The sequence below is a fragment of the Schistocerca americana genome, chromosome 7, assembly GCF_021461395.2.
Source record: "Schistocerca americana isolate TAMUIC-IGC-003095 chromosome 7, iqSchAmer2.1, whole genome shotgun sequence".
NCBI classification, from domain to species: domain Eukaryota; kingdom Metazoa; phylum Arthropoda; class Insecta; order Orthoptera; family Acrididae; genus Schistocerca; species Schistocerca americana.
In genome coordinates this window covers 504,095,813-504,167,901 of record NC_060125.1, presented here as the reverse complement: position 1 = coordinate 504,167,901, position 72,089 = coordinate 504,095,813, and positions in this window count along the sequence as shown.

Below are 72,089 nucleotides of genomic sequence, written 5' to 3'. Positions count from 1 at the left end.
ATATGAAATGAGAGTATAACGAAGCAAGACGAAAGTGATGAGGAGCAGTAGAAACGAGAATAGCGAGAAACCTAATATAGAAATTGGTGACCACGAGGTAAACGAAATGAAGGAATTATGCCACCTTAGAAGCAAAGTAGTACATGGCGGACGAAGCAAAGGGGTCTTTAAAAGCCGACTATCGCACTCAAAGATGTTATTAATGACTAACTGAAGTCTACTAGTATAAAACACAGGCTTTAATTTAAGGAATAAATTTCTGAGAATATACGTTTGGAGCTCAGCACTGTGTTGTGGCGAATCAAGACTGTTTGGAAAACCGAAATATAAGAGAACGATGTTGGAAATTAGCTAGACTGACAAGGTAAGGCATAAGGAGGTTCCTTGAAGAATCGGCGAAGAAAGGGATGTATGGAAAACAAGTGACAAGAAGACTGGACAGGATGGAATTACATCTGTTAAGGCATCACGGAATAATTTACATGGTACTGGAGGAATCTGTCGAAAAAAGTTATACACAGAGATTGTGATATACCGAATAGATTAAGAACATTGGTTGCAAGTTCTACTCTGAGATGAACAGGTTAACACAGTTGAGGTATTCGTGGCGGGCCGCATCAAACAAGTCAGAAGACTGATGACTGAAAAAACATGTAGCGACTAGACACGACACTATGTGATCAAAAGTATCCGAACATCCCCAAAAACATAAGTTTTTCACATTAGGTGCATTGTGCTGCCATCTACTGCCAGGTGCTCCGTATCAGCGACCTCAGTAGTCATTAGACATCGTGAGAGAGCAGAATGGAGCGCTCCGCGGAACTCACGGACATCGAACGTGGTCAGGTGATTGGATGTCAGTTGTGTCATACATCTGTACGCGAGATTACCACACTCCTAAACACCCCTAGGTCCACTGTTTCCGATGTGATGGTGAAGCGGAAACGTGAAGGGACGCCTACAGCACAAAAGCGTACAGGCCGACCTCATCTGTTGACTGATAGAGACCGCCGACAATTGAAGGGAGTTGTAATGTGTAATAGGCAAACATCTATCCAGACCATCACACAGGAATTCCAAACTGCATCAGGATACGCTGCAAGTACTATGACAATTAGGCGGGAGGTGAGAAAACTTGGATTTCATGCTCGAGCGGCTGCTCATAAGCCACACATCACGACGGTAAATGGCAAACGACGCCTCGCTTGGTGTAAGGAGCGATTGAACAGTGGGAACACGTTGTGTGGAGTGGCGAATCACGGTGCACAATGTGGCGATCCGATGTCAGGGTGTGGGGATGGCAAATGCCCGGTGAACCTCATCTGCCAACGTGTGTAGTGCCAACAGTTCGAAGGCTATGATGTTATGGTTTGCTCGTGTTTTTCATGGAGGGGACTTGACCCCTTGTTGTTTTGCGTGGTGCTGTCACAGAACAGGCATAGATTGATGTTTTGGCTGGCTCTGAGCACTATGCGACTCAACTGCTGAAGTCATCAGTCGCCTAGAACTTAGAACTAATTAAACCTAACTAACCTAAGGACATCACACACATCCATGCCCGAGGCAGGATTCGAACCCGCGACCGTAGCGGTCACGCGGTTACAGACTGAAGCGCCTTTAACCGCACGGCCACACCGGCCGGCTGATTGATGTTTTAAGCACCATCTTGCTTCCCACTGTTGAAGAGCAATTCGGGGATGGCGATTGCATCTTTCAACACGATCGAGCATCTGTTCATAATGCACGGCCTGTGGCGGAGTGGTTACACGACAATAACATTCCTTTAATAGACTGGCCTGCAGCCAGTCCTGACCTGAATCCTATAGAACACCTTTGGCATGTGTTGGAACGCCGACTTCGTGCCAGGCTTCACCGACTGACATCGATACCTCTCCTCAGTGCAGCACTACGTGAAGAATTGGCCGCCATTCCCCAAGAAATCTTCCAGTAAGTAACTGAACGTATGCCTGAGAGAGTGGAAGCTGTCATCAAGGCTAAAAGTGGACCAACACAATATTTAATTCCAGCATAACCTATAGAGGGCGCCACGAACTTGAAAGTCGTTTTCAGCCAGGTGTCCAGATACTTTTGTCACATAGTGTTTTTACTCCGCGTTCAGGCTGTATCGTGCGACGTCGACCAGACGCCCTGTCAACATGCAGCAATGGCATCGCTGGATGTTGTATGAACGTGGATTAAGTCAGCACACAACTCCGCTGGCCGTTGTCAGCATTCCAGATCTTTGAGTCGCTGTATCTCCTTCAAGTAGCTCATCACTTGCCATCAAAATGGTTCAAATGGCTCTAACCACTATGGGACTTAACATCTGAGGTCATCAGTCCCCTAGACTTAGAACTACTTAAACCTAACTAACCTAAGGACATCCACACATCCATGCCCGAGGCAGAATTCGACCTGCGACCGTAGCAGCAGCGCGGTTCCGGACTGAACCGCCTAGAACCGCTAGGCCACAGCGGCCGGCACTTGCCATCAAGAGAGGGAGTGCAATCATTCCAGCAAACGTACATGATGTGGGAACATTGCATTTTGAAGATGTTTATTGAGGGTAAATTATATTTTAATACCCTATCACAACGTGCCCCTTTTCGTAAAATGGGACTTCCCTGTTTAACAGTAACAATATTGGGCGATTCAAGTGGATGGTTGGTCGATTTACCGTGAACAGTTTTTGTGACTTCATTTAAACCACTAATGGCAAGTTCGTAGGATTGGTGGTGTTGGTTACATTCTGCGGCCAGTGCGGTCTCTTAGTTTGATTCCAATGTTTCATTCTATGACGTCAACTGAAGTCCATTGTTCTCCTGCAACCTTTTCTACTGCTACAGCTGAGACCGGGGGAAGAAATCCTTTTGTTGTTTAATTCGGTATTCTAATCTATCTCTTTTGTTCATCATCGTAAATACAGGATGCAACAAAAAAGTGTGGGTGAACTTCCAGCAGACGTTCCTAACAGTTCGAGGACAAAAATGTGTTACACGCACATGGGTCCGGAAACACTTCATCTCCACGTTAGAGCTCAGTTTCTACAATTGTTGAACTCATTAATCGTTGGAAACCCAGAGGATAAGACCGGATCACCACAGTATGCAACACGTTCGTAAATAGAACAACTGCCACCGTCATATCTTAGCAAATGATTTGGCAGAGAACCCGAGAAAATCCTAGTCGCATGTAAAAACGCTAAACGGGTGTAAGGCTTTGATTCAGTTCCTGTTGACCAATCTGGTGTGGCAGTTGAAGAAAGCAAAATGAAAGCCCAAGTTTCAAATTTCACGTTGAAGAAACAGTTCACACGGGAGTATCGTACAAACATTCCGTCATTTGACCATCGGACGCACTTCCATCTGGACGACATACTAATAAGCATCCCTGGCGTAGAGCAAAAACTGAAAGATTTGAAAAAAGTAAATTACCAGGTCCAGCTGGAATCCCAGTTCGGTTTTACAAAGAGTACTCTATGGCTCTAGCCCTTTACGTAGCTTGCATTGATCGTCAATCTCTCGTCAAGCACGAAGACTCAAGCAATTGGAAAAAAGCGCATGAAACTCCAGTATATAAGAAGGGTAAAAGAACGAACTCACAAAATTACAGACCAATATCCTTAAGTTCAGCTTGATGGAGAATCCTTGAACATATTCTCAGTTCGAATTTATTAAACTCTCTTGAGACTGGGAGGCTTATGTCCACGGATCAGCCTGGTTTCACAAAGCGTTACTGGTGCGAAACTCAGCTTATCCTTTTCTCACTTAATGTACTGCGAACTATGGATAAAGGGTAACAGGCAGAGTCCATATTTCTAGATTTCCCGAAGGAATTTGATGTGATGCCCCATTGGAGGCTTTTAACGAAGGTACGAGCATATGGAGAAAGTTCACAGATATGCAAGACTTTTTAAGTAATAGAACTCAGAATGTTGTCCTCGACGGCGACTGTTCATCAGGGACAAGGTTACGGTCAGAAATGCCTCAGGGCAGTGTGACGGGACCGCCGATTTTCTCTACATAAGTAAATGATCTGGTGGACAGGGCGGGGAGCAATCAGCGGTCGAATGCTGATCAGGCCGTGGTTAACAGTAAGGTATCAAAGGTGAGTGACAGTACGAAGATACGAGACAACTTAGACAAAATTTCTAGTTGGTGTGATGAATGGCAGATAGCTCTAAATGTGGAAAAATGTAAGTTAATGCGGATGAGTCGAAGAACAAACCTATACGGTATTAGTAGTGTCCTCCTTGACAAAGTGAAGTCGTTTAATATATGAGCGTAATGTTGCAAAGCGATATGAAATGGGACGAACATGTGGGAACTATGGTAGGGAAGGCGAATGGTCGACATCGGTTTATTCGGAGAATTTTAGGAAAATGTAGTTCACATCTAAAGGAGACCGCATATACGACGCTGGTGCGACCTGTTCTTGAGTACTGTTCGAGTGTCTGGGATCCGTGCCAGATCCGACTGAGGGAGGACATCGAGGCAGTTCAGAGGCGGGCTGTTATATCTGTTACTGGTAGGTTCGAACAACACGTAAGTATTACGGAGATGCTTCGGGAAGTCAAATGGGAATCCCTGGAGGGAAGGCGAAGTTATTTTCGAGGAACACTAATGAGAAAATTTAGAGAACCGGCATTTGAAGCTGACTTCCGAACGATTCTATTGCCGCCAACATACATTGCACGTAAGGACCATGAAGATAAGATTAGAGAAATTAGGGCTCATACGGAGGCACATAGATAGTCGTTTTTCCCTCTCTCTATTTGCGAGTGGAACAGGGAAGGTAATTGACTAGTAGTGGTACAGGGTACCCTCTGCCACACACCGAACGGTGGTTTGCGGAGTATCTATGTAGATGTAAATGTAAATGTAAATGAAATGTTCTGAATTCCCTCCGTTATCAAGGATACATCCATCAAACCCCCTTCGTATTTAATCCCTGATGCTCTAATGTATTCCTACAGAACTGTGTGTTGTTAAACAGCGTTCCAGCCCGCCGCTGTGGCCGAGAAGTTCTAGGCGCTTCAGTCCGGAACCTCGCTGCTGCTGCGGTCGCAGGTTCAAATCCTGCCTCGGGCATGGATGTCTGTGAAGTCCTTAGGTTAGGTAGATTTAAGTAGTTCTAAGTCTAGGGGACTGATGACCTCAGATGATAAGTCCCATAGTGCTCAGAGCCATTTAACATCCTTCCACGATACAGACATGACGACACTTTACATCATCTACGGGCGATCGGTACACAAGAGTTTTCAAATGCCCCCACATTTAAATGTCTTGTGGGTCCACGTTTGGAGACCGTGGAGGCCAAGGAGCTGGTCCAGCTCTAACTATCCATGTGCCACGGAAATATATATTTAGAATGTCAACACTGAATGAGGAGCCACTCGACCGTGAGTGAAGTACATGTTTTGTCGCACTGGTAAAGGCACCAGTTCTAGCGGAACAGTTAGGACAGTTTCTAAAAAGGCACGGTAATTTTCTCCGTTGAACCTGGGCGGAAAAACATGAGGCTCTAACAGTCACCAACAGTACCGGCTCAGACTTAGACAGAAAACCTTTCTTGATGATGTAACTGCGCAATTTCCTGAGGGTTCTCCTCAGATAACCAAAAATTTACAAGCTGATTGCTGTGAAAGGAAGCTTCATCTGTGATCAGCAGATTTAGACTAAAGTGATAGTTGACACGCTGTTGGATGAACCAATCGTAGAAGTGTACCCGGGCAGGGCAATCAGTTCCTGATAGTGCCTGTACGCGCTCTACATCGTACGCATGCGGCAGGTACTCATGTAGCATTCTACGGACAACCATGTGGTCAACGTTACTTGTTGCAGTTAACCGTCCAACACTGACTTTTGGGTTGTCGTCAACTGCGCGTTAAGTTCCTCCTCCAGGCCACATACCCTCGTTCTTCTAGGCGTCCCCCACTCCCAAGTAGCTGGCATATACGCAGACGTCCTCCTTTCGGGGCATTGCCTTTATTGAAATTACTCCCGATATAAACGTTGAGCGCCACGGCAGTTATCACCCGTTAATCCGGACCGCAATGGACATTCCTCAACTCTGTGTTTGAGTACACTTCCACCGCACTATACCGTGTTACGTAATAAGTGAGTGGAAGGGCTAGGTTGAGGTGTGTGCTATAACATTTCTTCAAAACGCATTACACATTTATTCAAAAAATTCCCATTAAAATACAACAGTATTCAACTCACAACTTCCTCAGCAATTACAAATTAATTTATGAAAGGCAAGATAATGAAACAAATCTGATAAAAGTTTCATAAATCCCACGTTATACATGAATGAAAAAACACTACTGTTACATGAATAACACGAAGCCTCGACAAAGCAAAAAAAGTATTTCCTTTTTACACAGACAACTATTCACATTCATAAACATAGTTAATAAGTTCCTTAGGGTATTTTCGTTCCGTTGTTACAACTACTAAAAAATACTTGTCTTTTCTCATCAGATTCGTTTCGCTTTATTGAGGTAAAGCATCATCAGTCGTCTGTAATAAAAGATATTTACAATTTGATTTGTTTTTAAGATCGAAAAACAGTTCGTTAACAGTTTGTTGGTTTTTACTTACGGTAATTTCTGCTTGGTTTCTTGCCTAAATCAGGACATGCCATCCGCTAGCACATCATTTGTTTCTTTCTTCATTAGATACTGATACTTCTAATATAATTTTTCTCTGCTTTGCACAAATAAGCATTTTTTTGCGTTTTACACAGGACACTTCTTCAAACACAACTGTTTGCACGCTGAGTGTGTATTGTGTTTTGTAATGTTGCCAACATTGGCACTAGTTTGTATTTGACTAACACTTTTCTTAAAGTTAATTATATATGTGTTATTCTATTTACTTATGTTGCTGTGTATTTATGCACTGTATAAGAGTAATGAGGGAGTGGTGATGGAGTGAATTTTTTTTTTGTGAGTAGGGGAGAGACGAGGGAGGAAAAAAGATGAGTGGACGTTAGTGGATAGTAGTGATGGAGAGTGAGTTGGAGGAAAAGGTGAAAGCAAGAAGTGAAATGAAATTGGAGGAGGGGTGGTTGTGTGGGAGAGGGTGGAGGATGGAAAAGGCCCTAATGCTTTTCGCGTGATCCTCAATTATTTTATACTGTGTTCGTTTTCCAATATCTTTTTGATGTTTGAGCAACTGTTTATGTTGTGTTATTGATTTGCGTATGTGGAAATTTTCTTGTAAAGGAAGAAAGTGTCTGTCTTTACTGATTCTTACGATGTTCATAGATTTCTCAATAGTGCGTGGTCTGTCGTATTACTGCTTTAGTCTGCGAGTGTTGAATAGTTTTTATTGTAGTTCAATACTCAGATGTTTCCTTTATACCTTGTGTCAAATGTCCTGCCAGTCATACCAATGCATATTTTTTCACAAAATATGCAACTGACATGATAGATGCCATATGGTCAGTATCTGCCTAGTTTTAATTTCAGTTTAGGGATGTGCTTTTATACGGAGTTATTTGTTTTTTAAGCAATGTTTATGCCCTTTTTTAAAAAAATGATGCTTATTTTCTGTATGAATTTGTTGTGGTAGGTCATTGTATGCAGATCGTCTAAAATAGGAATACCACAGACCAAGCACCGTTGAGACAGATATGAACATCATATGAATCAGTAACGACAGACACCTCCTCCCTTTGCAAGAGAATTTCCACATACAAAAGGCATTAACACAAAATGATCGGTGCTCAATGACCAAATTAATGTTGGAAATCAGACGTTATATGAAATAATTGAAGAAAGCACATGAAAAACGAAAGGGCTTGTTCCGCCCTTCACCCTATCCCACCCAGCACCCCCCTTTCCACCCTTCCATCCCCCCAATTTAATTTCACTGGTTGCTCCTCACCTTTACCTCCTATTCATTTTCTGTCACTACTCTCCACTTATGTCCAATCATCTACGCTTCTTCCCCCGCCGCCCCCCCCCTTTCTTACAAAATGACACTCCATCACTATTCCTTCATTACTCTTACATAGTATATAAATACAAAGCAACATAATTAAATAGAATAATACACATATAATTAACTACAAAAGAAAGTACAGTCAAGACAAACTAGTGGCAATGTTGGTAACACTACAAAACAATACACACTTAGAAGAATAAAAATAAACAGTAAACAGTGGTATACGAAAAAGAGTGCTGTGTAAACCGTAAAAGAATGAATAGTTGTGCAAAGCAGTGAAAAATTTGATTAGAAGTATCAGTGTCTAATGAAGAAGGAAACCAAAGAAGTGCTAGCAGACGCCAATTCCTGATGCAGGCGAGCATCCAAGCAAAAATTACCGTTAGTAAAAACCAACAAATTGTTAACAAACTGTTTTTCGATCTTAAAAACAAATCAAATTGTAAATATCTTTCATTACAGACCACTGAAGATGCCTTACCTCAATAAATCGAATCGCGTCTGGTGAAAAAAACACCCATTTTATTGTAGTTGTAACGACCGAACGAAAATACCCTCAGGAATTGTAAAGCAGCTACGAACAATAAGACCACACAAATGAAAAATTACAATTAATAAAACATACACGCAAAGGAGAAAAAAAACGGCAATAGGTCGCGAAATTCGTCGCTTTATTATAGCAGACCTAATTTCACCTGTTACGTAGTCATCTTCAGAGCATATAACAACAGGCGACATTAGTCCAAAGTGCCACGTAGTAAACAGTATTGGTTACTGTATTTAGGATATAGGTGTCTAACATGAACTCATGAAGTTAGACTCCTATATGCTCTTCCGTGACCGATATTGTTTATTACGTGACATTTTGGACTAATGTCACCTGCTGTTATAGGCACTGAAGGTGACTGTTTAATAGTTGAAATCTAGATCTGCTGTAATAAAACGATGAATTTCGCTATCGATTGCTGTTCTTTTCTCCATTGTCTATGTTCAACGGTCGCCAACGGCCTTGCCGCAGTGGTAACACCCGTTCCCGACAGATCACCGAAGTTAATCGCTGTTGGGCTGGGCTAGCACTTGGATGGGTGACCATCCCGTCTGCCGAGCGCTGTTGGCAAGCGGGGTGCACTCAGCCCTTGTGAGGCAAACTGAGGAGCTATTTGATTGAGAAGTAGCGGCTCCGGTCTCGGAAACTGACACGGCCGGGAGAGCGGTGTGATGACCACTTGCCCCTCCGTCTCTGCATCCCTTGGCGCCTTTGAGCTGAGGATGACACGGCGGCCGGTCAGTACCGTTGGGTCTTCATGGCCTCTTCGGGAAGAGTTTTTTAGTTTATATTCAATGGTCGGTGCGCGCAAGAAGATTACATTGAATCCAATCCGTTTAAAATTTATATGTGTTACAAGATGTCCCCCAAACAGAGCTCCAATTAAATACAGCAACCAACGACACTGGATCCACTGCAGTAAACTTATCTTAGGCCATCCACACCAACTGTTTTGTGAATCACAACCAGAGTCTTTTCTGAATGACACATAACCCGCCCAGCACTTCTGCACATGCATCGAGGTACGCCCGGGTTCACAACTCAGAACAGACGACCACGCATGTGACACTGATCACCCGATGGTAGAGGGCGCCGTTGATGACACAGAGCCAGCAGAAACAAACATGTCAAGCAAGAACTCCAGAGGGGTGGACTCCTTCTATGGCCGCTGCAGGCGCAAAAGCAGGTGGCGTTAAGAGAATTCGTGTCGTCACTCACAAGGGAACCTCCCCATCGCACCCCCCCTCAGATTTAGTTATAAGTTGGTACAATCGAGAAAACAGGAAGAAGTTGTGTGGAACTATGAAAAAAATAAACAAAATATACAAACTGAGTAGTCCATGTGCAAGATAGGCAACAACAAGGAGCGTGTGAGCTCTGGAGCGCCGTGGTCCCGTGGTTGTCTAAAAATAAAAAATTAAACTTTTCACTCGAGGGAAGACTTGAACCAAGGACCTCTCAGTCCGCAGCTGGTCACGCTAACCACGGGACCACGGCGCTCCTGAGCTCGCACTGTCCTTGATGTTGTCTGTCTAGCGCATGGACTACTCAGTTTGTATATTTTGCTTATTTTTTTCATAGTTCCACACAACTTCTTCCTGTTTTCTCGATTGATTTGTGTTCAGTTTTTCAAGGCCTATCCACTGTGCCAACTTATAACTAAATCTGAGAGGGGTGCGATGGGGAGGTTCCCTTGTCAGCAACAGATGGCACACAGCTTCGTCTAGGAAGCGCCACAACCGCATTGCCCACATCGTCCCAAGAGCGCTATAAGCAGAGTTCGAATGCACCGCAATTGTGGCGACTTTTGAGTCGGGACACTCTGCCTGCCGAAACAGAAAACTGAGGCGAGGGACGATGTAGCTGAAAGAACTTTTACTTGCACATCTGTACTCCTTGTCAGCTCCTCTTCTCAGTTCACAGCATATGTATATTACCTCCGATAAGTTTACACAAGACAGAGTTAGAGGCATCCTTTCAAATTGTGGTGTAAGCTGTGGTATATATGTTCTGAAAATCACATTCTAAGAAAAAAAAAGAAAAAAAACGACCCATCACGAAGAAATTATCTGAATGGGATGGAAATCAACAGATGATTACAATTTCAGAAAAATAGGATGATTTATTCAAGAGAAGGAGCTCCACAAATTGAGCGAGTCAATAATGCGTTGGTCCACCTTTGGCTCTTAAGCAAGCAGTCATTCGGCTTTTATTGGCATTGACTGACAGATATGTTCGATGTCCTCGTGTCCTCATGATATAGTGCCAAATTGCGGCCAAATGCCGCGTTAGATCGTCAAAATCCCTAGCTGGTCGGAGGGCCCCGCCCATAATGCTCCAAACATTCTCAATCGGGGTGAGATCCAGTGACATTCCTGGCCAAGGGAGGGTTTGGAAAGAAAGAAAGTAAGCTGTAAAAACCTTCCGCTTGTGCGGGCGGGCATGATTTTGCTGAAATGTAAGCCCAGGATGGATTGCCATGAATGGCAACAAAACGAGGGGTACCGCAGATGAAAACCAAAGGGATCCTACTATGAAAGGAAGTGACACCCCAGACCATCTCTCCTGATTGTCGGGCCGTGTCGTATGGTGGGCGACAGTCAGGTTGGTATCCAACCGCTCAATTAGAAGCGGGGTCATCACTTAAGGCAGTTTTTTTCCAGTCAATGAAATTCCAGGTCGAAGACGTGTCTGCAGAAGCCCCACACAGCACAGGGTTAGCAACCTGACTATTGCCCATCATACGCCAACGCTAAGTTGCCATTGGTTGACGGCAGGCAATTTGAAATGTTCTATTAATGAGTTTGCTCTGAAGGATACTTGGCTTTCGTTGTCTAACACTCGTCGACTAAGCTTACTTAGTGTGGTTGATCTTACGATATGCACCTGAGCTGTTCTCAGGAATGTGAAGGTTGGGGTAATTGCATCAGTTTTACTAACAGAAGCGACGTTGCTATGTGCTGATGGGGTCTTACACGCCGTACCTTCGACGCATATCGACTTGTGATGCGGTTTTTTACAGTTAGCACAAATTGCTTTACACTTCTTCCCGCAGTATGGCACCATATCCTCCGTTTATGCAACAACAAAAAATCTGCTGGTACTTTTCAGCTTTTTCTTTTCGTTCAGTGAAGTTAGTAATTTTACTACCTTATTGAGTCGAATGGCCACGTTCTACGTAAAAGACGCAAAATGGATAGTAATTTTTCACGGACGTGGAGACCTGCAGCTATGGGACTGTGAGTCAACGTTTTATTGTCACAGAGGATCTTCTGTGAAGCAAGCGCTGCCACTATTTTGGGCTTTTTAATCGTTCGGCTTGAGTGGCACCACTTCAGAATGGACAACCTCTGGGCCTAGAAGTTGTCCCCACCCCAGCGCACAAAAAGGAGCAGGATATGTCAGGTTGGCTGCGGAGTGTTTTACTGGCGGAGCCAACCTCCTATACAATCAAACTAACGGAGAGACCATCTCCAGCCCACTCTGATACAGGTCCTTGTTGATGCCGTTTGCTTATGGATCGTTCGTGAAAACTGGCGAGGAAGTCTGCCACCATCTTAGCTAGCAGCATGCTGTAGCCTCCTTCACGTTGGTGTCAGGTGTATATAACCATGGCAGGGAACTTGACGCGTCGGGAGAGAATGCACACGACTACGTTGGTCGCTGAAACTACACATATGTGTCGTCTTCAAATGGTTCAAATGGCTCTGAGCACTATCGGACTTGACATCTATGGTCATCAGTCCCCTAGAACTTAGAACTACTTAAACCTAACTAACCTAAGGACATCACACAACACCCAGTCATCACGAGGCAGAGAAAATCCCTGTCCCCGCCGGGAATCTGTTTCGTCTTCCGTGCGGACCACCACAACCCGTTGCTACCTTGATAAGAAGTACCACATATTCGCTCTTTGCATTCGTATCTCATTAAACGTTATGCTCAATGTCTTCCTTCTTTTTTTCACAACTGTTTCCCGTGATTTTTGTCTATTAGAACTACACAGGGTCAGGACGAACTTTTCACACAGTTTGTATTCTCTTTTATAATTCATAACCTCGCAGGCGACAGGCTATTACCACAGGCACCCCATCGTTGTGGATTGGTGCTGTCTCTCTCTGTATGGCTGCCTCTCAGTTCATTAGTCTTTATGGTTTAATATAAACAAAAATTAATTCACTCTTTGCCTCCCTGTAAGATGGTTTCTCATAAGATTGTACTGATTCATGTCATTTTGATACAGTTATTGCATGTGTTTAAGAAAATATGTTACCTCATGGACCACACAATACGATTTGGCAAAAGTAAGGTACTTCCCTTGGTCAGGATGGATGCAAGTCTAGTTTAGGTCAGGCATATCCAGAGCTAGAAGTCATGGCACTATTAAATTCTGCATAACGCAGTCATTTCTTAAATAAGAAATTACTGCTATAGTGAGGTCATGAATCCCAGTAAACCAACCACGGTATTATCTGCCGAGAAAGGGTACTGAAAATCACAGTCTTATCTGAATCACATTAGTGAAACTGGAATTCCACAAGCTTAGAATTTTGTTTGGTAACAATATTTTTCTAAATTTTTGAAGTGGACACTAAGTTTAAATTAATTCCGTGAAAATGGTACGAGCTCCCCAGTAATACGAGTATCTGCAGAGATTTCTGAACTAAAATTGCTCTTCACAGATTCTGAGCTTGGACCACGTGATAAGTCAGATTTTGATTTTGCTGCAACGAAAACGGGTAACTTTATCGTGTTTATTTATTTATTTGAGTCATGAGTCTTCTGAATGATATGATGCGACCCGTCACGAATTCCTCTCCTGTGTCAAGCTTTTCATCTCAGAGTAGCACTTGCAACCTACGTCGTCAATTATTTCCAGGACACGTATTCCACAGTTTTTACCCTCTACAGCTCCCTCTATTACCATGGCTGTTATTCCCTGATGTCTTAACAGCTGTCGTATCATCCTGTCCCTACGTCTTGTCAGTGTTTTCCGTATTTCCTTTCCCTGCCGATTCTTCTTTGATCATATCTTTTCCTTTCCATCTTCTATGATTGCCCTTGTTAGAGATGTCGCCAGCCGCTGTGGCCGAGCGATTCTAGGCGCTTCAGCCTAGAAATGCTCTGCTGCTACGGTCGCAGGTTCGAATCCTGCCTCGGGCATGGATGTGTGTGATGTCCTTAGGTTAGTTAGGTTTAAGCGAAATGTTGAACAGTCTCGTGTGCTATCATCCACGTAATGAGAGCAAGTGACACTAATTGTATCTGGCGGCTCGCTTGAATTTGACGCAACGGCCTGTTTAGCTAACTTTAATGCTAATTAACTCGAAAACGGTGAAACGTATCAAATGATGATCTCAGATGTTAAGTCCCATAGTGCTTAGAGTCATTTGAACCATTTTTTAGTGATTTCCGTTCCTCTTCAACTGAACTGCCAGCGAAATATTCCTTGTCCAAGTATCTATAGCCTTTCATCACTGCCAAATGTGATCTGAGTCTCTACATGCTCCCGGGTACGTCTTACAATCCACTATGTGTTTTCGCAATCTCTGCCTGAGGGTGATGTCATCTAACATCTCCCGGCCTTTTCCAAGTATACTCCCCCTTTGGGTTTCTTGAACAAAATATTCGCTACTCCTAGCTGAAATTTATTGCAGAATTCAGTTAACCTTTCTCTTCTCTCATTGCTGGTACCAAGCCCATATTGACCCGTAGCCCTTTCTTCGGCTCCTTCCCATACAACCGCATTCCAATCCCCCACGACGATTAGATTTTCCTCTTCCTTTACGTACTGAATTACCCGTTCAGTATCCTGATAAACGTTTCCTCTACATACCGCTTCAAATAGATGACCTCGAACATACCGAATATATTATCTGTAAAGAACGGGTGTAACTTTTAACAGAAGGCGACATATTAAGGCCTTTGACCTGCCATTTACTGTCTGTTTTAGCATTCCAAACGTCGTTGCTGACGGCAAATGTGTATACAGGATCGTCAGATACTGTGTGAAAAGCTGGTAAGGGTGTTGCAAGTTATGTTGTGTAGAGAAATAACTGTTAAGAAAAAAATTCCATACGTTACGCCGTTTTCGAGTTAATTATCATTAAAGTTAGCTAATCAGGCCGTTGCTCCAAATTCAGGCGAGCCGCCAGATACAATTAGTCTCAATTTTTCTCATAGCGTGGATGATAGCACACGAGACTGTTCAACATTTCGCTCGGTTCGATACTTACTACCGTCCCATGTCAAAATTTTGAATTTCTCTCTTGTTCGGGTTAAGGAAACCAAACGTACCACATGTTTGGCGACACCGTCTCTGGCAGACTGCTTGAATTTGAGCGTCCAACGGCCTGATTGGCTAACTTCAATACTAATTGACTTGGAAACAGCAGTATGTATCGAATTTTTCCTCTCATGAATTTTTTCTCAGCATAACATACTCTGCAACACCATTACAATCCTTTCAGGACTGTTTTTGACCACCTTGTATATATAGCTAAGAGCAAATATACGAAGTAATTCACGGAGTTTCAGTATCATGTACCGTCTCCAACAATAAATTTACTTTGAAAGTAATCAATCAATGATTGGTGGCGTTTTCATATTTATTTCTGAAATATTCTCTAGAAAAGCAAACAACTGAATAAATACCTGTTTTTGGAGAACTGCTTCAAAAAATGACCAAAAAGTACTAAATGGTTCCTGCATACACTACTGTAGCATAAGCCTTATACAAAATATGCTAAATCGAATCACCTGGTAAATTCATACACTACAGTGGCATTTCTCTAACTAAAGAAATTTCAGTAGTGGCTTCGCATTGCAGCTGTGGTGGCAAGAAGAATCTTTTCAAAATAATGGCTCTGAGCACTATCGGACTTAACAGCTGTGGTCATCAGTCCCCTAGAACTTAGAACTACTTAAACCTAACTAACCTAAGGCCATCACACACATCCATGCCCGAGGCAGGATTCGAACCTGCGGCCGTAGCGGTCACGCGGTTCCAGACTGTAGCGCCTTTAACCGCTTGGCCACCCCGGCCGGCAATGAAACTAGTCTCTGCGGTCATGTCAGCTACATGAATGTTTTCACCCATTTGCCGGATTCGAGTGGTTTCATTCACTGCGAGACAACCGATCGAAATAAGTCTCCGTCAGTTGCGGCCGTTATATGAATGTTTTCACTTACTGACCGCGTTACAGTGGTTTTGTTCACATATTTCGGCTATACAAGAACCATGACTAGGATTGAAAACTTTTGACACACAAATAAAGTACAAGTATCTTATTTCAAGGAGTTGTGAATAAAACATATATTTCTAAAAAGTTTTTCAAAATATACGTATTTGTTTACTTAAATACGAATTTTCGTACTTGTGGCATTAAATATCAATTTGTGGTTGGTTTTAAAAGTTTAATAAATGGTGTTGCACAGTAAATTTATGTTTGTATAAATGAACAATCACTTTTTAGCACGTTTTTATTAGGTCGGTTTCCTGTCTGTTTGTTCGGTACAAATTTTGCAGTTGATTTTAAACCTACTTCCCAATAAACTAGGCGACTGAAGCTTTCAACTTAGCTAAAAACTGTATGATACTACAAAATTAACTCGCTTTCGAGTCTGGTATGTGGTGAAGGGCACTTTTTTCTCGGTCAGTCTGTCTGTCTGTGTGCAAATTTTGCAACTGATTTTTAACTCACTTCCTGATAAGCTCAGAACTGATATGAAACTTCCTGGCAGATTAAAACTGTGTGCCCGACCAAGACTCGAACTCGGGACCTTTGCCTTTCGCGGGCAAGTGCTCTCCATCTGAGCTACCGAAGCAAGTGCTTCGGTAGCTCAGATGGAGAGCACTTGCCCGCGAAAGGCAAAGGTCCCGAGTTCGAGTCTTGGTCGGGCACACAGTTTTAATCTGCCAGGAAGTTTCATATCAGCGCACACTCCGCTGCAGAGTGAAAATCTCATTCTGGAAAGCTCAGAACTGAATAACATATACTACATATACTGGCACTTCTGGGAGGGTAGTTTTTAGAGAAAAATATTTGTCATCATTCGTTAATTTCGTTTGAATTTCTGGCGTGAGTACAATTATTGATATTTCCCTGTTTTCCTGTTCCAGGCGCGAGTATTTCGCAATTAGTAACAATTCTTTATAGGCTTCCGCGTGAGCTCGATTTTCTCTAATTTTTCCATTCGCCGTCTTTCTGTAAGATATCACGTAGGAGGAAGCAATATATCTGTTGAAACTTCCTGGCAGATTAAAACTGTGTGACCGACCGAGATTCGAACTCGGGACCTTTGGCTTTCGCGGGCAAGTGCTCTACCATCTGAGCTACCGAAGCACGACTCACTCCCGCTACTCACAGCTTTACTTCTGCCTGTACCTCGCTGTGAGTACCGGGCGTGAGTCGTGTTTCGGTAGCTCAGATGGTAGAGCACTTGCCCGCGAAAGGCAAAGGTCCCGAGTTCGAGTCTCGGTCGGGTACACAGTTTTAATCTGCCAGGAAGTTTCATATCAGCGCACACTCCGCTGCAGAGTGAAAATCTCATTCTGGAATATCTTTGTTGACTGAACTGAAGAGAAACTGAAACAAATCTGAACTTTTCCACATGTCTCTGTTGTAATCACATATAACTCTTTGAAATCAACTGAATGACTTCACACACACACACACAGGATTAAGAAGCTGAAAATAACTATTTAAAGAAAAAACTTTTTAAGTTAACACATTTTTAAAACGGAGTAAAAGTATTGAATAATCTCTCCTTGCCTCATACAGATTCCTAATGTCATACAGATAGTCTGGAAAATTAGTGCTTGTGGATTTTTAATAACTATGACAATACTTGTAAAATTGAAAACAGAAAACGTTGGGCGCCTGCAATAGGTAATAGTAACGAGTGGAGAGAAAAACCGTCGTTGAGTAAAATCACAGAACATTTTATATCATTTGAAGTCCAATAAAACTGTTAGTGACGTAGCTGAACTGTTCTTGCATCAGTTGCCTATTGCATGTGTCCCACGTATTTCGTTTTAAATTTTGAAGTATTGCCATAGCTACTAAAAATTCACATGTACAAATTTTCACGACTATCTGTATGACGTTAGGAAACTATAGAGGGCTAGATGGAATTATATAATACATTTCGTTAATTTTAAAAACGTGCTATATTAAAAAGTTTTTTACTTAAATACTTTTTTTTAAATTTACATTTATTGAAGGACCAATTCTCTCTCCCTGCCCGTTAGCACCCACCATCAATAATTCGTTTACGGATAATGCTGTGGTGACGTGTACATAAACCGTATACGATACAATTTTTGTAATTGATGACTTGCTCAGTTTCATTTTAAGCATATATTGCCACTTGTGGGAAGTGTTTTTAGAGAAAAATACTTGCCATCATTCGTTAATTTCCTTTGAATATCTCTGCATAATGTAGTTTCATAACATGAATTGTCCTTTCAGATATTGTTAATCACAATGGATTTATCCTGAGGACCACGTCTTACTCTGTCATTTGTGTATATTCCTCTGATTCATGTATACATATTTTTATGCAATACTTAAGGCTTCTTCGTTTCCATCAGGCTTTTGATTAATCAGGATCACTTGCAGTATTATTTATTTCCATTTGAGGGGCATAAATGAACAAAATGCATTCATAATTTTCACACTTTGCAGGTCCTTACAACAAACGAAACACAATAATCTTGACGTCGTAACTGCTGTCTGCTTCACATCTGTTGTGCAGCGAGCTACGTTAATTTAAGTATTAACTGTATTTTTCTTACTCGTCACTTCTTCTTCCTTGTGTTTTTGTTTTTAGAAAACTTTAACTTTCGAGTACTAGTAATAGTGTTCCGTAGATTTCGTGTTTGTTTTGAATACAGTCCAGAGACAGGTAGTGCTTATTTTCATTGTTTTCAACAACAAGTGTCTAGTAACCACAGTTTAGTCAGCTATCAGCCGCCTTTATTGAATTAGCAGTCTAGTTAAAAGTTGATTAACTCTCTACAGTAAATTGATTTCTTAGGATGGATAGGATGTGTGATTGCTGTGTACTGACGCAGGCGGAGCTGGCCAGTGTTCGCGAACAGCTGAGCGTGTTGATGGCTGCGATCAGCCGTCTTCAGGCTGCTGCCTCGGAGTGTAGCGGCGGTGGGTAGTCTGGTGCGTCGCATGGTACACCCCAGGTGTTACACATGCTTCACCCACGGTCCCTGCTGTCGAGACATCTTCGCGGGTACCGGGCGCGGTTGGGCCACCCTCTCCCCAAGGGGAGTGGCGGTGTTCGCGGCGCACGAGGCGGAGGGTCAATGTGGAGGCTGGCCGTGTGGCATCGCCCGCTCTGCCTGTGAGTGGACATGTGGCCACTCCTTCAGCATGGTCCGAGCAGGCACACGGGGGGGGGGGGGGGGGGGGGAGGATTATTAGTGATTGGGAGCTCCAACGTTAGGAGGGTCATGGGGCCCCTTAGGGAAATAGCGGAAAGATCGGGGAAGAAGGCCAGTGTTCACTCTGTCTGCTTGCCGGGGGGTCTCATCCGAGATGTGGCGATAGAGAGTACTTGGTGCACCCGACTGCAGATTGTTGCTCATGTCGGCACCGATGACTCCTGCCGTCTGGGTTCAAAGGTCATCCTCAGTTCATACAGGCGGTTGGCGGAGTTGGTGAAGGCGAAAAGCCTCGCTCGTGGGGTGGACTCTGAGCTAACTATTTGTAGTATCGTTTCCAGAACCGATCGCGGTCCTCTGGTTTGGAGCCAAGTGGAAGGCTTAAACCAGAGGCTCAGACGATTCTGCGAAGATCTGGGGTGCAAATTTCTCGACCTCTGCTATCGGGTGGAGAAATGTAGGGTCCCCCTGAATAGGTCAGGCATGCACTACACCCAGGAAGCGGCTACAAGGGTAGTGGATTACGTGTGGAGTGCACATGTGGGTTTTTTAGATTAGAGAATTCCCTCCCTAGGCTCGACAAGACGCCTCCTGAGACGAGACGAGGTGGTAGTGGTAGGCAAAACGCAACAGGGAGTAACAATATTAATGTGGTTACAGTAAACTGCAGGAGCGTCTATAGAAAGGTTCCAGAACTACCCTCATTAATAAACGGTCACAACGCCCACATAGTACTAGGGACAGAAAGTTGGCTGAAACCAGATGTAAACAGTAATTAAATTCTAAACTCAGATTGGAATGTATACGGCAGAGACAGGCTGGACAGTGAAGGGTTCAAATGGTTCAAATGGCTCTGGGCACTATGGGACTTAACATCTTAGGTCATCAGTCCCCTAGAACTTAGAACTACTTAAACCTAACTAACCTAAGGACATCACACATATCCATGCCCGAGGCAGGATTCGAACCTGCGACTGTAGCAGTCCAGCGGTTCCGGACTGAAGCGCCTAAAACCGCACGGCCACCGCGGCCGGCACATCGAAGGGGGAGGCGTGTTTATAGCGATAAAAAGTGCAATAGTATCGAAGGAAATTGACGGAGATCCGAAATGTGAAATAATTTGGGTGAAGGTCACAGCTCAAACATGGTAATTGGATGTCTCTATAGGCCCCATGGATCAGCAGTTGTTGTGGCGGAGCACCTGAAGGAAAATTTGGAAAATATTTCGAGTAGATTTCCCGACCATGTCATAGTTCTGGGTGGAGATTTTAATTTGCCGGATATAGACTGGGAGATTCAAACGTTCATAACGAGTGACAGGGACAAAGAATCCAGTGAAAATTTTTTTAGTGCATTATCTGAAAACTACCTTGAGCAGTTAAACAGAGAACCGACTAGTGGTGATAACATATTAGACCTTCTGATGACAAAAAGACCCGAACTATTTGAAACCGTTAACGCAGAACAGGGAATCAGCGATCATAAAACAGTTACTGCATCGATGATTTCAGCAGTAAATAGAAATATTAAAAAAGGTAGGAAGATTTTTCTGTTTAGCAAAAGTGACAAAAAGCAGATTTCAGAGTACTTGACGGCTCAACACAAACGTTTTGTCTCAAGTACAGATAGTGTTGAGGATCAGTGGACAAAGTTCAAAGCCATCGTACAATATGCATTAGATGAGTATCTGACAAGCAAGATCGTAAGAGATGGAAGAGAACCACCGTGGTACAACAACCGAGTTAGAAAACTGCTGCGGAAGCAAAGGGAACTTCACAGCAAACATAAACATAGACAAAACCTTGCAGACAAACAAAAATTACGCGAAGCGAAATGTAGTGTGAGGAGGGCTATGCGAGAGGCGTTCAATGAATTCGAAAGTAAAGTTCTATGTACTGACTTGGCAGAAATTCCTAAGAAACTTTCTTCTTATGTCAAAGCGGTAGGTGGATCAAAACAAAATGTCCAGACACTCTGTGACCAAAATGGTACTGAAACAGAGGATGACAGACTAAAGGCCGAAATACTAAATGTCTTTTTCCAAAGCTGTTTCACAGAGGAAGACTGCACTGTAGTTCCTTCTCTAGACTGTCGCACAAATGTCAAAATGGTAGCTATCGAAATAGATGACAGAGGGATAGAAAAACAATTAAAATCACTCAAAAGAGGAAAGGCCGCTGAACCTGATGGAAAACCAGTTCGATTTTACACAGAGTACGCGAAGGAACTTTGCCCCCTTCTTGCAGCGGTGTACCGTAGATCTCTAGAAGAGCGTAGCGTTCCAAAAGATTGGAAAAGGGCACAGGTCATCCCGGTTTTCAAGAAGGGACGTCGAACAGATGTACAGAACTATAGACCTATATCTCTAACATTGATCAGTTATAGAGTTTTGGAGCACATATTGTGTTCGAGTATAATGACTTTTCTGGAGACTAAAAATCTACTCTGTAGGAATCAGCATGCGTTCCGAGAAAGACGACCGTGTGAAACCCAGCTCGCGCTATTTGTCCACAAGACTCAGAGGGCCATAGACACGGGTTCCCAGGTAGATTCCGTGTTTCTTGACTTCCGCAAGGCATTTGATACAGTTACCCACAGTTGTTTAATGAATAAAGCAAGAGCATATGGACTATCGGGACCAATTGTGTGATTGGACTGAAGAGTTCCTAGATAACAGAACTCAGCATGTCATTCTCAATGGAGAGAAGTCTTCCGAAGTAAGAGTGATTTCAAGTGTGCCGCAGGGGAGTGTCGTGGGACTATTGCTATTCACAATATACGTAAACGACCTTGTGGATAACATCGGAAGTTCACTGAGGCTTTTTGCGGATGATGCTGTAGTATATAGAGAGGTTGTAACAATGTAAAATTGTACTGAAATGCAGGAGGATCTGCAACGAACTGACGCATGGTGCAGGGAATGGCAATTGAATCTCAATGTAGGCAAGTGTAATGTGCTGCGAATACATAGAAAGAAAGATCCTTTATCATTTAGCTACAATACAGCAGGTCAGCAACTGGAAGCAGTTAATTCCGTGAATTATCTGGGAGTAGGCATTAGGAGTGATTTAAAATGGAATGACCATATAAAATAAATCGTCGGTAAAGCAGATCCCAGACCGAGATTAATTGGAAGAATCCTAAGGAAATGCAATCCGAAAACAAAGGAAGTAGGTTACAGTACAAATTGTTCGCCCATTGCTTGAATACTGCTCACCGGTGTGGGCTCCGTACCAGACAGGATTGACAGAAGAGATAGTGAAGATCCAACGGAGAGCAGCGCGCTTCGTTACAGGATCATTTAGTAATAGCGAAAGCGTTACGGAGATGATAGATAAACTCCAGTGGAAGACTCTGCAGGAGAGACGCTCAGTAACAGGCCTACTCCAGCGATGTGTGAACTTAATTAGTTGCAAGTTAATGGCACCAAGAACAACTTAATCTACTGCAATACACGAATCAGTTTTAAATGATGAAAAGAAAAATTACTCCATTCAGTACACACACTACTGACCATTAAAATTGCTAAACCACGAAGATGGCGTGCTACAGACGCGAAATTTAACCGACAGGAAGAAGATGCTGTGATATGCAAATGATTAGCTTTTCAGAGCATTCACACAAAGTTGGCGCCGGTGGCGACACCTACAACGTGCTGACATGAGGAAAGTTTCCAACCGATTTCTCATACACAAACAGCAGTTGACCGGCGTTGCCTGGTGAAACGTTGTTGTGATGCCTCGTGTAAGGAGGAGAAATGTGTACCATCACGTTTCCTACTTTGATAAGGTCGGATTGTAGCCTATCGCGTTTGCGATTTATCGTATCGCGACATTGCTGCTCGCATTTGTCGAGATCCAAAGACTGTTGGCAGAATATGGAATCGGTGGGTTCAGGAGGGTAATACGGAACGCCCTGCTGGATCCCAACGGCCTCGTATCACTAGCAGTCGAGATGACAGGCATCTTATCCGCATGCCTGTAACGGATCGTGCAGCCACTTCTCGATCCCTGAGTCAACAGATGGGGACGTTTGCAAGACGACAACCATCTGCACGAACAGTTCGACGACGTTTGCCGCAGCATGGACTATCACTCGGAGACCATGGTTGCGGTTACACTTGACGCTGCATCACAGACAGGAGCGCCTGCGATGGTGTATTCAACGGCGAACCTCAGTGCACGAATGGCAAAACGTCATTTTTTCGGATGAATCCAGGTTCTGTTTACAGCATCATGATGGTCGCATCCGTGTTTGGCGACATCGCGGTGAACTCACTTTGGAAGCGTGTATTCGTCATCGCCATAGTGGCGTATCAGCCGGCCTGATGGTATGGGGTGCCACTGGTTACACGTCACGGTCACCTCTTGTTCGCATTGACGACACCTTGAACAGTGGGCGTTACATTTCAGATATGTTACGACCCATGGGTCTACCCTTCATTCGATCCCTGCGAAACCCTACATTTCAGCAGGATAATGCACGACCGCATGTTGCAGGTCCTGTACGGGCCTTTCTGGATACAGAAAATGTTCATCTGCTGCCCTGGTCAGCACATTCTCCAAATCTCTCACCAACTTAAAACGACTGGTCAATGGTGGCCTAGCAACTGGCTCGTCACAATACGCCAATCACTACTCTTGATGAACTGTCGTATCGTGTTGAAGCTGCATGGGTAGCTGGACCTGTACACGCCATCCAAGCTCTGTTTGACTCAATGCCCAGGCGTATCAAGGCCGTTATTATGGCCAGAGGGGGTTTTTCTGGGTACTGATTTCTCAGGATCTATGAACCCAAATTGCGTCAAAATGTAATCACATGTCAGTTCTGGTATAATATATTTGTCCAACCCGTTTATCATCTGTAATTTTAATGGCCAGTAGTGTAATAAAATGAACATATGTAATGCTTATTTTAACTTTGGCATAAACCCTGAGATATGCCTTCACTTTCCCCATGGGGGTATGCCTACTCACTGCTGGCGATATAATGTAATACGGCTTTAATTCAACTAGCAAACGTACTGCAGGCTGATTTCAGTCAGAAGAATGAGAGGATAGCTCAGTCAACTAAAGCGCTACAGAGCGATTTCAGCTGAAAGAATGACTACATGGTTCAACCAAAAGTAAAAACTTCGGGCAGTTTTCGTTTGAAAAGAAAGAATGAATAATTCAGTCAAGATATAAGCCACAACGGTGTCAAATATTTTTATTCGGTTGGTGCCATAGACTTTCACTCGAAAAAAAAAAAGAATAATAATCCAACTGGCACGTAAACTACAACCGACTTTCTCGACTGTTTTTATTCGGTTACTCCCACAGACTGGTTTCATTCAAAAGAATAAATGGCCGGACCAACTAAACGACTGTTTCCATCCGATTGCTTCGACAGGCTGGTTTAACAGGAAAGAATGAATGAATAATTCAACCCGTACGTAAGACTACAACCAAATGAGTTGACTGTTTTCTAACAATCGAATGAATCGATTGTTTTGGCTAAAATGCTTCAAATGGCTCTGAGCACGATGGGACTCAACTGCTGAGGTCATTAGTCCCCTAGAACTTAGAACTAGTTAAACCTAACTAACCTAAGGACATCACAAACATCCATGCCCGAGGCAGGATTCGAACCTGCGACCGTAGCGGTCTTGCGGTTCCAGACTGCAGCGCCTTTAACCGCACGGCCACTTCGGCCGGCAATCGATTGTTTTCATTCGGTTGTTCCCATCACTAAATCCCATTACAGGCGACCATTTCTGACACGCATGAAGAGGTCTCTTTCACCTGTGTTAACGCCAATTGAAGACCTTCAGTGTACACCGTGGTTCGGAATTCTCGTTAAACATGATGTAGCTTCGCTAACGACTGAGGCTGAGCCGATTTAGATTGGACGATGACACTGGTGAAAATCGCGGCAAATAGAAAATCTGTCATTAGTAAGCTTTGCAACACCAGCAATTTTATTTTACTTCGTGAAACAATCGTCATGCAGTCACAGGGCACCTGTTTCTTATATTTTTCTAACTTGAAATGTTGAAAATTTGGGATCTCGGCTGGGATTTGAACTCTAACCTACCTTTTCGCGGAAACTAGCTCTGTCGGGACGATACAGTTCCATCATGTCCGCCCCCGGTAGCTGAGTGTCAGCGCGACAGACTGTCAATCCTAAGGGCTCGGGTTCGATTCTCGGCTGGATCGGAGATTTTCTCCGCTCAGGGACTGGGTGTTATGTTGTCCTAATCATCATCATCTCATCCCCATCGACGCGCAATTCGCCGAAGTGGCGTCAAATCGAAATACTTGCACCAGGCGAGCGGTCTACCCGACGGGAGGCCCTCGTCACACGCCATTAGTTCCATCATAAACTCCTTAAGGTCCCCATGATAGGTGAATATCTGACTTTTAATTCTGGTCCCTCACAAAATTTTTCATCATGTCATTTAAGCCTGCCTATGCTTGTATACTTCCATGCATGTGTGAAAGAACAGACACTGGCGGGAGCACGACGATAACAACATTGGTTTCGATCCCTCGTTGGCTCATTCTCCCTGTTGCGGGAACCCAAGTAACATTGCGAGCATTACGTAATGTATTTAGTGCAATACGATATAAGGATGTAGACAGTGGGACACATGGAAGTCTGGGTCGGGCTGGGGAGAGTACACGGAGAGCCGAAGTGGTTAAGCGGAAATCCGGGTTCGAATCTCGGTCGGTCACTCTTGGGTAGTAGTTCTGTACCTAATACGGATGATGTCAAGAAATTCGCAGTCAGTGAATTAATTTCTTAAACGTTATCTTTTCTTAAAAGACTCAGTTCCTAGCTACTGATAAAAAATAATTCGGTAGCTGTCTCTTCGTGTGTAGTCGGCAACAACGATATGGGCGAATTTCGGCTCCCCGCCAGCACATCAAGTTTTGTCGCATTATTCCTAGATCAAATACGACCACATTTACAACAAATTGTTATCTGACGCCTTTTTGTGACCAGGAAACAGCAGCGACAGATGCTGGGTTCGAATCCCATTCAGGTGAAAAAAATTTTAGTCTCGTCTTTTCAGGTTCAGATACATCACTATTGGTAAGAAATTCTATATCCTAAATCAGATTGAAGGTAATTAAAAATCCCATTAGATGTTGGGTTAAACGTCAGTGATACGGGTTCATAGCTGTACGTGTCAATCTTACTACTTTTCTTCCAGCGGTATGAGAGTTAATAAAAATCCATAGCACAAAATTGAATATGGTGTACTCCACCGATAGTGCAGGCGCGACCTGCCCTCTATCAAATGCGTTAATGTGAAGAGTCTTATGTATCCAGCATTCGACTGTTATGAGGCTTTTTTTTTAAGTAAGGTCCGCTTTGTTGTAGACACTAGTAGTTCGCGCGCATACCACTACGAGAGCGTGCGTCATGTATCGGCATGCCTAGGGAACAACTGTGCTCAGGTTCAGCTCTGTAGCTAACCTGTACATTTCTGTTCTGTGCTTTCAAAATGTTTAAGACAATCGACTCGCCCGTCGCGTGTGAGGTTCGCTCAGTGGTACTGTTGTTGTCTGCAAGGAACCTGTCTGCTGAAGAAATTCATCGACAGATTTTCGAAGCGTACGGTAATACTGTTATGAGTGAAAGCAAAGTGCGTTTAAGTGGGTACGAGAATTCAAAGATGGACGTGACAACGTCCATGATGAGGACCACTGCGGTCGCCCTTCTTTGATTACAGACGATTTGGTGGCTTCAGTTGCAGCGAGGATTCGTGAGAACAGGCGCTTCACAATAATAGGTCTCTCAAACGAATTTCCTGACGTGTCGAGATTAGTGCTTTACAACATTGTCTCTGAACACCTAAAGTTTAGGAAACTACGCTCCCATTGGATCCCGAAACTCCTAGCAGAACACCACAAAAACTAAAGATTTGAGTGTGCGATGAAGTTCTTGACTCGTTACCACGAAGTTGGTGATGGCTTCTTGAGTCACATCGCAACTGGAGAAGAAACATGGGTTTGGCATATCAAGCCCGAATCGAAGCAACAGAGCATGGAATGGAGACATACACACACTCGCCTGTAAAGGTGAAGGCCAAACAGACTCTGTCCCAGCGCAAAATCATGGCGTCGGTGTTTTGGGATAGTCACGGTGTTTTGTTGGTCGACTTCATGCAACGAGGTACCACTATCAATGCAACATACTGCCAAACCCTGAGAAAGCTACGCAGAGGGATTCAAAACAAAAGACGCAGCATGCTTACAAAGGGAATTGTCCTTCTCCATGACAATGCAAGAACTCACACTGCAGGTCAGACCCGCAATTTATTGGACAGTTTTGGCTGGGAATTTTTAGACCACCGACCCTGCATAAAAATGGCTCTGAGCACTATGGGACTTAACTTCTGAGGTCATCAGTCCCCTAGAACTTAGAACTACTTAAACCTAACTAACCTAAGGACATCACACACATCCATGACAGAGGCAGGATTCGAGCCTGCGACCGTAGCGGTCGCGCGGTTCCAGACTGTAGCGCCTAGAACCGCCCGGCCACTCCGGCCGGCCACCGAACCTACAGTCCAGATCTTGCGCCGAGCGATTACCATACGTTCTTCCACCTCAAACAACACCTCAGTGGCAACTGTTATAATGATGACGACGACGTGAAACCAGCAATGAACTCTTGGTTATCGGAGCAGGTAACAAGTTTTTATGAAGAGGGTATTTTAAAATTGGTTGAGAGGTATGATACGTGTTTGAACAAACTTGGCAACTATGTCGAAAAATAGAGTGAAGTATGTACTTTCTGAAAACTTGCTGTTTTGAAATAACCTTTCGTTGTGTACTTATGTTCAAACGGACCTTACTTAAAAAACACGCCTTGTACATAGACAAGACGTGGTGACATCCCAGTCACTTGTCGCACCAAGCTATTATATTTTCCATGGCTTCGTCTTAGCTCTACGTTTAACGCAGGAGCTACCTCTAATACAATTGTTCATGAATGTGTATGCATCCATTTACATTTACAAAACATTTAGTACAAAGCAAAAAAGTTGAGCAGGAAGAAATTTATTCTGAAGGCTAAAAGTTCAGTGAAAATCTGAAACAGGAAACTCCTCCTGATGGAAGAGTAGTGGACTTTCTGTGTCTGGAAAAATCTGTCCAGTGACCATACGATAGACACTACTGGAAATGACAGTATATCCTCTAGTTGTATATTAAAATTGTTAATGCGAAAAGGCGTGGTGTGACGAAGTGTTTTCCTCAATCTGAGAAGCCACATCTGTACAACATCAGTAGTATGGTCACCATCAAAGCCACATACGTCCGCCTCGAATTTCAAACTTCAGAATTTTCGTAGGAAGTGTGCAATTATTCTAACATGTTATTTTATACTAAGAGAAGGTTTCTTACGACAGTGATATTATGGATAAAATTTAAGTTTGCATACGACACGTGAACGTCAGTCGAAGATCAAACACTAATATGACACAACATTTAGTCTTACATGTGATGACGTGCTCATGTGTCGAATACGACACATTGTAAATGGAAGTACAAATGCTAGAAGTTTCCCAATTTACCTTTTAATTATGTTTCAAGGTCTCAGTGCAAATATTAGTCAGATTTGTAGCAGAACTGAAAATAGTTTAGTTATTTTCTTTCGCATTTAATGTACTCTGAACTTCTTTCGCATTTAATGTACTCTGAACGTCACTTTAGGGTTTCTAGGCGCCAAGTGTCAAGCATGAGAGCAGACTACGTTCAACTATTTTGAAAAATGTGGAGAAAAGGCGTAGTTTCTTGTGGTAAATCGTCAATGTTGAGTGAGGTGATTAAATCGTAGTGCAGTACGTTACATGGGCTGTCTCTAGCGTAACGCTTCTGGTGCCTAAAGGCTGCGTTCACACTGCCGGCCGGGCCGAGCCGGGCTGACGAGTACTGGCTCGGCTCGTGCCTAGCCAGCTTAGGCCGACGAGTAGTGCATTCACATTGCGCGCCGAGCCGAGCCGGGACGGCGAAATGGGGGAAAATCCACTTCTCCGATTTTCATGTTTTAAAATTCTTAGCGGTATATAAGACTTCGCCACATCGTTTTATGAACTTATTTTTTCCTTAAAAGCGTTACTTACGTCGTGAAAAAAGAAAAAGTCTACTTTTCGTTTCGCGTGATTTCTTAGTTTCGTAACGCTTCCCAACCGATTTTGAAGAAAGTATGCGGCTAAAGAATCTGATTTTTGTACACGTGGTAGTGCAACATCTTAGCTTCGTATTGAATCATTTATCTTTCCATATTTCTTAACAGTCATTGTGAAATGATGCTATTTGTCAACGTTGTGCACTTGATTTACAAATCTTGTAGTGAAAAAGTTATGTAGCGGTTATCTTACTGTTAGATCCGTTTTAGACCATACATTGTTGGGAATGAAATGTAGCTAAAAGTACCAAAAAGTTTTTGAAATGATAATGATACTGATATCTGTCTCTGGTCTCAAGTAATGCGAGCTATTCAGTGGCATCAGTGCCGCGTCCGCAAGCCACGGAGTTCGCGCGGTTACAGCTTGGTTTAGTGTAGTCATATAATGCAGGACAGAAAAAAACTAATTACTAGTGATCAGCGCAGACCTAGTGCCGGTCCCTCTTATTATTTTAATGGTCTCATTCTCTAGATAAATCCAAATGTATAAGAATTTTTCCCTCGGCTACTGGACAATTCATCTGCTATGCTTTTATAATTGGCCACACGTTGCATCACAAAAGACAAACAATTATTTGTCATCAACATCCTACAATTAGTATGATGTACATTTCGTATTTCGAACTAAAAGATAACTGAAGCGCAATTCTGTAGTCTCGTTGTCTACTTTGACAGAAAAAATAATGGAGAGTTAATGAAACTACTGTAGATCGGCACAGATGTGCGTTTCATTGTTCTTCATTTTTTTTTTTCTTCCTTGGCAGGCTGCGCTGCACTGTCAAGGTAATCCCCACTCTTTGGCTAAATTGCTGGCGGGAGGCCAAATAAATAAATTTAAAAAGATCTCCACCCTTCGACAGCTGACAAGCAAGTCAGTAGAAAACGCAGCTGCAGTCAACAGTTGCTCGCCTTTAGCTAGTCTGTGCTGTCGTGTAGAACAATGTCTTCACTCTTTTATTGGTATTGTTTTGACTCTGCAGTAACTCGTCGAGTTTTGAAGTACAGAAGAACTAGGAAGTTATGGATTCATCCTATGAATAGCGACAGACATTTAGGAGAGTTTTTTTCTTTATATGAAGAACTTAAAAACTATCCTGAAAAATTTTATTCAAATTACAGAATGAATCATAATACATTTCAGTATGTGCTGCAGAACATTCAAGACAAAATTTCTAAACAGAACACAAATTTTCGCAGATGTATAACAGCAGAAGAAAAATTGTGTATAACGATAAGGTAAGATTCGTTAGCACACACTTTTTGGTTTGCAGTAGAACTTTGTACAGCATTCGCTACCTCCAGTTAATTGTAGTCATGCTTTTGTATTTTAAATTTCACAAACGCTAACCTCTGAGGGGAAGAGAGTTTATGGGACTCCTGAGAATCATTAGGAAGTAATTAGCTTCGTCATTTTGGGTAATGTCTTGCTGTGCCTTCAACGAAGAATCGCAGAAATACTCCTTCAGAATTTTCCAACTTTTTTCTTCTTTTTTCTTCATGATGCAGCGCTTGGCGGTGGTGATGGTTCATCATGTGGAGCCACTGATGACCTCACAGAATTCTTTTCATTACCTTGTAAGATAGACAGATTGATAGGCGAAAAGTTTTGAGATAATGCCCTTTGACTCAGTGGTTCTATCTCCACTGATAAGGAACTGCCACAGCATGACTTTACAATGCATTATCATCTGGTAGGGACACATTTCCGTCCCTCAGTGACACTCATATCTGTCTCCGTTTACAAGTAAATGCGAACTATTCAGTGGCGGCAATGCCGCGATCGCTGGCAAGCTATTGTTGTAAATGCATGTAAATACGGTAGATTAAATAAATGAAATAAAAGTAATTTCGCATGTATCATCATAATAAACGTAATTTTTCCTCACTGATTGTGAAATGTGAGGTAACATCTTAAAATAAAAGACGTGTGCAGTCACACTTGTGAAGAAAGCAGAAGGGAGACGTGTGATGCGTGTCCTGCAGAAGCTGTAGTGCTGCTCCACAGGCTCGCGCCTGCGGTGGGCTCGCGCCGGCGATATTAAACACTCGGAATGTCGTCGGCTCGGCTCCGGGAGGCTCACGCCGTGTCGGCGCGGCCCGGCCGCCAGTGTGAACACCGCAATTCAAAACCATGTGTTTGATATCGAAGCGGGCGGCGGCCCGGCCAGGCTCGGCTCGGCCCGGCCGGCAGTGTGAACGCAGCCTAAGTGAAGCAATGAGGAAGGGGAACACGCCTGAGCCTTTGAAGGGCACAGAGGTCAGTACGAGACTGGTTAATGGCTATCGTTTTCCCACCACACTATTGTCCCACTCAACTGAAGAATTGCACAAATCAGTTTCATATCCGATTTTCTGTGGAACTCTCCTCACTTATCTTAAGGCTTCTGTGTCGTAACAGCTTTCGTAATCACATATGCCTGAGTACTGTACTTTGTGATACATCTATTCCCATGTCACTTTTTGTCAACAGATAAGTCAGCGTGGGGACTTCAGATTGAATGCGACGTTTCCTGTTTCGATAACAAGGCTACGTTCTCAGAGAGTGACTATGCGCCTTTCATTGAGTGCATAACAATCATTCAGAAACTGTTGTTCTCTGATGGCGAAATACGCAACACCACTAGCAGCCAGGGGCATTCGTGAGCTATCCTCTTTCAGGTGTCCACCGGTGAGTTTTGTGTGGCTGCTGTTTGAGCTCCGACACGAGAAATTTTTTTGTGGCTGGAAAGATGAGGCTGAATTTTACGTCCCTAATGCTTCGTACCAATATTGTATGAGAATCCTTTGAACGACACATTTCCGTCGTAATTCTTAAGTATTTTGGATATCCCTGATTCCAGAGGCATCCTCATCGATGGGCCAACTTGCTGTTCAGGTGTAAATCTTGATATTCAGAAATCCTGTGTATGTATGCACAGTTTAATGGTGCTTGGAACAGTACTTCAAATTGAATGAATATCATCAAACGCTACCTAAGCCAGTTTCCCACTGCCACCCAGTGGCTAATTCGCTTCAGAACCTCGACATAATAGAAAAAAGGATATAAAATCCTACAAAACTATGTTCTTCTTTGATTTTTGGGATCCTTGATTACCTTTATGACGACGGAATTACAAAGTTCGTAATGGTGGATTTAATGTGGTGGATCGAAGATTATTAATGTAGCTGTTTCGAGCGAAACTTTGGGTAGAAATCATTTGAGATCTCTGATAACGTATTAGAAGTCAAAATTTTCAATTCAGTATGCGTTTATCTTCTTCAGTTGGATCAGAAGATGCCAAAGCCAATGAAATACATCATGCATCGTCTTCTCATTGGAACATCTACGCATAAAACCCTGTCGGTAACGACCGACATCCTTATTCTGAGTTTCCTACGCATCTTCAGACAGCCGATCAATCGGCAACGGAGCAGCTTCGACTATGGCGTATCCATGCATCAAAACTGTATGGACTGATGTTGGCATAGTGCAAATAAATTTGAAGTCATTAACCGTACTATTAAGGCAGTAGTAGACCCATTTGCAAAACTGGAGCCACGCAGAGGAATTTTTGTAGCCAACGAATTTGGCTAATATTGGTAGGAGTTTAGTTTTAAGTCGATATATCTCATTGCACTGATTACGAATGCCATAAACGTAGCTTCAGGTGTTCTATTCACCTTCGTTTGTTCTGATAACTGAGCAGGATCGCTGTCCTACAGATATAAACAATATCTGGAAAATGTGTCTTTGTCCGATGTACTGTTTACCGGCAACGATCAAGGTACGTATCATATCGACTTGTGATTGGATTGTCACCGTAGCATTATAATATAACTTACATAAGATCTCGCAGGACTAAAGTTGGAACTCTTTCTATTGTGTCCGAAACGAGGTGGCCCAGCGTATGTCAGGCAGAGCGGGCTGGTGTACTGCTACAGATGCTGGTCTCAAATTTTGGAGGGCTAGGCACAGTCAGATTTTCTGTAGTTTTCCAGAATCGGTTAAAGTTAACGTGAGGAGGTTGCTTTCCATATCAATTTCACCAGAGGTGCGTTAATGACTTCTTTACCGGCGGGACGTTAACATTTCTGGAGAAGAGGCAGGAGGAGAAATTCCACTTGTAGCCTTGTCTGTACTGTGATCACGTTTATTTCACACTTACTGCTGATTCCGACGTTGTGTCGTTATTCAGATGAAATCCCTATTGTTTTAGACGCTGAAAAAGTTGTCTGTTGCAACGTATCTTTCCGTTCTGGATGATAATAAAGTGTCAACAATAGTTAAATCGAGCAAAAAATGTACAATGCATGAAAGACACGTCACAAACACGATGGCACGATGTGGGCAGTATTATGACATACATCAATAAGTAATTAGTTATTATATTGTATCACCTTCACTGTATTTTGTTTACCATCTCTTATTACCTTTCTTTTGGCGTATCAGGCCCTAGTGGTTATTGCACATCATCTTTGTTTGAAAGAATTTGACCTGAAAATATTAAACTGACTTTCACGCAAAAAGTGGTAGCAATAGTCTGAACTTCGTAAAAAACAATAAGCATGTACGACTTTTTAAGAACGTAGTATATGGACAACGCGATAAGCTATGTAGGTCATTCTGTCTTCTTTAGTTTTGGCCTAATTTTTTCGCAGTCGCCGGTATGCAAGTTGTATACGTTAAATACCATCTTTTGCAACTGTAATGGAAGTGATATTGAGATGGTCTTAATAATGCTTTCACTACAGTTGCAAATGACGGTATTTAACCCCTACAACATGTAAGCTAGTTCTGCCTTCAAACAACGTGTGCACAATTCCCGACATATTCATCTGCAACATGAAACTTATGCTACAAAATTAAATGACATTACTGAAACATTGCTACAATGAATGTAGACACATTTATCGTCATTATGACAATGATTATTCGATAAACACGATAAAATACAGAGCCCAGTCATACGAACCTCCTGCAGTTTGTAAGGCAACATCTGAAGTCAGTTACAAGGGAAGGAAGGCCTCGCTTCGAAATTTTTTATTTTTATAAATATTTGAATGAGGTTCACACATTTGCTATAACAATTATCGTGTACGCTGTATTTGAATTACAACTAATAATAATAGTCTTTGACATTATGTACATATTTTATCACATGGCTCTTTTACAGATTAATTATTTCATCCTAAAAATTTAAAAAAAATGGAAAGTAATACATCTTTTACAAGATACTTTTCACTGTTCATTCAGCCATTACGTTTGGCATTTAGTAGACTGCGATTGCTGTCTCTGCAAAACTTTACGTGTTTCAGCTACACTCAGTTTTTATTAATCGATATAAACTCTTCGAGCGACCTCTTTGCGCGATCATTCAGGAGATTTCGCATCTTTGGGGCAGTAAGTTTGTCTTTCCACCACTAGGAAACCATAGTGCGTTAGAAGCCACGAAGTAGTCTTTGAAACAGCAGTCGTCATTCTGTGTTCTGTGTTATCATCTCGAAGATTCTAGTTCCTGTTGCCGCAGTTGAAAGAGTTCCGCTCAGTGTTCCAATTTATGAAGACTGGTTTTGTTTGGAGACGATCCGTGCTCGTATGGAGATCCTACCAGGATTAACGGATTGACTGAGATCAATTATTTGCTGTGGTGAGATTATTTGCGGGAATGCAGGCTAAATTTGTGTATCACTTGGTCGCGACTGTCCGAGTTTAAGCACACGACAACATTCCTCAGCCTGGTAAAATGGAAACTGGTGGGTCGCTCGAACTTCACTGGATGGAAGCTGATTACATTATAATTTTTTTCAATTCGTCGTGTTCTAGATTCAATGTAATCTCCTCCCCTAAACTATGAAACAGTTATTTATTTGTTTAAAGTCATGTTCTGGGACCCTAACGTTTCGATGACCCACTGTGAAGCTGAATTTTATTTCTGCCGCTTTGAGGACCCACGTGGGCATGTAAACCAATTCCTCGTTTTGTGGTAACAATGTGCGCTATCCAGTCACGTTAATCTGACAACCTGTTAAAAGCATGAATAACCACCGTTTGCAGTGCGGACCGGTGAGAGACGTGCCGCAAGAGAGTCAATGAGGTGTTGGAAAGTACCGACTGGGATGTGGAGCCACGCCCACTCCCCTAGAGCTGCGCCAGGTTTCTCGGTTGAGCATCCACGATGTGAACAGTCCGACCAAGATGGTCGCACAGGATCTCGATTGGGTTTAAATACGTGCAGTTTGGTGGCCAGAGGAGTGAGGTGAACTCCTGGTGCCCTTCGAGCTGTGCACGTATACTGTGAGCTGCGTGGCACGTTGAATTGGAGGAATAACAAAATGCATGTAGGGGACGACATGATCCCCAAGGATCGATGCATCCTTGTGTTTATCCATTGTGCCTTCCAGAATGACGAGATCAACCAGAGAATGAGACGAAAACATTTTCCACACCATAACGCCCCCTCCTCCGTTCTGGATCCTTCCGCCGATTGTTGCAGGGTCTTTGCTTTCAGGCGCTTCAACCTATACTCCCCAAAGGCCATCTGTCTGATGGAACATAAAACGTTAAAGGCCACTTGTTGCCAGTCAGTGGGCGTCACGTTGCAGTATTGGCGAGCAAATTCCAGCCTTCGTCGCCGATGAACAGGTACCTGGACCAGGCGTCTGCTGTGCAGACCCATACCCAACAACGTTCGCTGAACGGTCGTTGAGGATATACTGTTGGTAGCCCGTTGGTTCATCTAGGGCAGTGGTTCGCAACCTGGAGGTAACTACCCCCTGAAAGATAAAACCAAATTTTCTGAGGGGCCAAAACTAAACGATTCGATTCTGTTTCAGTGAGGAAACTAAACTGTCTCCAAAAGATCATTACTACTGTCACAGTTTTGTGAGAGTCTAATATTGATTTTGTAAGTTGCCAGTAATTACTTTTTCTCAATTAGTAGCATTAATGCGGTGGAGGCTACAGGTTCCTCCCACAGTTCACCCGCTGTACACATATGTTGTGCTTTGTCCTGTACATCGCTGATGATAAAAGGGAGACATATACGTAACAAATGCTAAATATCTCAAGAAAATGTCTTCTCCAGGTTGTAGATAGTTCCTGCACTAGTCCCGAGATTGTTTCACTACTCGCTTCGGAACAGATAAAAGAATCAATTGACGGCGTGACACAGCAGTAACTACGCAAGTGCTACTATAGTGGTGTACACCGTTTTATTATTATTAGAGTGGTTAGACTTCAAGGGTGGGAAAAATGAATGAAAATGGCCAGAGACTGCTTGAAGTTTGCTGCTTTTATGGGCTCTGTATTACAAACACATATATCCAGCTTAAGGATCAGCACAAGGTGTTCTGGAGACACCCGCGCTCTCATCACTGGCATCAACTTGACTTAGTCACAGCTAGGCGTACTGGTCTCAAAAATATGCTACTGACACGAAGTTATCATAGTGATGATTCCAACGCAGACCACGCCCTGGTGGCGTGCACATTGAGGCTCACTCCTAAGAAATGTCACCACGCTAAACCGAGAGGTCACCCCCGTATCAACACAGATCATGTTCATGACACACAAAGAAAGCAGGATTTGGCCAGTAATTTTGAAAGTGCTTTCTCAGGAAACGTGCAATCAGAAAGGAATGTTGATAAGAAATGTACAGAACTCTCTGTTGAAATCTACAACTCAGCAGTATTGGCCTATGGAATAAAAGGAAAAAGAAATAAGGACTGGTACGAGCAAAATTTGGAAGAAATGGAACCAGTCACTGAGGCTAAACGGAAAGCCCAGCTTTCTTACAAAAGAAACCCAAATGGAAGAGCTCGAGATGACCTACGAAAAACAAAGAACAGGGCACAGCAAACATCCAGGAGATGCGCAAATAACTATTGGCTGAATTTATGTGCAGGTATACAGAAAGCGGCCGATTCTGGGAATGCTAAGGCAATGTATGATGGTATTAAGAAACTAATTGGACCAACTGTCAGAAAAACAGCTCCTCTGAAGTCCAAGACGGGTGAAGTCATTACTGATGAAGGCAAACAAATGGAATGCTGGGTTGAACACTACCTCGAGTTGTATGCAGCCGAGAATGAAGTTAGCCAGGATGCATGTGACGCCATCAAACAAATGCCAGTTATGGAAGAACTAGATGCTATGCCTACTATGGAAGAACTTAGTAGAGAAATAGATTCTCTTGCTAACGGAAAGACCCCAGGTGAAGATGGGATCCCTGCAGAGGTTATTGAGTATAACAAGTCTGTTTTTCTCAAACATTTATATTCACTTATCACAACCAGTTGGGAAGACGGTTATGTCCCGATGAGTATGCGGAATTCGAGGATAGTTACTCTATATAAACAGAAAGGGAACAGAAGTGACTGTAACAATTACCGAGGCATTTCATTACTAAGTGTAGCCGGGAAAGCTTATGCAAGAGTCATCCTAATGCGATTACAAATCTTAGCTTCCAGAATTTACCCAGAATCTCAGTGTGGCTTCAGGCCCGGCCGATCAACCGTAGATATGATCTTCTCCTTAAGACAGCTACTCTAGAAGCGAACACAGAAAATGAGCTGCAGTATATAATCAACAAATTATCAAATGCCTGTGAAAAATTTGGTCTACTCATCAGCCTTAAAAAGACTAAGATCATGGCGCCGAGCACTACCAACCGTCCATCCATCAGCATTGATGGCAATCCTCTCCAGGTAGTTAATGACTTTACCTACTTGGGATCCACAATATGTAGCAACTTGTCCATGGACACTGAAATTACTAACAGAATCGCAAATGAATCATCTGTCGTGGCTAGATTGAAAAACAGAGTATGGAACAACGGACTGCTTACCACAAAAACTAAATTAAAAGTCTACAACGCTTGTGTTACAAGCACCCTTCTCTATAGCTGTGAGACATGGACAACTCTTTCTAGGCATGAATCTCGACTCAACAGCTTCCATCTCCGCTGTCTCCGGAAGATCCTTCACATCTCTTGGAGATATAGAGTACCCAACACCGAAGTCTTTCATCGTGCAAGCACAACCAGCATCTTTGCACTCCTGCGTCATCGACGTCTAAGATGGTTGGGACATGCCAGGCGCATGGATCCTGAACGGATACCGAAACAACTGCTGTACGGAGAACTTCAGGAGGGTGTGCAGCCAGTGGGACGACCGCATCTTCGTTTCAAGGATGGCTGCAAGAGAGACCTGACCAAGACCAGGATCAATCTAAGTCGCTGGGAAAGCATTACAGATGATCGTGTCAAGTGGCGAGTAACTGTGCGCAACAGCGTCAAGCTCTCAGAGGACGAACGCACACGGGAACAAATCAGGAAGAGGACAAAGCGAAGAGACGGAGCGGCTTCTGTTCGAAGTCCCTCAAATTTCACATGTCCAAACTGCAGTAGGGACTGCCACTCTCGAGTGGGACTTTTTAGCCACAGCAGACGCTGCAGACTCTGAACCAAGCATGCTACACCATCATCCCTCAAGGATGGATGATGCCATTTAAGACAAACCATTGACAGCCTGAATTTGTGCAATTTCTGTCAGTTTAGAAGTAAGGAGAGCAGCAATGAAGTGATTTATGAACAGTAAGTATAGTGTACACATCTAGCCTTGTTTAATTTGAAACTGGGTTCCAGTGTGCAGGTCAAGTAAGTACCGCAGTAGAGAGGAATAATGCAGGGGAAGCATGTTTTGTATGAAGTGCGTACCTTCACTCTGTTTAGTTAGCTTTCTTTTCTGGGCAGCATTTGCGGTGCACCATGAATTCTGTGTCATTCATTCTAACACACACAAACACACACACACACACACACACACACACACACACACACACACACACACACAAAGTACACACGTATACACAAAGACACGCAAAAACAATCATTCATCTTTCGTCATTTTAAAAATAAAAGTGTCGCAAGAAAAGCCTTTCATGCTACAGTTTCAAATGGTTCAAATGGCTCTGAGCACTATGGGACTTAACATCTGTGGTCATCAGTCCCCTAGAACTTAGAACTACTTAAACCCAACTAACCTAAGGACATCACACACATCCATGCCCGAGGCAGTGCTACAGTTTATTTAGGTGCTAAAGTTGCTGATAATTTGTGGCAAAGGGGGGGGGGGCACAGATTGCGGGGGAATGGATGAGGGCGGGGCACTAGCTAATGCATTCAGGGGTAATGGACTAAGAAAGGATGGGAACCACTGATCATTTGCCACTGGTCAACTGGTCATCAGTTGCGCATCTATTGGCCCGTACATACGTAGGCTGTCGTCGTTCACAGCTGTCATATACAGCCTCTGGTGCACCAAAGATGCCTTGGCGCCGGTTTCGGATAGTGTGGTTCTGCCATGCACGGTGTACTTTACAGTGGTGGTATGTGAACGGTTTACAAACTTAGCCGTTTCGGAAATGCTTCCGACGTCGACCCCAAAGTCAATTCAATGGTCATGTCCTTTTGGACATCAAATGAATCGCTTCGTTTCCGCATTATGACACCGACAGCACAGTCGTCCGCGTCCCCCCCCCCCCCCTTCCCCCTCTCCCCCCTCCAACACGCTTTGTATACTCTCCACTGCTGGTGCTGCTATCCTGTCAATTGCCATCTGTGAGTGGTTTCGCACTTCGAGGTTGAACATAGGCGGTTGTCACATTAATGTAACTGGACCAAGTATTGTATGTTCTAATTAACCAGCTTCTTCCTGTATTATTTCGACTCAAACCAAATCATTCTTTGTTACTTGTTCATAACATAGTACCAGTTTGCATAGTCGTCATATCGTTCTACATCGTGGATTCGACCCACAGTCTATGAATATTTTGGGGCGTCGGAAACCACATATTGCTTTGTAGCCGCAAAATATTAGAGAAAATCAGCTTGTTTTTCCATGCTGTCGGGTTAAAGACAAGAAAAGATAGGTCGACTGGTGTTGTTTCGACGATCGCTGTTTGCTAAATATCGTGTAGAGTGACCTCATACCCACTATGACGTTAGCAGGAAGTAATATTCACAAATTCTGTTTCGATCCTAGTGGCTTAATTATTATGTTTCTTTAAAGACAGTGATTAAAAAGACAGTTCTCGATCATTATCTTGAGGGGTCATTATTTACTGCTAAATGTGACAGTTATGCTAAGCCCATTTTCAGTTGCGCTAGATTACACAAGTTTGTTTGTGTGTGTGTGTGTGTGTGTGTGTGTGTGTGTGTGTGTGTGTGTGCGTGCGTGGGTCTTTTCAGGGTCTAACTATCACTACTCATGGGAGTAGTTCATCGACCTTTTTATGACATACACACCTTCCAGTTGTCATTCGGCTGTCTTGAGAAATTTTATTCTGGTTCCTTGGTAGTGGATTAAGTTGGCCATTTCCTGGATAGACAGTTTAATATATTCCATTTGATGGTTCAAATGGCCCTGAGCAATATGGGACTTAACATCTGAGGTCATCAGTCCCATAGAACTTAGAACTATTTAAACCTAACTAACCTAAGAACATTACACACACATCCTTGCCCGAGGCAGGATTCGAACCTGCGACCGTAGCGGTCGCGCAGTTCCAGACTGAAGCGCCTAGAACCGCTCAGCCACAATGTCCGGCTTCATTTGATAATGTCTAAAAAGCAAAGTGATACCAAAATACAAAACCACTTGGAAATGGCACCTCATCGAAATTATCTGATGGTGTGAAGTATTCGAATGATCATAATATAGCGAGGAAGGAAAATGGAACGGTTCTTCGATGAATTTGTTGCTGTGACACCTGCTATAAAAAAACTTATCCTCTGTAGAAATCGTCATAGTGTCCTCAAGTACAGACAGTGTTTAGTGGAACTTGAGATTTTCGTTAATGAGGTCCAGATGGAATTTCAGGCCAATGTCTTATTCATGCCGTCCAGAAAGCCTTACATAGAAATCCGCGCCTGCCTCAGGTGAATATTTTAAAAGATATGCAACTGGACTCAACAATTCCCTGCAGAAACAAATTAATACGTCGTTCTTTAGTGGGGAGGCATTATCAGAAGCGAAAGTAGCAGACAGTGCATTTCAAGGAAGTGTAGAAAATCACTGTTCGCGATGCATTGGGAGTACCCGAACTCTGAAAAAATTTATGGCGTTGTTCAGGGATTTTTATGAGTATTTTGGTGTAACGGACCAGTGGCATGATTTCACTAAAGCCGACATTTCGTTGCGAGATTGCAGCAACTTCGCTGATATTTAAAACAATGCTGATATATATTGGTTGTTGGGGGTATAAGTGCAGCTATTTTTATTGGTGACTGAGGACCGTGTACTGAACAACATTACATTAGTATTTATTTCATTTGGAGACAAATAATCACAGCTATTAGATGTGGTACATCTTCAGATTCGTCAGTACCTGCAAATACATGGGGCAAGAGCACGCTATTAATGCTTATTTTCACCTGGACAGCAGGTCAGATCTTAGCCTATACTGACAGCCGTAGTCCACTTAGTGGTGCAGTTACGAATGTGCAGAAAACATCAGGTAGTACAAATGACGTGCTTGGGGGAAGACTGTTAGATGTAGAGAAACAACTAACGCACTGGAGTGGGTACATATTTTAACGCACCAGTGATCACAGTATCTGGTCTTATACTCCTAACATCCTGTACATTCTAACATCCTCTAACGTGTGGTTCTGACAATGACCCAACTGGTTGTTGATGCAACTAGAAAGATCTGAATATCATCCTGGAGTTCGAAGATAGTCAAGTATGAAGATAAACGGTATATTTGGTATGTTAGGCCAATTACTTATGTTTCTGAGAACATTCTTTCACAACTGTGAGAAGGTCAATAATACTTCGTCACCAGTACGCACAACTCAGAACACAGAGTAATGCATCAATCGTCTGCAAAAGTATTGTGATGGCGTTGGTGTCGCTGAGGGAACAGCTCAGCATAGCATCACAGTGCCGCTCTTCCACTGCATTCACTGAACCCACACACGATATGCGTATTGGCTAGCCCTTCCTCGGTAAAGCTATACGTCCCACTGTCCACTGCTGTTAACGTGCAACACTATCAAATAGGAGACAGAACCAAACAGTAAAGATGCAAGCTTGTATAAAAGTAAACTGGGCATTACTGTTACTTACAGCAAGCACCATAAGTGAATGGCACAAATTAGTAAATGTGGCGCTTCTTCTTTCGAACATGTCGAAAGAACAGACACGTTTTGATCCTGCAGCCATTGTGTACCAAGACACAAACGAATTAATGACATTAGCTGTTAGAGGGCATTGATCTAATTCAATGAGGAAAGTGGCATATTTGTTCTGGACCAGGATTCGAACCCAGGTCTGCTGCTTACAAGGCAGATGCACTGACTATTGCACCATCTGGACACAGTGCCCTTTGGACATTATCTCCATTACTCATGGAATTTCGCCCAGCGCATAATGAGCATTATGGGCAAGGGACACTACATCAGTAGTGTGTGCATAAGTTCAGAATTTGAGCCAGATGAGAGGCGTGCTAGGGTAGTCCGTGCAGGCGCGATGACAACTGTGTCTGGATGATGCAGTGATCAGCTGATCTGCCTAGTAAGTAGGAGATCTGGTTTCGAATCACAGTCTGGCACGAATTTTCATTTTTAACCTGTGATTTAAATCAGTAGCCACAGGCAGTTTGTCATTAATTTCTTTGTGTCTTGATTCGTGGCTGTGGGATCAATATTGAGGTGAAGATGATCACTTCAGCACAGATGCACATTGCACTATTTTTCTATGGCTCAGTTTTCAGAACATCTGCCTAGTAAATGGGAGACCCAGATTAAATCTCAGTCCAGTATAAATCTTCAACTTTTCACACTGGCCTAAATTAATGCCCACTTGCAGCTAATGTCATTAATTCCTTTGTGTTTTGAACGAATTTGTTTCCAATGAGACATGCAGTACATAACGTTACATTGTTGTGCAGATAACTGCAGTACAATACCGATACAAAGAGAGATATAGGGTAGGAAACCAAACAAAATGCAAATACTCTGTAGTGAGTCATCAGAGGTGATGGGTCACTTCGTGTTAATTCACCCTTCGTACAAAACGTAAAAACATTATGTATACAAAATTTAAAGTACTCAGAGGAAATAAAAAAGAAACTTCATTTATGTGACAAAAATGTGATAGGTGCACAGTTTCATCACTAGGGCTCCTTCAACAGTTTGGTGTTGGATTTACTTTATGTACTGGCGTAAGCTGTCGCCAGCACACCAGTCGACAAAGATGTAGCAAGAAGCTCGATAATAGGCACTGGATCAAATGCGCCTATCAGGAGAGAGGCCAAAGACTGACTTGCAGGCAACGTGCCGCCAACGTCCTCTCGATTGCAAGTATATAGATCACAGTCTCAGTCTCAGTGTCTCAGTTACTAGCTCAGTCACGAGTTCAGTCACTAGCTCAGTCATTATTCTAGTTGGCGTCTGTCAGTTCATATAATTGGCCAATAGAGTGTACAGGGATCGGTGTCGTGTTTATAGCGGGACTTGTACTTCACCTGCAGTGAGGCTAACATGGACTGTTACGGACGAGCTTGCACCGCAACACATGGACTCACTTTAGATAAGTAGCTTCCTGTTTATGTAGATAAAGAACCTGTTACAACATGTGTGCAGTTGTGTTGTAGAAAGAGGATACTGGACACCAAACAAAATCCTCTCCCTCGTTTCATGTGTACAAGACTCTGCACCTTAGACCAGGGGCAGCCAAGAATCCGGATAGCGAGCTGTGCCCTGGTATGAGAGCCATAGCCTCCCTGCACACTTCCCCCACCGCCACGCCACACTACCTGTGCGCGAGAAGGGGGGAAGCAGGCGAAACTGCGAACGTGCCGAATTTCAACGACAGTGCAATCGCACTGCATATGACTTGATTTTATATTTCACGTTTTTCAACAACATCGATCACAAAACGAATTTTCAGTATAACTTAATTAATTTTGGCGCGATGAATGCATAATATAATTTTTATCTCGTAAAAACTGTCGGCATATGGACAGACGCAGACAATTTCACAGATTTTCACATTCACTTAATCGGATCATATTTAGTACTATAACTGAAAAAAATCTTTCATGCAGGTATCACGATCGAAATTTTGTACCACTTGATGCGTCGACAGAAGCGCCGACACTGTTATTTTGAGGGGGCCGATAGGCACGCTATCTAACGCAGACGGGCGTGAAGTCTGGAACAGGATAACTATTGAATGGTAGCAAGAAAAGTACGTAGCTGCTTTATACTTAACTTTAATGACTCCTTGTGATACATCTCTCTTGACTATACAAATGTGACTCGTAAGATACATGCACTGTTACAATTGGCGCCTTGCTAGGTCGTAGCCATGGACTTAGCAGAAGGCTACTCTAACTGACTCTCGGCAAATGAGAGGAAGGCTTCGTCCGTATTGTCGCTAGCAATGTCGTGGTACAACTGGGGCGATTGCTCGTCCGTATCTCCAGACCTGCCTTGTGGTGGCGCTAGGTCTGCGATCACACAGTGGCGACACGCGGGTCCGACATGTACTAAATGGACCGCGGCCGATTTAAGCTACCACCTAGCAAGTGTGGTGTCTGGCGGTGACACCACATTCCTCCCCCGCAAATCGGCGAACGGCCGTGTTATAAGGCTTCCGCCCGCCGTGGGGAGGACCCCATGTTGACGTATGCGATGAGGTGGGGAGCCTAACAACAGGCGAGGCTGTGCCACCCGCACCCGGCCATTCGGTCCGAGGGGAGCTAGGAAACGCCTGAAAACCTAGTCCAGGGTGCACGTCAACCTGCGGTGTATGCGCCCGTAAAGAGACAGGAGGGGCCGAAGGGTCGACCTCCATTGCGTCGGGGTAGCCGACGCGCGATGACGTCATGTGGTCCGGAGCGGGCGGGAGTTCCATGGCGGAGGACAGCTGGTCACGGGAAGCGATCGGCGGCGCGTGACCCAGGGAGGCGCTTGGCGGCTGCAGCGAAGCGTCGAATGCGGGCGGCGCCGGCGGGAGAACAGGCGGCGGCGGCGGCGGCGGCTGCTGCGGCGGCGCGTCGCCATGGGGCAAAATGGAAGGCATCGTCGGTAACACCTGGGGATGAGGCGAGCCAGTAGATGGGTCCCCAGGGCGCTGACCGGACGGCACCGTCGCTGAAAGCAGACGGGGAGCGGCAGAACCCGTGCGACGACAGAGGCGCAGCTGATTGAGATGCCGACGCACCTCACCAGAGGCCCCCAAAACCAAATACATCGCGCGGCCGAGGCAGCGAAGAATGCGCCCTGCGAGCCAACGCCGTGAACCTCGATAGTTGCGATAAAATACAACGTCGCCTGGAGCAAAAGCAGGAGTCTGCCGCTGCACAGGAACCTGATGCGGCGGATGCAGCCAAGACATCAGGGTTCGATGAGGACGACCGTGGAGCAACTCAGCCGGCGAGCGACCATCTCGGGGCTGAGAGCGATACGACGACAAAAAGAGCAACAATGCGTCCTCCCGAGAATGCGACTCTTTCAATTTCAACATCTGTGACTTGAAAGTCCGGACCAATCGTTCAGCGGCACCGCTTGACTGCGGCGAAAACGGCGCGGATGTCAGATGTCGAATACCATTGGCCTTGCAGAATGAAAAATTCTGCGGACATGAATTGTGGGCCATTGTCGGAAACAATAGTCTGCGGAAGACCTTCAATGCAAAAGATAGCAGACAACGCTTGGATGGTGGCGGAGGACGTCGTGGAAGACATCCGGACAACAAAAGGAAAATTACTGAAGGCATCGACCAGAACCAACCATCGAGCATTCCAGAATGGACCAGCAAAATCAATGTGCCAGCGTTGCCAAGGGGAAGTGGCTTTTGGCCATGCAAAGACCTTCCGCGGCGGTGCGGATTGTTGTTCGGCACACGCCATGCAAGAAGAACACATATTCGTAATCGCAGCATCGATTCCGAACCAAGTACAGTGCTGACGAGCAAGTTGTTTCGTTCGCACTATACCCCAATGTCCTTGGTGAAGAAGCCGTAAGACAGAGGACTGCAACGAACGTGGGACCACGACTCTGGACTGATCATTATCAGAACGCAACAATAAAACACCACGTCGAACAAAAAGTCTCTCCTTGTGAGCAAAAAATCGGCGAACCAACGGATCCTCAATCCGAGACTTTGACAAAGGCCATTGCGTAGCAACAAAACGCAAAACGGTAGCAAGGACAGGGTCAGCAGCTGTGGCGGTAGCTACACGACAAAAATCAATCGGAAACGATTCGACCACTTCATCGGTTTCCGAATCAATGAACAGGCAAGCTAGTTCGGAAGAATCGAATGCTTTATCCTCAGCAACAGGCAAACGGGACAACGCATCGGCGTTTCCGTGCTTAGCAGTGGACCGATACAAGATATCGTAGCGGTACTGCGAGAGAAAAATAGACCAGCGAATGAATTTCTGCGCTGTACGCGGAGGTACAGGCTTGTTCGGATGAAAAAGCGATGTCAAAGGTTTGTGGTCTGTGATGATGGTAAAGTGACGACCATACAAGAAATCATGGAACTTAGTAACACCAAACACGAGAGCCAAAGCTTCTTTCTCTATCTGGGAATAATTTCTTTGCGCAGACGAGAGCAATTTGGACGCAAAGGCAATAGGGCAATCATGGGAGCCAACTTTGTGCGCAAGCACAGCACCGATCCCGAAATCCGATGCATCTACCATCAACAAAAGGGGTTTCTGGGGATCGAAAGGCGTGAGGCAAGTATTAGAAAGCAACGCCGATTTCAACTGGCGAAAGGCGCGATCGCATTCCGTCGTCCAGACGAACGGAACACCTTTACGGCGTAAGCGATGAAGCGGAGCTGAAATGGAAGAGGCATTGCGCACATATTTATGATAATTGTTAATTGTACCCAACACACTCTGTAGCTGTTTCACATTCAGTGGCGAAGGCAATTCTTGTATGGCACGGAGGTGCTCTGGACTCGGATGTATGCCTTGGGCATTAATGACATGTCCCAGGTATGGTAAGTCACGAGCAAAAACACACATTTGTCCTTCCTCAAGCGAAGACCAATTTGTCGCAAGACCTGAAATAATGTTCGTAGGTTCGCAAGATGATCTTCTTCCGTCTGTCCGGAGATCACTATATCGTCCAGATAGTTTGCTGCAGTAGGGACCGACGCACAAATAGTTTGTAAATATTGCTGAAACAATGCAGGGGCGGATGCACACCCGAATGGCAGTCTTTTGAAGCGGTACAATCCAAAATGCGTGTTAACCACCAATACGCGCTGGGATTCGTCGTCCACCGGTATTTGCAAGTACGCATCGGCTAGGTCCAACTTTGAAAAATATTTTCCCGGGCACAGTTTAGCAAAAAGATCTTCCGGGCGGGGCAAAGGAAAAGTAGCAGTCACTAGTTGTGGATTCACTGTGGCCTTGAAGTCCACGCAAAGCCTCAATTTTCCGGAAGGTTTTGGCAAAATTACTAGGGGTGAGGCCCAGAGAGACGCTTGCACATGTTCAATTACACCCTGTGATTCTAGATCGTTTAATGTTCTTGCGACTTCATCACGCAATGCGTGGGGAACATTGCGCGCTCTGAAAAATTTCGGTTACGCATTTACTTTCAGTTCCAAATGTGCTGCATAGTTTTTAGCGCAACCTAAGCCCGGTGCAAAAATGTCTGCAAATTCTTCACATAACCGAGCAACACTGTCGGAAGGCACAGTCTGATTCACTGATAGGACCTGATTTACTATAGACATGTTAAACAATTGAAATAAATCTAAACCAAACAAGTTCACTGCAGTAGAAGAACGAAGAACGTAAAATGACACAAGTTTTGTTTGTCCCTTGTATGTGGCAAGAAGAGTGCACTGTCCTAACACAGGTATATTCTGTCCTGAGTAACTATGTAACTTAACATTTGCGGCACGCAACGAAGGTGCGCCCAGTTGTTTGTACGTGTCGTGATTAAGCAATGAAACTGCAGCTCCGGTATCGAGCTGGAATGGTATGACCTTGCCATTAAAGTCCAAATCTACAAGAAGTTTATTGTCCTGCTGACGACAAGAGCGACTGTTTTGTGCAATTTGAACAGACACTTGTACAGAATCACTTGCTAATTGACGTGATTTCCGGCGACGTCGACGCACAGTTTGTGTGGGACGAACACAGTCACTGTTAGAGAAAGTGGCACTGGACGAATCGGAATTAACTGCATGAATGTCCATGGGCGAAGGTCCACGATCCTGAGTGTCCTTGGTTCGATTCCGGCGCGAAGCAAAGGGCCTGGAATGATTGTGATTGTCTGATCGGAGCTTTTTCTGGCAAACACTTTGAACATGTCCTTTCCTATTACAGAAAAAGCAAATAGCTTGGCGTGACGGGCAATGTTCACGCGAATGTCTAGTAGCACACCGCGGGCATGATTTCACTGCATTTGTGTGCTGGCGCGGCACACCTGGTTTAGATCGCGGCGGCAGCTGTGTCGACGTGCGCGAGGGCAATTTACCGGGCCGCGCAGCTCGCCCGGCGGGCCGGTTAATGTTACACACGGCTGGCGAAGTTTCAAAAGATTCCTGAGCACAGTCAAGTGTGTCCTGTCTATCCAATATGTCTATCACTTGTTGAAGGGTGGGATTTACTAGTTTCAAAATTTGCTCCCGTATGCGAACATCAGAAACGTTCTGTGCAATTGCATCACGCACCATTGTATCTGAATAAGAAAGGCCACAGTCACAGTCAAAGGCACAGTCCCTAGTAAGGCCTTGCAATGTTGCTACCCACTCCCTATTAGTTTGACTGGCCGTACGTTTTGTACGAAAGAACGTATACCTTTTTGCAACCACATTAACTGTTTCTTTGAAATAGGCATCTAAAGCAGACAAAATTTCATCGTAGGACAGGGTTGCTACGTCGCGTCGGGGAAACAATTTCACTATCACACGGTAGGTGGACACACCAACACAAGAAAGCAAAAACGGCTGCCGCTCATTACCTTGAATTCTGTAGGCGGCTAGGTGAAAGCCGAACTGTCGGGACCATTCCGTCCAGGACTCGTGGTTTTGATTAAACTGGCGAAACTGCGGTGCAACTGCATGTTGTGGCTGCGGTAGCGGTGAAGCGGTGGCTGCCGCATCGTGTTGCAGTGCACGTTCACCCTGGACGAGCTGTCCAAGGGTTTCCAATAACGCCTGCGTCTGCTGATTCTGCAAGCGATATAATTCGGACAGTACATCTGGAGATTGTGGCGAAGCCATGACACAAATAAATGTAAGCAAGCAGAAAGAACACTTTACTCGTCGCCAAATGATGTGTCGACACAAGTGCCGACACAGTGTTATTTTGAGGGGGCCGATAGGCACGCTATCTAACGCAGACGGGCGTGAAGTCTGGAACAGGATAACTATTGAATGGTAGCAAGAAAAGTACGTAGCTGCTTTACACTTAACTTTAATGACTCCTTGTGATACATCTCTCTTGACTATACAAATGTGACTCGTAAGATACATGCACTGTTACAATTGGCGCCTTGCTAGGTCGTAGCCATGGACTTAGCAGAAGGCTACTCTAACTGACTCTCGGCAAATGAGAGGAAGGCTTCGTCCGTATTGTCGCTAGCAATGTCGTGGTACAACTGGGGCGATTGCTCGTCCGTATCTCCAGACCTGCCTTGTGGTGACGCTAGGTCTGCGATCACACAGTGGCGACACGCGGGTCCGACATGTACTAAATGGACCGCGGCCGATTTAAGCTACCACCTAGCAAGTGTGGTGTCTGGCGGTGACACCACACCACTTCTGTGTGGAAACTGCATCTGAGGAAAGCAATGAAGACATCTCGAACAGTTTTAACATAAAAAGATTTGTCACTGAAACGAGAATTTCCTTGCAGGTCAATCAATTACATCTACACATGCTCAGGGACACTTTCAACTGAAACGCCAAACGGTCGCGAAAATAGCCCGAAAAAATATAGTTAGGAAACGATATTCGGAATTCTTTCAAGGACCCTGAACCGTGATTTATTTTCTAAGAATATTCTTAACAATTTATTTTATTTACTAGCGATTCATCAAGAACATTAACACATTTAATCACACTATGTAAGCATGGAAGTAGTTGCAAGGGAGTAACTGATGAAATCATAAACAAATTCATTTTAACAAATGGGAATTTTATTCACTTTAATAGTGCCTAAAAGCATTTTTTAAAAGAAACAGATTTAAAATTATAATCAGAAAGCACCCTCTAAATATCAAGTTACAATTTGTTCAGAGGCAGAAGAAACAAGTTTTGACTGTATGAGTTTTCGGGCAGAGAACCTTGCCACTCACTTTTGACACGGCTGTAGTTACGACCACTCACAACAGCCTCTGAAAGACTACACTGGTGCAAATCCGCAACACACCAGATTACTTTAAACTAAAAGTTTTAACAATTTACACAAGCACACAAACTATACAGGAGGGATGGAAATGGTACAAAACACTAAAAATTAACATATTAACTTTGCCATCAAAGATGCAACTTGATTTTAGCTTCTAAGAAAAGTCTTACGGTGAAAGGATGGCAACTTTATATACTAAAATGATCATTTAAAGAAAAGCCCATGAAATGAAATCTTATATAAAACTCTACAAGGTTGGCCAAACAAGTTGAGATGCTCTACAGTACACAGATACCGCCTCTCAAGATGATAGGTAACATCAAAACACATTTCAGCAATTAGGCCGTTACATTCCAAGCAAAAAATTCGTTAACATACCAAATCCGACAAACATGACAGAGGCAGCTACTAACGTACGGTAGATTGATAGGAAGATTACCGAGCAACCCGAACCGCAGGTTGCTCTAACCCGCACCTACTCCACAAGGGAAAAACGGACCACCCAATTTGTAAACAACCATCTTCTCGTGGGTGGGCAAAAGGAGAACAATGGTGGGACGACCACAAAGCAAAATGGCTGGTGACTTCACCAAGAAAACGAGTAGAATTTAACAGGAGTAGATGAAACAACATATCACCAATCACTTAACTTCTAATAAACTGCGATTTCTCGTGAAGACCTGGCGCAGCACTCCCAAATCGCTCTCCCGAACCGTCCGCTGCCAGCCTCTTCAACGGACGCAGGAAGGCGCGCCGATCTCCCGTCTCACGGCGTCGCAGCTCGCACCGGCTAGACCGATGTCGTCGGTTGACTCCTGTCGACCGTGAAGCCACTACCCCTCGCTATACGGCGCGGCCCACTGGACTCAACGTGGCGACCTCACATGCGCCGACGCTCAAGGCGGACAAGTCATCTTGTGTCTCAGTGCGCGACCGACCAACCGATCGATCCAACCGCAAATGACCATTGCCTGAGCAAACTCGAGCAGACTGGAGGCCTAACGCGCAGACTCAGATGCAGGAACTAAGCCCCGACCGGGCGACCACTCGCTGAGTTCTCTTACTGGCGGATTGGAAAGACTCTCATTTTTTCGGCTTTATAGGTTGATCCGAACGAAAGACATACTAGCACTCCGGACGACAGACAGACACTAACTGCCTCACAAATGCGGACGAGAGACAGACTAGCAAGCTGGGGACGAGAGACTGACCCACTGGAGAGCTCATAGCGCCCCTTAAATGCACGTGAACAGGCAACCTTTCCCACCAGAAGGAGACAGCAAATCTGCGATTGCCACAGCGGCGCCACCGCCAAAAACGGAGGGCCACTGCTTCACACTACGCGCTGCGGCGCGCTCCTCAAAACAGTAATTTTTACCACGGCTCAGACCCAATGAACTCTTCAAACTTCGCGTTTTCTATAATGGCATTCAACTTAGGGAAATGGACTTTCGACTTTGTTTGTCGGAGTGTGTCTTTTCTACAATGCGATTTTGTTTTTAAATGCATCCACATAAAATCAGAAATAAGTTGCAATGTCTCACTGGAGCAGCGTGCATTCAAGTCCACTTAAAATGCATAATCTTCAATCCGTTCTGGATGTTCTAATTTTGGTTCCTGCTCTCCTTTTTCCTTTAGAAATTCAACAACAGCATGTATTAAATCGAAATATCGTTCCAGGCATGCTCCCTGACGTAACCAACTTATTTTGCAGCAATATGTAAAGTCTCCGTATTGTTTGTTCGATTCCATAGAAACTGTTGCAGGTGACAGTGGAATAAACTGTGCAACTTGAGAGATTTTACTATTCATGGCCACAATTTCTTCACTTGCTGAGTGCCTAGAAATCTAGCACAAAGTGCTACTTGATGTGCCGAACAATACATCCCGTCTGCCGATCGCTGTAATTTTTTGTTCTTACAGTGTCATCTAAATCCTTATATTATTTCTGCAGAGTAGTGTAATATCGTTTCGTAGAAAATCTGGGGTACCCATTAAATCGAAAACAATAACTAAAATCAATTAAAATCACACAAACAAAAATTTTATCTGGAAAGAGAATGACAGGAAGAAAAATGAGAGCAAATGAAGAAGTTAATATGATGGTTAAAATGATGTGATCAAGGAGTAGGAAAAGGCATTAATTTCACACCAGTTAACTGAATTAAAATAATGATAAAGTTATTTTGATAAAAAATTTAAAAATAAAATAAAAACATTTGATGTAGCTGATGAAATTCCAACCCACGACATTGTGTACGTCGATACCTTACCGTAGCCATTTCAGGACGCAACCACTCAGTATAATACTTCTTTTTTGGGGTATTGAAATTCAAACAAAATGTCTGAATTTTTTTCTTCAATTACTCGCAAACCGGGGTGAATGGCTGCTACGTGTGGTAGCTGGCATGTTAACCTACCTCGCCATACAGATGGTCTCCAAAAGCCGATCCCAGCGCTGGGGAGCTCTCCTTGTCAAGTGTCGATGACGGCATATCTCTTGGACTGTCGTACAATCATATATTGGTGTAGGCACATTCAGGAACATACATGGATACCGTAAGCGAAATACGTTGCGACTAGAGTTCGTAGCAAAGAAAGAATAAATTCAAACATCGTGCATAATTCAGCAGTTTTCAGTCATCTCGCTGTTCATGATGTCGTATTTCCCGACTGTGATAGATATGTAGTTATTACCTCCATAGCGATTATTTGCTGACAGTAAGGGACATGTGCACCAAGTTTGGTTGAAATCGGTTCATTAGTTTATGAGGAATATACGGGCACAGAAATGTACAAACATCCATTTTTATAGTATGTATGTATACATGACACGGTAGATACCTTTTACTGCTCCACGAGGCTTATATCAGACGACAGACTTCACAGAGAGACGCTGTCGTCGGGAAAACGTTATGTAATGCAGAAATATTTGCAAATATGTTTGGTGTACTGATACAATCTCAAATAAAAAGTAGTAGTTGTCATCGAAGAAAGGATGCAGTCATCCGGCTCCAGAAATCATCGGAGTTCGGTAGGAGTCGAAAGAGGAATTCTGGATTTTTGATTCCACCTTCGAGGATGAATTTATGGATGCCGAGCGGAAGATCCGACTCACACACAAGACAATCATTGCTATTTGTGTGTTTAATCGTAGCAATACCAACGCACTTTCCATAACGTGATATGCCATGGGGAGATACTTTATGCCCTCCACAAAATTTTTTTTTGAAAACGAATTTGATTAATTGTTGTTAACTTTAATTAACAACATACTTTTCAAATAGGTATTAATCTAAAAGTCGGGCCCAGAACCTGAAAAGATCCTTTAGCACACTCTTAGCAATATCAAAGCGTTTTCCGAAATGTATACTCGAGGGAAACGGTACTTCATGAAATTTTTAAAACAATTTTATTAACTGTCGTTGATTTTCAATGATAACTTTCTCTTTAAGGATATGTATATATTTAAGAAGGGTCCTCAACCTGAAAATATGAATATGACATTTATTGCGAGAGTTAGTATACAACGGACTATAAAATTTAACTGTTAGGCACATATTTATTTAACAGAGGTGAAGTCCAGTTTTATAAACACTCGACTGCATAGGTGCCACGGGAGGCGTCCGTTCTCTAGCAGTTCACCCTCTGCGCTACTGACGTTAACCCCTTGGGCACCCAGGGTACAACAATTCTGATTACCTTCCTTAAGTCACACAGTTTTTTTGCCCTCAAATACGCATACACTTTCAAAACGGATACGTCTCGATATTGTAACTTGAGTTATCTTCCCACGCAAAAAGCTAGGACATTTTGACAGCTGTGATTACGCTAGATCATGTCATTTCTAAAACTGGAGTAGATAAACCGTTAATTAAGCCAGTATGATTCGAAATAAAGTAATTTTATCTCCATTAATTTATAAATGTTAATCAGTAATTATGGCACCAATATAAATGAGGAAAAACAAATATGTAACGACAGTAACTTATCCTGTCAATCAGTAGAAACAGAATAAGACCACACTAAAAGTCACAGTTATAAATTTATATGCGCATTTTCATTAAATAATTACGAATTATTAGCTATTCTAATGTGGCATCATACATTTTTCTACTCAGAATTCCTTATATTTTCTCATAACCATCATAAACAGGATTAACAGCAATGTTTTAAAGTATGTATATAAAGCACTTCCCTTTACAGTCTTGATTTGGCAAGTCTCATGTATGTAATCAATCCATTTTGCAATATTTTATCTCACACGGTTTCCTATAAAATAATATCAGACTGATAATGTTCCATGTCCCGGCTCCATGCTGGGAGTAGTTTTTATTTCTCTGTCGCGAATCTGCATACTATTTGGTATCAGCTTTTAAAGAAATCTGGAGAAGGAGACATTGTCACTGCAGCATTCATTTTCCAAGGAACCTTCCAGGATGAGTTTAATCATATTTTTAGAACTGAAAGAAGTAACAATTTTCAATATCGTTTCCATCAAAGAACATCTCATAGACAAAGACCAAACACATCAATTCCGTATTGACAGTATAGAGTCATCTGATTGAATGCATCTTATTAAAAAGGCTTTAACCTTCCTAAAGCGCGAACAAAAAGGTTTTTATTTCAAGTTGTTCATTATAGTATTCTTTAAATACTTCATGTATTCTCCACACGAAGAAAATTAGAAAACTTGAAATAGTACACTATTTAAAAACCCAAAAAATTTCACAATACTGTTTCCAAACATGATATGCATTATCTGAGTTTCCTGTAGTGTATTGTCTTTGGAAAAGATACACAACAAACAACATGTCACATTACACCTTTAGCAGTAGTGAATTTCGAAGTATGAAAGACATCTTTTCATCCAAAAATTTCCACGAGAAATCGTAGAAATTTGTTGAAGAATTTCTCACAATAGGTGACATTCTGCATTGACCAACGTAGCTCGTTGCCGGCTGAGGAGATGGAAGAGTCTGCCGTCAGGTTTCCACTGTAATTGCTGACACGTGCGAGTGCGCGGGATCGATAACTTATGTGTGTTTGTATCGTTGCTAGACTCGCTGTTAAGTGTTTACCTTCCCTGTCCAGAGAGGGTAACCGGCGTATGACGACTTAAACGGAGTGGTAGTGCTCACTCAGCCAGCTGTGTGCTGGAGGGATTGCTCGTGGACTGGAAGTCGTACATGACCACCTCATTTCAAGTTGTGGCTGATCATGAGGCTAATAGAGACCTTTGTTTATGGTGTGTTTCCTGCAGTCCAAACCTGGTTGTTTACTTTAAGAAGCGCCTCAGGAAGGAAATGAGTCCGAATCGATTAACATCTGGACGCGACACGGACGGATTTTTATTTTATTTTATTTATTTTATTATATTTTTTGAGTCGTCAGTCTTGTGGCTTGTTTGATGTGGCCCACCACGAATTCCTTTTCTATGCCAACCTCTTCACCGCAGATTAGCTCTTGCAACCTACGTCCTCAATTATTTTCTGGATGTATTCCAATCCCTGTCTTCTTCTAGTGTTTTTGCCTTCTACAACTTCCTCTTAATACCAGGGAAGTCATTCCCTCATGCCTTAACAGATGTCCTATCATCCTGTTCCTTCCCCTGGTCCGTGTTTTCCACATATTCCTTTCCTCTCCGATTCTGAACGGAACGTTCTCATTCCTCGCCTTATCAGTCCACCCAATTCTCAAAGTTCGTCGATACTGCCACTTCTGAAAAGCTTCAATTCTCTTCTGTTCCTGTTTTTCCTCAATCCATGTTTCACTACCACACAATGCTGTGCTCCTAACGTACGTTGTAAGAAATTTCTTCCTCAAATTAAGGCTTATGTTTGATACTAGTAGACTTCTCTTGGCCACAAATGTCCTATTTGCCAGTGCTATCCTGCTTTTGAAGTCCATCTTGCTGCGTTCGTCACGGTTATTTTGTTGCCTAGGTAGTAGAATTTCTTAACTTCATCTGCTCCGTTACCGTCGGTCCTGATGTTAAGTCTCTCGCTGCTCTCATTTCTGCTACTTCTCATTACTTTCGTCTTTCTCCGCTTTCAGCAGATCATGTATTCTTCTTCATTTTCACCCAGGACGACAATATCATCAGCGAATCTTATCATCGATATCCTTTCACCTTGAATTTTGATTTCACACCTGCACCTTTTTTTTATTTCCATTGTTGCTTCTTCTATGTACAGATTGAACAGCAGGGACGTCATCCTTGTCTTACACCCTGTTTAATCCGAGCACCTCGTTCTTGGTCGTCCACTCTTATTAATCCCCTTGGCTCTTGTACATATTGCTCCTTACCCGTCTCTCCCTATAGCTTACCCCTATTATTCTCATAATTTCGAGTATCTTGCACCATTTAGCACTGTCGAACGCTTTTTCCAGGTCGATAAATCGTATTAACGTGTTTGGATTTTGCTTTAGTTTTGCTTTCACTACCAACAATGTCAGAATTGCCTCTCTGATGCCTATAACTTTCCTAAAGTCAAATTAATGATCATCTCTTTTCCATTCTTCTATATATTATTCTTGTAAGCAACTTGGATGCATGAGCTGTTAAGCTGAATGCGCGATAATTCTCGCACTTGTAGGCTCTTGCAGTCTTCGGAATTTTGTTGATGATATTTTTCCAAAAGTCAGATGGTATGTCGCCAGATTCATACATTCTATACACCAACGTGAATATCTTGTTGCCATCTTCCCCAATGATTTTGGAAATTCTGATGGAATGTTATCTATTCTTTCCAGCTTATTATATTTTAAATCTCCCAAAGCCCTCTTAAATTCTGATCCTAATACTGGATTCCCAATCTCTTCTGTATCGACTCCTGTTTCATCTTCTAACGCATGAGACAAATCTACTACGTCATAGAAGCCTTCACTGTACTCTTTCCACCTGTTCGCTTTCTCCTCTGCATCTAACACTGAAATCCCCGATGCACTCTTACTGTTACCACCCTTGCTTTTAAGTTCACTGAAGGTTGTTTTGACTTACCTATATTCTGAATCAGTCCTTTTAACTATCGTTTCCATATTCGGTTTCTTCACATTTTTCATGTAGCCACTCCGTCTTAGCTTCCCTACAGTTCCTATTTATTTCATTCCCCAGTGACTTGTATTTCTCTATTCCTGAAATTTGCTGAACGTTATCGCATTTTGTTCTTCCAACGATCAACTGAAGTATTTCTTCTATTACCATGGCTTCTTCGCAGTTTCCTTCTTTGTACCTCTGTTTTTCTTTCCAAGTTCTGTGATTGCCAATTTTAGTGATGTCTTTAACTATACTACCTACTGGGCTTTTCTTTATTGCTGTATCTACAGACTTAGAGAACTTCAAGCATGTCTCGTCATTCCTTAATACTTCTCTACGTATTGATTCTTTCTGACTAATCTTTTAAACTTCAGCCTACTCTTCATGACTACTACATTGTGATCTGACTCTATATCTGGTCGTGTGTACGCCTTACAAACAAGTATCTGATTTTGGAATCTCTGTCGGACTATGAAGTAATCTAACTGAAATCTTCACGTATCACTCGGCCTTTTCCAAGGATAATAACTGCTCTTGTGATTCTTGACCAGACTATTCGCTACTACTAGCTGAAATTTATTACAGAATTCAATTTCTCCTCTCTCATTCCTTATCCCAACTCCATAGTCTGCTGTAACCATTTCCTCTACACCTTCCCCTACAACTGCATTACAGTCCTGCATTATCAGATTTTCATCTCCCTTCACGTACTGTATTACCCTTTCAATGTCCTCATATACTTTCTCTATCACATCATCTTCCGCTTACGACATCGGCATGTATACCTCAACTAACGTGACAACGATTGTTGGTTTGCTGTCGATTCTGAGAAGAAGAACCCTATCACTGAACTCTTTACAATAGCACTTCATAACGAATCATACTCCCGTTTCACAATTTTCAGCTGCTGTTGATATTACCCTATACTCACCTGACCATAAATCATTGTCTTATTTTCATTTCACGTGACTGACCCCTACTATATGTAGACTGAGCCTTTGCATTTCCCTATTCAGGTTTCTAGATTCCCTACATCTACATCTACAACTATATAGAGTGTCCGCAAGCCATCGTATGGTGCGTGGCGAAGCGAACCCTGTACCACTACGTGTCATTTCCTTTATTGCTCCACTCGTAAATACAGCGTGGGAACAACGAATGCCTATATGCCTTCGTATGAGCCCTGATTTCTCGTTTCTTATCTTCGTGGTCCTTACACGCAATGTATGTTGGTGGGAGAAAATCGTTGGCAGTTAGCTTCAAATGCCAGTTCTCTAAATTTTATCAGTAGTGTTTCTTCAAATAACTTACGGGTTTGCTGGCGGGTGACGTCGTCGACCACCGCCGATATTTCGACAGGAGCACACCCTGCCATTCTCAAGGCACAACTGAATGGCAGGGTGTGCTCCTGTCGAAATATCGGCGGTGGTCGACGACGTCACCCGGCAGCAAACCCGTAAGTTATTTGAACATTCAATTCGCCGGGAAAAGTTAAGGTGTAAATAGTGTTTCTCTAAACGAACGTCACCTTCCCTCTAGGGATTCCCATTCAAGTTTCTGAAGCATCTCCGTAACAGTTACGCGCTATTCGAACCTACCGGTAACAAATCTAGCAGCCTGCCTCTGAACTGCTTCGATGTCTTCCTTCAGTCCGACCTGGCAGGATCCCAAACACTTGAGCAGTACCCAAGAACGGGTCGCACAAACGTCCTATATGCAGCCTCTTTTGCAGGTGAACCACTCTTTCCTAAATTTCTCGCAATAAACCTAAGTCGACAATTCGCCATCCCTACCACATTTCTCACATGCTCATTCCACCTCATATCGCTATGCAATGTTACGCTGATTTAAATGACTTGACACTGTCAAGCAGGACACTAGTATTACTATATCCGAACATTACAAGTCTGATCTTCCTACTCATCAGCTTTAACTTATATTTTTCCACATTTAGTGCTAGCTGACATTCAGCACACCAAATGGAAATTTTTCATAAGTCGTCTTGTATCTTCCTATAGTCACTCAACTTCTACACCTTACCGTACAACAAGGCCTCATCTGCAAACAATCGCAAATTGCTGTCCACCCTGTCCGCCAAATCAGTCATGTATATGGAGAAAACACCACTACTATTACACTTCTCGGGGGCACTTCTGACGATTCCCTTTTAACTGACTGACGCTCGCCGTCGAGGACAACATACTGGTTTCTATTACTTAAGAAGTCTTCGAGACACTCACATATCTGCGAACTTATTCCGTATGCTCGTATTTCGTTAACAACCTGCATTGGGGTTCCGTGCCAAATGGTTTCCGGAAGTTTAGAAATGTGGAATCTGCCTGTTGCCCTTCATCCATAGTTTTCAGTATATCGTTGAGAAAAGAACAAACTGAGTTTCCCCCGAGCGATGCTTTTTAAAACCATGCAGATTCGTGAAAATAGGCTTCTCAGTGTCAAGAAAGTCTATTATAATTAAACTGCGATTATGTTCAAGGATTCCGCAACAAACCGAAGTGATGAATATTGGTCTTTAATTTTGAAGGTCCGTTCTTTTACCCTTCTTGTATAGTGGAGTCCCCCGCGTTTTTTTCCAGTCGCTTGGGACTTTGTGCTGGGTGAGAGATTCACGATAAATGCAGGCTAGGTACGGAGTCAAAGCCGTAAAACCGAACTGGGATTCCATCCGGACCTGTTGGTTTATTTGTTTTCAAATCTTTAAGTTGCTTCCCTACCACGTTCAAGCTTCTTACGATCCACAAATATGGGAGATACGTGATAGACGTCAAGTTTTTTAAATGGAATCATGAACATTTTATTCAAGTGCGCACTTACCCTCTCCAAGACCTATTAAAAATGTACCACACTGTACCACTTTATACACGAAACTAGCAACTATAGTAATGATAAATAATACATAACTTATCTAATTTAAATATAACTGCATTGCATTTCTCTAACTCAATCATTTACCCTCGTCAAAGCGCGTTTGAAAATTGTTATCAATAAACATTGCACGCAGCATTACTGCAGTACTGCACTGCACTGTACAGTAATTGGCTAATGTTACTGTACAGTATCGTATATAGTGTTTATGACAATGCAGAAGTGATGAGGCCTTTTGTAGTGACTTTTATTACATGAAAAACAGAGCGTTTACATCACCTGTTCAAAATTGGCATTCATACACAGGATCACTCTGTGGACGAAGGGTGGCTTCATCGCGCTACTACTTCCTCTGTGATCGCAAGCATCAATAATGCGTTGCTGCATGTCCTCTGGTGTTGTTAGAAAATTTTGTAGACGATATCCTTGCATGTTCTCCACAGAAAAAAAATCCAGTGGTGTAACGTCCAGAGATCGGACAGGCCAACTAACCGGCCCATCACATTCAGTCATCCTACCAGAGTATTTACAGTCCAGAATTCGTCGTTCTTGTAAGGCGTTATGCGCTGGGCATCTATCATGATGATACCACATGACCATCCCCTGATTCAGAGTTACGGCGTCCAAGAGAACAGCAAGAGCGTATCTTAAAAATTCGGCATATTGTCTGCCATTTTGGTTCCTGTTTTCAAAGAAAGGTCCGATAATGATGTCTCCAATAATTCAACAGCGAACATTAACGTTCCACGGACGTTGATGCTCTACCTGTCGGGACATCGTGGATTGTTGATGGACCAATAATGCATATTTCTCAGGTTGACAGTTCCTTTGTTAGAGAATGAGTCGTCGTCGGTAAAAAGAACATTTGAGAAGAACTTAGGAACATATTCTCATTTCGAATGTAATACATTTTCTTGAGGCAGAAGCTTATGCCCAAGAATCAACATGGATTAAGAAAGCATTGCTCGTGTGAAATTCAGCTTGCCCTCTTCTCAATAATATACTGAGAACTATGGATGAAGGGCAACAGGCAGATTCCACATTTCGAGATTTACGGAAAGCATTCGACACGGTGCCCCACTGCAGGTTGATAACGAAGTATATGTTATAAGCTCTCAGATATGTGAGTGGCTAGAAATATTTTTAAGTAATGGAACCCAGTATGTCGTCCTCGACGGCGAGTGTTCATCAGATACAAGGGTATCGTCAGGAGTGCCCCCCGGGAATTGTGAAGGGACCACTGTTTTCTCTCCATATACATGACTGATTTGGCGGACACGGTGGGAAGCAATCTGGGGTTGCTTGCTGATTGCCGTGGTCTACGGTAAGGGTCGAAGATGAGTGACTTTAGGAAGATACAAGACGACTTAGACAAAATTTCCAGTTGGTATGTTGAATGGCAGCTAGCCCTGAATGCGGAAAAATGTAAATTACTGCGGATGAGTAAGAAGATCAAGCCTGTAATGTTCGGATACGGCATTACTAGCGTCGTGCTTGAAGCGTCAAGTAATTTAAACCAACGTAACGTAGCAAAGTAATATGAGGGGGGACGAGCATGTGAGAACTGTCGTGAAAGAGTGGTTCACCTGTAAACAAGACCGCCTATAGAACGTTAGCGCGACCTATTCTTCAGTGTTGCTCGAGTGTTTGGGAACCGCACCGAATAGGATCGAAGGAAGACATCGAGGCTATTTAGAGGCAGGCTGCCGTGGGTTCGAACAACACGTAAGTATTACGGAAATGGTTTCGGGAACTCGAATGTGAATCCCTGGAGGAAAGGCGACGTTCTTTTCCAGAAACACTATTGAGAACCTGGATTTGAAGTTGACTGCCAAACGATTCTACTGCCTCCAAAATACACTGCGCGGCCACGAAGATCAGATACGAGAAATTAGGGACAATTTTTATTGCATCATCAGTTTTCTGGCTTGTTTAATGTGGCCCGACACGAATTCCTCTCCTGCGCCATCCTGTTCATCTCACAGTAGCACTTGTAGCCTACGTCCTCGATTATTTGCTGGATGTATTCCAACTTCTGTGTGCCTCTACAGACTGGCAGTCTCTTTTTATATCTTTGCAGATAAAGTGCTTCATAATGAGCAGAGTAGAGGCATAAATGCCCAGGTGTGCAAAATTGTGTAAGGTATTGAAAACTTGATGGTGCAAGGGAGGCCATAACGCTGGGCATAAGACCCCAGCTGAAGAATAGAGGCAGACCTTGTTGGTGAAACAGGGGTATCATGCCTTGGTGAACACGAGCGAGGGTCTGCAAGGAGTGCTTGGGCATTCTCATCTGTTTGCCTGAAGAGTACCTACATTAGGCAAATTGATGATGTTGGACACTGCATTGACACATGAGAAAAAAATCAGCAGTGATATTATCCGCATCCTTGATATAGTGGACGTCTATCATAAACTGAGACACCAAGTCGAAATGGCAGAAATGATGAGGGGCTGGGTCCTCCGGAGGGTTTCGGAAGGCATAGGAGGATACAGAACGTGCGTCCTTCAATGAGAGGGCTGAAATGCTTAACGGCCTCGTAGATGGCCAGGAGCTCACTGTCGAAGCAGAGTATTTCTTCTGTGTGGCAGACAGTTTTTAGAGAAGAGGTGCAGGGGTGAGATGTTGTCATGGGAGTGTTGTTCAAGGACAGCTCCCACTGCTGTGTCACGAGCATCAGAGGTAATGAATAGTTCATCCAAGGGATCTGGGTGAGTGAGAGTCACAGTCCGGGCCAGGGAAACCTTTAGTGCCTCGAAGGCTTCGAGCATGGGGTCTGTCCAAAGGACAGGTCGAAGTCCTGAGGTTTGCTTGCCTGACAGTGCATCCATGAGAGGCGCTTGGATTGCAGCCAATGAGGGGATGTGACGGTGGTAGTAGTTGATGGGGCCAAGGAATTGGCGCAGTTCTTTGTAAGTCAAAAGGGGTGACTGATGAGCTGGCCTGTACATGAGGTTTTGGAGGTTGTATACCATCGACAGATACTACGTAGCTGAGGAAGGTTACAGATGTCTGTCATAACTGTAACTTATCTATGTTGACTTCTACACTGTTCGACTCTAAGCTCTTCAGTACCGTGGAGAAGTGACGTCATGCTCCTCGGTGTGTTAATGAAAATGAGTGTGTCGTCCAGGTACACGAAACAAAACCCAAATTTTCGTAGGATGGAGTCAACAAATCATTGCCAAGGGAAGTCATTCCCTGATCTCTTGACAGATGCCCTATCATCCTGTATCTTCTCCTTGTCAGAGTTTTCCACATACTCCATTCCTCAACGATTCTGTGCAGAACCTCCTCATTCCTCATCTTATCAGTCCACCTAATCTTCAACATTCGTCTGTAGCACTTCTCAAATGTTCTGGTTTTCCCACGGTCCGTGTCTCACCATCATACAATGCTGTACTCCAAACGAACATTCTCAGAAATTTCATCCTCATACTAAGGTGTATGTCTGACACGAGTAGACTTCTTTTGGACAGGAAAGCCAGTTTTGCAAGTGCTAATCTGCTTCTGATGTTTTCCTTGCTCCGTCTGCCATTGGTTATTTTGTTGCCTATTTAGCAGAATTCCTTAACTTTATCTACTTCGTGACCATCAATCCTCATGTCAAATTCTCGCTTTTCCATTTCTTCTACTTTTCATTACTTTCGTCTTTCTTCGCTTTATTCGCAATCCATATACTGAACCTATTAGACTATTCATTTCATTAAGCAGATCATGTAATTCTTCTTCACTTTCACTCAGGGTAGCAACGTCGTCAGTAAATCGAATTATTGATACCGTTTCACTTTGAATTCAATTCCATTCCTGAGCCTTTCTTTTATTTCCATCAACGCTCGTTCGGTGTACAGGTTGAACAGAACGGGCGAAAGAATACATCACTGTATTACTCCCTGTATAATCCGAGCAATTCGTTCTTGGTCGTCCACTCTTATCATTTCCTCTTGGGTCTTGTACATACTTTATATTACTCTCGGATACCTTGCACCATTTTAAATTGTCGAAAATTTTTTCCAGATCGACAAAACCAATTAACGTGTCTTGATGTTGCCCCTCTGCTGCCTTTACCTTTTATAAATCCAAAGTGATCATCATCTAGCTTATTCTCAATTTTTTTCCATTCTTCTGTATATTATTCTTGTCAGCAACTAGGGTGCAGGAGCTGTTAAGCTGATTGTGCGATAATTCTCGCACTTATCTGCTCTTTCAGTCTTCGAAATTGTGTGGATAATATTTTCCCTGAAGTCAGATGGCATTTCGCTAGACTCATACATTCTACACATTAAAGTGAATAGTCTTTTTGTTGCCAGTTCTCCTAATGATTTTAAAAATTCTGATGGGATGTTATCAATCCCCTCTGCCTTATTCGATTTTAACTACTGCAATGCTATCTTAAATACTGATTCTAATATTGGCTCCCCTTTCTACATTAACTCCTGTTTCTTCTTGTATCACATCACACAAGTACCCGCCCTCACAGAGGCCTTCAATGTACTCTTTTCTCCTGTCGTCTCTCTTCTCTGCATTTAACATTGTAATCCCTCTTGCATTCTTAATGTTAACACCCTTGCTCTTTAAGTCACCGAAGGTTGATTCAACTTTCCTGTGTACTGAGTCAGTCATTCGAACAATCATTTCTTTTTCGATTTCTCCACATTTTTCATGCAGCGATTTCGTCTTAGCTTCCCTGCCCTTCTTATTTATTTCATTCCTCAGTGACTTGTATTTCTATATTCCTGAACATTTTTATACTTTTTCTTTCATCTATCAACTGGAGTATTTCTTTTGTTACTCCTTGTTTCTTTGCAGTTATCTTCTTCGTACCTATATTTTTCTTTCCAACTTCTGTGATTGCCCTTTTTACAGATGTCCGTTCCTCTTCAACTGTTCTGCTTACTGCACTATTCCTTACTGATTTATTTATAGCCATAAAGAACTTGAAGCGTGCCTCGTCATCTCTTAGTACTTCTGTATCCCAATTCTTTGCTTATACAATCTTCCTGGCTAATCTCTTGAACTTCAATCTACTCATCATCACTTCTACATCGTGATCTGTGTGTATCTGCTCCTGGGTACGCTTACAATCCAGCATATGAGTTCGAAATCTCTGTCTGACCTTGATGTACTCTAACTGAAGTCTTCTGACCTTTTCCAAGTATATCTCCTCTTCTAGTGATTCTTGAACAGAGTATTCGCTACTACTAGCTGAAATTTATTGCAGAACTCAATTAATCTTTATCCTCTCTCATTCCTTGTCCCAATCCCATATTCTCCTGTAACCTTTTCTTCTACTCCTTCCGCTAGAACTGCACTCCAGTCCCTCCTGATTATTAGATTTTCATTTCCCTTTATGTGCTATATTACCCTCATATACTTTCTCTAGCTTTTTATCTTCAGCTTGCGACGTTTGAATGTATAACTGAACTATCACTGTCGGTGTTGGTTTGCTGTCGATCCTGACCAACTCTATCACTGAATTGTTCACTGTAACACATTCTTTTCCCTAGTTTGCTATTCAAAACGAATCCTACTTCCGTTATACCGTTTTCTGCTGCAGTTTATGTTATCCTATGCTCATCTGACCAGAAATCCTTGTCTTCTTTCCATTTCACTTCACTGAACCCTACTATATCTAGATTGAGCTTTTGCATTTTCCCTTTCAGATATTCTAGTTCCCCTACCACGTTCAAGTTTCTGAGACTCCAAGTCCCGATTCGTAGAACGTTATCCTTTCGTTCGCTGTTGAATCTTTTTCTCGTGGTCACCTCCCCCTTAGTGGTCCCCTCCCGGAGATCCGAAAGGGAGCTACTCCGGAATCTTGTGCCAATGGAGGGATCATCATGACTCTCTTTCAATTACAGGCCACCTATCCTGTAGATATAAGTAATGTGTCTTTAATGCAGTGATTTCCATGGCCTTGTGCTTCCTCATGCCGTTGATCATTGATGATTCTTCTGCCTTTAGTGACAGTTTCCCATCCCAAGCACAAGAGAGTGCCCTGAACCTCTGCCCGTTCCTCCGCCCTCTTTGACAAGGTCGTTGTTAGAATGAGGGTGACTTCTTATGCCAGTGCTTATTATTAATCGGAATATAAGCAATGCTAGGTTTCGAACCCGGGACCGAGGACGTTTTGATTACTAATCGAGGACACTAACCCCCTCTTTTTTTTGTATTTGGTTTAGCGGACGTCACATGACATCCGTCGAATTTCGTTGCTGAACCCTTCACTCAGTTTTTTTATTATAAGGACTAGCCAGATCTGTGACCGAACACGCTGAGCTACAGTGCCGGCGACCCCTGGACCAGGCGCTCACACGGACTCATATAGATAGTCGTTTTTCCTTTGCTGTATTTGCAAGTGGAACAGGAAATGAACTAACACGTGGTGGTAAAGGGTACCCTCCGACAGGCACTGTACGATGGCTTTCGGACAAGCTATGTAGATGTAGATGTAGAAGGCGATGGCTTCTCAGGTAAGCGTCTGTTGTACTGTAGTGGCGCCTGAACAGAATTTCGACCAACAACAACACCGTCCAAGCAGACCTTGATGGCCCAACGGTACCGACCGGCCGCCGTGTCATCCTCAACCATTAGTCGACACCGGATGCGGACATGGTATGACAAAACACAGTACAGGTACGTAGAGTAGAGCACAGGATAGACATAATAACATAATAATCATAAAAGTATGAGTTAATTATTTCTTGTCAACGTACTTTCTCCGTAGATCAGCAGCATTTCTACCTTATCGTCATGAGTATACTTCATACACCCTTACACAACAAAAATTGATTTCGTACTGTGCACTGCCCCCATGCGGTTACTAAGTTACTCTGACGGACGACGACATTGGTAAGCAGTGTACTGTACGCTAAAACAACAACAAATGGTTCAAAATGGCTCTGAGCACTATGGGACTCAACTGCTGAGGTCATTAGTCCCCTAGAACTTAGAACTAGTTAAACCTAACTAACCTAAGGACATCACAAACATCCATGCCCGAGGCAGGATTCGAACCTGCGACCGTAGAGGTCTTGCGGTTCCAGACTGCAGCGCCTTTAACCGCACGGCCACTTCGGCCGGCAAACAACAACAAATGAGATGCGAGTCGGAGGGGGGGGGGGCGGGGGAGGGAGAGAAATACCTGTGCTTACATGTGTCGGAAATCATAAACAAAACCAACACCTCTTCTGCAGTACTAGATTGGGTACGTAATGTGTAGAATCTCGGGAGTAAACAACTCGGTTTCTTCCCAGCCCGTGTGCTTTGTATCGTTTGCACATCTCCATTTTATTGATAAAAATAGTACAGTGTAATACGTTTTTGAACAGCTCATGAAGAGGATATTCTTGACTATAATGTACATGTTTCCATTGAAAATATTTATCCTTTATCCCGCATCTCCTGCATCTGTGGGGATGCATAAAACGTATACCCACAGCAAGAACATCCCAATGATGTTAAAAGACACTGGTCGCAACAATTTTTCGCTTAATACATCAGAAAAAAGTTGGTTTGGTTGAGCAACATAAATGGGACACCCTGTATAGCACGCTGAGTTTCCAGAAACAGCCTCAAATCCTCGGTTTAAGTGCACAAGAATTGTTAAAATCTAACAATCCTTAGGATTGTTAGATTTAACGTTCTCCACCTAACATTAAAATCTGTTCTGAGTTTTGTCCCACAAGCATCTTAGAATTCGTCCACCCGTCTTTTCTCACACAGTGGCCCTCCCATCAGATGAGATAAGTGTCGCGAGGTTTTTACTACGAGTCCAACTATAATGAAACAATCCTTATTACTTCAGGCGGGATGGTCGCTTGGAAAATACTGGTGGCTAATTCCTGTCTCTACCATGGTCAGTCTTATCATTGTCTCAGTGCCTAGCCACCTCGCTGTCAAGACGACTGTACCCCTAATCTTGCTTATTTTTGATTTGAGTGTCAGATGATTTACTCTTATCCACGATAATACATTTCTAGCCAGCTTCTACGCTATAGACTAACCAGTGTACTTTTTTTTAAAGAGGTATTTCGGTCATCTTGTGGTTGCGTTCTGGCTAACAGCTGAATGTTATATGAATTTGACCGTAGTTCCTATGTAAAAAAATCTGTTATATTTTCGAATATACGCCTCGTATTTATTATTCATCACCAAGGACGATCACACTCATTTGACTGAATCATCAATCATTAACATAGCTACATTCGACACTGTGGACGGACATTTAAAAGTACTAAACAGTCGTCACCGGAATGTTATCGATGACATTTTCCGCCACTCTAACCTGACCCCTGCGGCAACTGAGGTGATAACATATTGATAACGGCAATCAGCCCGAGCAGTGAGTTCATACAGTCCTCTGTCATTAAATGTCTTTGGTTCTCATGTACCGAACAAGTGGGTCGATACCTGCTACCAAGAAATAGTGGGTATCAGGAAATAGGTGCATGATTACAATCATATCTTCAGCCCTCTCATGAATTAATGTCAAAGTATGGAGCATTGTTATCTGTAATGTAGATAACCTTTAACAATTTGTCATCACAAGTCTAAATATATCGTCTTGTTGTTGTCGCTGAGAGTTGAACACTTGTAAATGCACTTCAGACTGTACTTTTCGCTGAAGCAGTTCCCCTGAGGTCAAAAATCTCCACAAAGTACACTTAAGAAATGTAATATTAAATATGGGGGCAGCAAGCAGTTTGATTGTATTACGCATACTTAGTACTTTTATGAAACACTATCCACAGACTTGAGATTTTCATACATACAAATAACGAACCTTTATACATAGAAAGTGCAGTCAAAATTATATAGCATTCAGATGTTCGCCAGACGTCTACATCTACATCTACGTGATTACTCTGCTATTGACAATAAAGTGCCTGGCATAGGGCCCAATGAACCACTTTCAAACGTTCTCTCCACTGTTCCACTCTCGAATAGCGCGTGGGAATAACGAGCACGCAATTATTCTATACGAGCCCTGATTTCTCTTATTTTATCGTGATGATCATTTCTCCCCACGTAGGTAGGTGCCAACAGAATGTTTTCGCAGTCGGAGGAGAATACTGGTGACTGAAATTTCGCAACGAAAAACGCCTTTGTTTTAATGATTGCCAATCCAATCCACGTATCATGCCTGTGCCACTATCTCCCGTATTCCGCGATTATGTAAAATGAGCTGCCCTTCTTTGAATTTTTTTGCTGTCATCCGTCAGTTCCACCTGATGCAGATACCACACTGCACAGCGGACAAGCGTGGTGTACGCAGTCTCTTTAGTACTCCTGTTGTACCTTCTAAGTCTTCAGCCCGTGAATCGCAGTCATTGGTTTGCTCTATCCATAGTATTATCTATGTGATCGTTCCAATTTACGGTATTTGTAATTTTAATCCCTAAGTATTTAGTTGAATTACACGATTCAGATTTGTGCGACATTGCGTAATCGAAATTTGGCGGATTTCTTTTAGTACTCATGTGAATAACATCACACTTTCCTTTATTCAGAATTAATTGCCACTTTCGCGAGAAGATAGCTCACTTGGGCTAACCTAAGTCATCTGACAGCCACTTCTTCCTATGCACTGGCGCCAAGTTTGAATTTTGGCGGTAAACAAAGGTCAATTCATGTATCTCTACTAAGCTTAGAAATTGGTAGTATTGAGGCAAGGATTGTGTCACACCACTTTCCATTGTTGCCAGATGTATCCAAGATGGTGGCGATAACGTCATCTAAGATGGCGGCGTGTAGACTTGGCAACAGCGTTTATGTAGGTTAGTACACGTTTATGTACGTTAGTACACATTAGTACATGATAGTACACGTTTATGTACGTTAATGTATGTGACATTTTGTCCAGAGAAATAAAAACACAAACACAAATTTAAGATTGTAAATATATTTATTTATTCGATGGGAATAGTTTAAATCGACTGAATATACCGAAATACCTGTAAATTGAGAAAGTACTTGTATATCTTCCGGTTTACGCTGAACAGTTTGTACATGGGAACAGGAATGAGGCAACAGGAGGAATCCGAGAAAATGTCAACATTGGAACAAAGGGAATCAGGGAGGCAGTCAATTTTTTTCCGTCATGGCAGTATTATGCTGTATGTCTATTGAGGTACCAGTGATCCACGCAAGTTGACTACTGTATTTGATACTTTTCAGGAGGACAGAGAACCATTCACCTCTAAACTTACTTGCATCTGTGTTAAAGGATAACAGAGAGTGGATGGGGTGATCGGTTGAGATAGAGCTGTAAAAGGTACGATTTAATGGTTGACTGATGCATTCCTAGAAGGAGAAATTGGCCGAGGTAAATTTTTTTCCAGTGTTCTGTCCAGATGCATCAGTCACGTGACATAGCCTGCATTCTACTCATATACAGCCATGTGCTTTGGATATGGTTTAAAGCGCTGTCTACTTGCAATCGTTGATGGTAAACCTGTGGGTGATGAACCTTCACACATTCCTCTAAACAAACTTTGATTCATGCGATGTACTCCATTCATTCCCCCCCCCCCCCCCCCCGACCCCTCTTGTCAGTCGCATCTTGGGTGTAATATCGAGACTTCAGCGTCATAACTACGTTAACATAGGAGCTTGTGAGGCACTGCAATCCCTGTGTACACATCCTTGCCCTACAAATGTGCTGCTTACAGAGTTAGTGATGGAATGACTTGTAATTTTCACATCTTGGACGCTGCTGCTATGTGTTTATCTGTTTCCTTGTAGGATGTATCCCTTGCTACTAATGATCATTTTTTATAGGCCTGATGCAGGCATCGTATAATTTCTGAACCCTGATCAGACGTGAACAGTGCCCACTATACGTCTCGGGAAAGCTATATTGTGCTCGTAGCTTGCAGAGCAAGTGTTTTACAGAAGTAGTTTTTTCGTTTTATGGTTCGAGAACGTAGTTTATCATAGAGAAACCGGGAAGAAGGATGCGTTTCATGCGATTGAAATATATTTCTCACAATGGAATACTAACAACACTACATTCCATATGTTAGACGTTAAGACAGCACGGGGTGCCGAAGGTGGGAGTGATCATTTCCTGGTCAGAGGCCATTTAAACATACAGTGTAAAGGAAGAACGGGGCCTAAGTTAAAAAGAGTGGAAAGGTACCATGTGGAGAAACTAAAAGATGAAGCAACGAAGACCAGATACCACTTGCAACTTAGTAACCACTTTGAAACACTCAGCGAAGTGGACGCGAATCAGGACCTCGAACTTATGTGGGGAAACATCCAGAGCTCAGTTAGGGATACAGCAAAGGAAACACTCATGGGAAACCCAGTGGGCAAGAAGATCTGGTTTGGAAAGGAATGTGCAGATGCCCTGGAAAGGAGAAAGGAAGCCAGGAACAAATGGCTGAAGGGGACAAATCTGGCACAGGCCAAAGCACAATTTGAGGAGGTCCGAAAGACTACACAAGCAATTCTGAGAAGAGCAAAGAGGAAATATTTAAGGAATATCATCACTGAAGCAGAAACAGACTTCAGAGGACAAAAGACGAGGGAAATGTTTCTGAGGGTGAAGTACATCTGCAAAGGTCACCAGGCTAAGCAGAAATTTGTCAAAGATTCCCGTGATAAGATCCTGACGAACGATAGGGACATAGCTGAGAGATGGAAAGAGTACTTTCGACAGCTGCTAAATTGTGATGAACCCGAACTGCAGTTTGAT